This window comes from Aythya fuligula, chromosome 2, assembly GCF_009819795.1.
Source record: "Aythya fuligula isolate bAytFul2 chromosome 2, bAytFul2.pri, whole genome shotgun sequence".
Taxonomy (NCBI): domain Eukaryota; kingdom Metazoa; phylum Chordata; class Aves; order Anseriformes; family Anatidae; genus Aythya; species Aythya fuligula.
The window spans coordinates 29,732,571-29,804,659 of record NC_045560.1 but is presented as its reverse complement, the minus strand read 5'-3'; positions in this window follow the sequence as shown (position 1 = coordinate 29,804,659).

The window sequence follows — 72,089 nt, the reverse complement described above, 5'->3', positions numbered from 1 at the left end:
TCCTCATCCACTGAGTAGTCCATCTATCTCCAATTTAGAGACAACGATGTCATGTGGGATAATGTCAAATGTTTTGCACAAGTCTAGGTAGATTACATCAGTTGCTCTTCCCTTATCTACCAATGCTGTAACTCTGTCATAGAAGGCCACCAAATTTGTCAGGCACAGTCTGCCCTTAGTGAAGCCATGTTAGCTAGCACTAATCACCTCCTTATTTTCCATGTGCCTTAACATAGTCTCTAGGAGCACCTGCTCAGTGATCTTGCCAGGCACAGAGGTGAGACTGACTGGCCTGTAGCTCCCTGGGTCTTACTTTTTTCCCTTTTTAAAATGGTGATTACGTTTCCCCTGATAGGACAGGGGGTAATAGCTTTAAACTGAAAGAGGGTAGGTTTAGGTTTTCATCCACAAGTTCATTACCAGTGATAATCCTGACTGCAAGCTCATCAAAGACACCAGGGTATGTGAAGTGGGGCCATGTAGCCAGTTTAGCTATGCCTCCCTAAGGGGAAGAAAAATATACCAAGACAAAGAAGTCCTCATGCCCAGTGAAGTTTACTTATGTTGGATGTTCCATTGTGAAGTACCATCCCAAGTACTGCAGCTTCTGCATGCATGGCAGGTACTGTCCTTCCCAGAAGACCAGGACTGTCAAGATCATGTTCCACTGTGATGATGGCGAAACCCTCACCAAGAGTGTCATAATGATACAGTCCTGCTGCTGCAATCACAACAGTACACATGCAAATGAAGCTTATCCCTACTATAGACTAGTCAATGACATTCACAAATTTAGGGACTAAGTTGCGTTGGGAGTGGGATACTAAAGAGAATTCTGAAGTAACCAGCCATGAAGAAAGAACATTTAATGGCAGAGGTGTCTTGCCCTTTTGAGGGCAATATTATTATTTGTTTAAATATACATATTTTAATGCATATAAGCCTATGGGGCCTAATAGCATTCATTTCAGGAGTTTACAAGAGAAAAGTCTTCTTCAATGAACTTAACCTCTTTTTATGACAAGGGCACCCACCTAGTGGACCAAGGGAAGCCAGCTGATGTATATATATATTGAAAGTATTGAAAGTATAATATATATAAATATATTATATGAATATTATATGAATATATATATATATATTTAGCTAAGCTTTCAATACTCTTTCTCACAATATCCTTCTGGACAAAATGTTTGGCATACAGCTAGATAAATACATAATATGATGAGCGAACAACTAGTTGAAAGGTCAGTCTCATAGGGTTATAGTAATTGGGGTTATATCAGACTAGCAGCCATTAGTGGGGTTACCTGGGGCTTCATTTTAGGGACAGTTCTCTTTAACGTCCTCATAAATGACTTGAATGCAGGACTTGAAAGTATACTAGGTATATTTGCAGACAGAACTAAATTGGGAGGAGTTGTTGACTCCCTCAAGGGTAGAGAGGGCTCACAGAGAAATCTTGATAAATTAGAGGGCTGGGCAATCACCAACAAGAGCAAGTGTCAGATTCTGCACCTGAGAGGGGATTACCCAGGATATACATACAGATTGGGGGACCAGCCACAGAAAGAAATCTGGGAGTCAATGCTAAATTGAATATGAGTCTACAGTGTGCTCTGGCAGCCAAAAGCACCAACAGTATCCTAAGGTGCATGAGGGATGGTATTGCTAGATGCCTGAGGCAAGGGATTGTCCTGCTATGCTCTGGTGCTGCCTCACCTTGAGTACTGTGTGCAAGTTTTGGGTGCCACAGGCATAAAACTGAGTGTCAAAAAGTGGGCTACAAAGATGGTGAAGAGTCTAGAGAGGAAGATGCAGGAGGAGCAGCTGAAATCACTTGCTTTGTTCAGCCTAGAGGAAACTGAGGAGAAACCTCACAGGGGCCTACAGCTTCCTCACAAGGCATTGATCTTTCTCTGGTAACAGCAACAGGAACCAAGGGAGCGAGGGAGTGGCATGGATCTATGACCAGGGAGGTTCAGATTGAGTGTAAGGGAAGGTTTCTTCGCTGAGACAAGCAGCAAGCCTGATGGAGTTCAAGAAGCATTTGTACAATGCTCTCAGGCTTTATGGTCTGATTTTTGGGTAGCCCTGTGCATAGCCAGGAGTTGGATCCAATGATCCTTGTGAGTCCCTTCCAACTCACAATAGTCTATGATTCTATGCTTTACTACTAGGAAGAACAAGATAGTTGAAAAATACATTCCTTTAAACACCAAAAATATTTTTATCTTTCTCTTTCATCCACAAGTTAAAAAAATTCTCTTTCTTTCAACTGCTTTTTTTTAAACCTTTGAAGCTTAGCAGTATGGTCAATGCACTGAAGAAAGACACTAAAATGTTAAATCTAGTGTTTCAAAGAGGGCCTATTCCATGCTGATTAGAGTTTCTTTAAATGGAACTCCCAAACTTGAAGAAAATGAGTCAGCATTATTCCCTGGGAGAAATGAACTGGGATACACCTCTTACCTCATTTTCAAGTACAAAGCAAAGATAGGAAAGGTTTCTGAAACTTCGGATCCTCTAAATACAGAAGAAAAACAGAATTTGCCATGCAACACTGTCACCAATGATTCTATATAAGCTAACCTGGTGAAAGGATGTGTCATTTGTCAAAATTTTGGTTAATCTTAATGTCCTCCACCACCTACTCCTCGAGATTTTTCAGGGCCCCTAATAGCAAGTCCCTCATTCCGAGGGTGAGCTGCTCATAAGATTGATGCTACAGCATCTGGTGCAGTTTGTGTCTCATTCACACAGTAGGATGGCATGACAATAACAGATCCTTAATACCACCCAGCTATAAGCAGACACACTTGTGTCCATAGCACTTCTGAAAAGGCTGTAGTGGCTCACTTGAGTTCAATTAACCCATCTTTAGTCATCTCTGTCCAGACTTACAAGTGAAGCTTCTTAGAACTTTGTAAATCCTGAGACTAAGAAGCAGGAGTTTCTGTCTTTGTCTATTATTACTGTATTACTTTACAGTATGAAATCAGAGCCTGACTTTATGAGAAATCTCACCTTTACCTCCCATCCCTCCTTCAGAGTGGGAGTGAAAGAGAGCAAGAGAGTAATTAAATAAATCCTAGAAATCAGAAGCATAGCATTTCCTTCAGTTAACTTTATGAATTTATACTTTACCAAGCAGAAAAATATATCTTGAAATACAGCCAATATTTGTAATCTTAACTCCCATTCTAACAATTTTGCTTAAAGGTTCTAATTGCAGACTTTTTTTTTTTTCATCTACATTTCAAAAAGCTGTCTGCTATATGCTTGTTGCATTAGACTAACTTTGCTGACATACTGAGTTCCATTACATACCCACAAAAGTACAATATCACCCCATAAAATACTTCCAAGCTTCATCATCTGAGTAAAGATATGACAAGGCTGTTTATCAGTAGGTAATAAGACAGATAATTTAACTGTACAAGCTCTAATTGGTCTAATTCACTAACTGACCTCTCACCACTTGATTCACTAGTACAATTGAGCTCTGATAAAGCCTTTAATTGTAAATTGCACACAGCTGTGAGCTGCTTCTCACGCTGGCACAAAAACACTATCATCGACTGTTTCATCTCTGCGACCTGCTAATTTGGAGCATATGTAACTGTTTTTAATGCTGAAGGCTTGACATACCACAAACAGCAGATGTTGCAGCTGCCCCTGAGACGCTTTATTTAATTCAATTACGTCTTTTGGAGATATGTAAAAAAGCTAGGCGAGATGAGAGAGGGCAGGAGAATGTTAAAAATGGAGCCCCTGGTTGAGGCCCAGGTGGCTCGATAGGCAAATGATTGGGTGAATGTCTAAATGATCTTTTTAATTGAGTAGACTGACGGCTAATCAGGGTCATGAAGTGTTATCACACTGATGAGCTGAGTGGAGCCCTGGGCTGCTCTGCAATTAATGCTGCTTTTGTGAAAGGAGAAAAAAGGAAGATAATGTATACCATCTGGCAATTGTTTATGATAAAAGCAGCAGTTTGCTACAAATTCAAGTTAAATGCTATTCATAACATTATTTCTTCTGCTGCTGTGGAGGGCAAGGACATAGAGCCTAGGCCTTTGTCTGACTTTCTCATTCTCTTTCAATAAGCAAAACACTCATTTGCTTCCACGTGTGTTGTTATTAATTACTCGCCTGCTTGCTAATATATGTCCCAAATGATACTCTCTTTGAAACACCATGAACAAGTCCAACAATCTACATTTTGGATACTTCATGCCAAAGCATCGAATTAGAGGAAAACAAAGCAAGGGTCTCAACTTGTAGCTAAAAGCCAGAGAAAACAAGTCAGTGTTTTGTTGGTGGTGGGTTCCCCCGCCTGTTCATCTCATTTTAAAGAGCTTGCCTCTTTGGCAGACACATATAAGTTTCAGAAAAGAGCGTGATTTTGAGAAAAAGGGGGAAAATTTGAAGTCTGTGAAGAAGGTTTTATCTTGGCATAAGAAGGCCAGATTTTACAAGAGACAAGCAGTCAAACAGTGATCCCAGCCTGTTCTTGGGACTTGACCCTCTAGCAAGGTATGGAGACATAGACAAATAATAATGATAGGCTAGCTCAGAACTAAAACCCAACAGTCCTATAAATAGAATACTATTCTCCTATTAGGTACAGGGATGTGACAAGTGAAAAAAAAAAAAATAAAGAAATAATCTTGACAAGTATTCTTTAGGTTTAAACTTAGCTGTAAGATAGAAATAATACTGTTGGTGGCCTGCCTAAAAAGGACAGCCAGCAGTCAAGTTAGGGAAAATTTAACAATATATAGTATCACTTGAAAATACCTGGGGACAAAAGCATGAAGCTTTGGATTATAACTTAGATGTTAAGAATTTCGTTCTTGCTTAGAGATTAATTCTGAGAATCAATTGATCCAGATTGCCTTTCTAGTTGTGTTACAAATACATTATATGTCCTTAAGCAACTCACATTGCTTGCATGTGCTTCATCTAACAAAGTTATAAAACAGTAATTCTTTAAAAACAGCAGTGTATATGAAGTTGATCATGATTAGGAAATATTCAGTTTAAAAGTTGCTTTAAAACTTAAAGTGAAAGCAACAGAGGTTTTGGCCCTGACAGAGAGGACAGAAGGAACCAAATGTTTTTATTTTATTTTATTTTATTTTATTTTATTTTATTTTATTTTATTTTATTTTATTTTATTTTATTTTATTTTATTTTATTTTATTTTATTTTACTTTATTTTATTTTACTTTATTTTATTTTACTTTATTTTATTTTATTTTATTTTATATGCTTGGAAGAGTTGACAGTACATTTTGAGTATTAGCAGTTTCATTGTATGTTACACCTTTTCACCATGGGGCTTAGTTTAAGCATTTGTCATGTTTTTCTTCAAAGGAAGATGCCATTGGACTGCAGTCTAATAAAGGAAACAGTCTCAGAAGCAAAGGACTAAAGTTAAGCATCAGAGTAAAGTTAAGACTTTCTGTTAGTTTTTAGGTTCTGTAGAGGACAGACAAAATACCACTCACTACTTGTTATCAATCGGTATTTCTGTCCTTGGCAACTACTGTGTACTTCAGATGCGAAAGCAGTAATGTTCACAGGAACCATATATTTACATTAGCGTATAGAAGACAAGAATATACTATAAGGATTTCACTCTGCAGTTTTTGTGCTTAAACTATGCTTTCAATCAAACTTCTAGCTAAGGTTAACAGATAGAGCTATAAATATACATTGCAGCCGCCTTCCCACCTCCTCCCTACTCTCCATCCAGATACTGCAGTGTTTAGAACGGTCTGGGAAGCTGTTTTCTCAATCAAGGGAAGTTTTTACAAGATTCTGTAAATGTTCTTCTTTTGAACCAGGAGAACAACAACAAATCAAATAAAAAGGAAACAGAGAGGAAAAAGCTGGGATGGGAAGTATGAAAAGAAATTCAGAAGAGTAAAGCACATTCCACAACAGTGTGTGTGTATATATATATAACATATATATATATGTATATTAATACTAGTGAATAGATCCTGAGCTACAGCTGACTTAATCAATATGGTAAAAGGTACAGTGACACTACCAGAAACCTACCACACAAATAGGCAGAAAAGAAAACTTTTTTTGAACTAGTATACTGAAATCCTCAGCACAGGTAAAATATGTAGGTCCAGCAGCAGGCTGACACAACCATACTGCTTCCAGATTTTGGTTATTCCATGCCTACTCTGTAGGTTAGCAATATTATTCTCCATTCTATATGTAGACATGCAGTCGTGGCCTCTTTGTGCAACAACCCCTGAATTACTGATATCTGTTGAAGTAGTTCTATAACATTTAGTAACATAAAAACACTTTAAATTTACATTTGTCCCCAGACTCATTTCACATATTTAAATATTCTAAATGAGCCAGGTGAATAATGGGTCTTACTCCAGTGCACTTGTCTTCTCCCTGATTAGAAATTCTTGCCTTATTGTAATAGGTTCATATGATCTTGGAAAAAAGTTTAAAAGTTTCACTTTCAGCAAACTACATATTCCAAGGGAATGTTTCATAGGAAAATTTCCAACTGTGCCTGTTAACAACAGCTATTAAGAAGGCTAGTGAATCACCATTGCACTGGTACCAACAAAATATGTATATATATATATATATTATTATCATTATTTATTCATTTATTTATTTTGTACTGGACAACTAAAGAAAAATATTCCTACTTTATTTTTCAAAAAGGACAGAAAGACAAAATACTAGAAAAAAATGCTGTGATAATAATGTGTTGTAAATTGTGTTGGGCAGAAGTGCCTGCTGGGCAGAAGTGTCTGCACTGTTTTGACAGTGCAGGGTTATCAGATATCATAGCAGGCAGCTACTCTTGTTAAGATGATAGAGTCAGACAGAAACATTACTCTAACACTGTGCTTTAGAAGACAGCTGAAAATAATACTTACGATACTCTGTGGCACTTTGAAATCATTGTATTAAGCTCAGAATTATGGATGAGCTCTGCTTTACGTTAGTTTAATAAAGGTATCACACTCTTTCTCTCAGATGAGTATTAGACAATAAAAATGAAACATTCTTTCCAAGATTTAATATACTATTTGAGATCTCTTCTGTAATCACAGTTTCCTATTCCCTTTCTTATTTTTCAGATACAGATAAATGTAAAATCTTCACACATAAAAAAGAATTTGTGGTAACATTTCCACTTATTTTTAGAAGAGTTGAAGAGTCCTGTATTTTTATATACATATTATGAAGCAGCATATAACTTCTACTGATTTAATACAGTTATGGTATGACAGATTTTTTTTTTAGGTTGACTGGGACATCGTAAGTAATTGAATTTTCATTTTGATTACCAGACCTAAAAAGAAAAAGAAAAAAAAAAAAAAAAAACACACAACACATTTGTAGTGAACCAGATAATTTGTTTCAGCTCAAATAAAGAAAAAGAGGTAGAATGACTCTGTCTCAGCACTCTGGGCAGTCCCCTAGAAGTGTAAACTTGAATTCCAACTCCTATATCCAGAAGGATTTGAATTCTTCATAAAACTATTTCAATATAAGAAACTGAGAGCAAACTATCTTGAAATATTCCCTTCCCAAAACTGTGTCCATAGTCTTGTTTCTATCAAAATAAAGAGTGACATTATTACTCCTCCCTCCTTCATCTCATCTGAAAGATAAATAATTGAATTATTTGACTAAAATGTTTTAGCTTTTAAAGAAAAACACTGCTAATTTACACTTACTTTTCTATTTTTAGATCTTCATGTATGATGTTTTTGTTATCTTAAAAATAAGCTTAAGATGTTCTACTGCCACAAACACTCATCTTTACAATACTATAAGCATGTCTCTTGAGAAGAATGCAAAAATCTCATCCATGCAATTAAAACATTATATATTTTGTCAGTAAAAATATGAATATAGATTTATGAGATTTTAGGATTTCATTGAAACTGCACTAACCATTCAAGTACCTCTTAATGTCACTTCTTAGAAGGCAAGTACCATAAATCTTTATGTAAAAAATCAGTTTGAAACAATGACTTAGAGACTTTTTGAGGGATAAAGAATGTTACTTTGCCTTCAGTTCAGAATTCATTATTGAGTTCACTTTGTTTCCATCCAAAGGCTTGTTATGTGATTCTTAAGTAGTAATAAAAATAATTAGCAAAACAAAATAAGGAGTTTGGGTTTTTGGTTGGTAAGGGCTGTGAGGCTTCCTTGAATAGGTTTTGACATGCTTTTCGTGTGGCTGGAGAACAGAGCAGGCTATAGTTTATAACCTTGATCTGTCCTGTGGGTTCATCAAATGCACTTCTTGTGGCCCACAGGCAAAAGAGAAAGCAGTCATTACTCTGGAATGGAAAGGACCCTTCCTCTTTCAATTCAGCATTGCTAACAGACTGAAATTTTCTCCAGATAGTAGAGCAGCCAATACTTTGATCCTAAAACTACCACTGCATTTGGTTATAGCAGAGCCGGAGTGTTATATAAGCAAGCCATTTCAGCAACATAGTGTTGCTGAACACAGTGGACTGAATTCCGGGGGCACAGTAAAACATGTGTAAACTCCTGCTAGATACAGTATTTTCCCTAGGCAAAAGCACAGATTGGGAAATGTAAGGTAGACTTAAACTGCAGCTCCTCTGAACCTGAGAAAGGAAAAAACACTTTGCCATATTTTCAACCAAATTTACTTAGAAATGTGAACTTTCAAAGTGAACAGAAATGCCAAATTATGAGGAAATATGTATGCTGTCCATTTTCAGGAATCTAACTTAGTTTGTTGGAATAATACATGTATTCTAGAAATCATAGAATCATAGAATGGTCTGGGTTGAAAAGGATCTTAAAGATCATCTCGCTTCAACCCCCCTGCTCTGGGCAGGGTTGCCAGCCACTAGAGCAGGCTGCCCAGAGCTGCATCCAGCCTGGCCTTGAATGCCTCCAGGGACAGGGCATCCACAACCTCTCTGGGCAACCTGTTCCAGTGCCTCACCACCCTCTGAGTGAAATGCCTATGTCCTTCTGCTTAGTGTAGATGCCTAACTTTATTTATTTAGAAGCCTATTTTAGGCTTCTAAATTTCTATTTAGGACGATATTCAGAACAACTACATTAGATTGCACAAATATTCCCCATGGGGTCAAAATCCAAAAGGTAGCTTTTAAAAACCTTGGTTGCTAAGTTTACATATTTATCTAAGGCATTTAAATTGGGTGGAAAAAGGCCAATTATGTTTTGCAGAGTACAATATTAAAATAAATACACGAACAAAAATATCCAACTGTAAACACAGATTGATATAACTCAGACCATTCTAATCACTCTTGGAAACTTGAGTCTCATAAAGGATTTATAAACTGTGTCATGATGACAAAAAGCACCCCTGGATCCTAGAGTTTTCTACTGAGTCTGTTTTAAGTTTAGGCTAAAATAAAAGGGAACTATTTTCAAAGACACAACAGATGTCTTAATCCAGGACAAGTGAACACCTGAGATGATATTTTAAGAGCTTTCTTAGCTACCCTGGGAAGATTTTGAAAGCCTATAAAGAGAGAGAGGCAGAATTCAACTGATGTTTCAACTAAGTGTAGTTGTGTAACCCATGTAAGACAATATGTAAGATTTTTCTTCTGCCAAAAAGGCTATTCACAACTTCCCACTACCCCATGGCCATATACTTTGTTATATTTTTCCTGTGCTGGAACTAGGCAAAATGCAAAAGATTTTGCAGGTTTATTTTTCACTTAGTTTGTAGAGACATGCATGAAGGAAGGTAGGAGCGCTATGACCTTCTAAGTTACTTCTACAGTTGAAGAAAACAAAGAAATACTTGCACATTGCTGGTTACTGCTTACTTTTTGAGCTCAAGTTTTCCTATGATTCTTGGAACTAGCTAGTTTTTCAGAGGTGCTATTAAGTATGTATTAGGTATCCTAATTAGGCTGCATGCATATTAAATGCATATTAGACATTTTTGAAGCCTTCTATGTATTCAAGACCATGTGGACACTGCTACATACATATGTTGAATTTAATCATTAGAAATCAAGGTTCTCAATGCTGATTTAGGCATTTGCTGAAATTCACAGGTAACATGATTTCTAAGTCACATAAAAAGGGGAGGGGAATCAGAAGGATCTAAAATGTGGATAGTTACCTAATGAGAAATTCCAAACTGTTTGTGTGTCTATCGTCAATTCTGAGGTAGAGTGAAAATTTCTCCAAAATGCCTATTTCCATTTTCAAGTGTGATACCTTTAAAAACTGATCTTTATAATCTTTCTTAAAACAATAGTAACAGTTCAACATTTTTCCTTTTGATTTTTACCTTGTTCTGCTAGAAATGACAATACTCAGTTTATCATTGCCTTACATCTCTCTTCTCATAAAGCAAATGGAATTGAAATATTTCTTGCCATTTTCAAAATAAACATATTAATTTTCATTTAAAATTGACCTAAATTTTAGTTCCTTCCATACTATTAAATGCATTTTTAAAGAAAACAATCAACCAAACAAAACAAAAACAAACAAAAACAAGCAAACAACAAAAAAACTACAACACAGACATATCAAAACAAAATGGTTTATTTAACCTCAAACAACACTTTGACTCCCTCCCCCTTCCCACTTGAATCTGCAAGCTCACCAGGGCAAAAGAGTGATCTGTTTTCCAATATAACCTCAGTCTAAGGTCCTTTGCATAGAATACAGTATTTCAAACTGCTTTCAATGAATAACAGCTCAGTTCTAAAAAGCTAACTCAACTTTATGAAGTTTTCTTAATAAAATAAATGATTATAATTTTCTTCATTCCCTGAAGAAAATATGTGCATTTGAAGTATCTGCTGTTTCAGCGTCTCTGTTCTGCCTAAATTTTAATCCCAAATTCTCTTTCATAAACCATGGATGAAGCTCAGATACAGGTTACTTCATTATAATTTGCCTGATGATTTAAAAAAAAAATTACTAAAGACTGTGAATAAAATTTAATTGTAATAAAACACTATAGTATATACACTGCTAACAAGATTGCAAAGTATCCCCTATAGGAAACATGTTATTAGTTAGTTAGTGGGATGTAAGCAACACAGGGCTTGGTTCTACTTTATCCTCAGACGTAAGACCCCAGCAACATCCTTTTTCCAGGAGGGCTGAGGCTGTATTGCAGTAACAGAAAATGTGTTTAGCCAGTATGACCAGGGATGCCCTTATCATGAGTCACTTCCACACAAGACCACCGGTGAAGATGACACAGGATGAGGTCCTGCAGGGACTCAGTGCTGGTACAGAGAACATATGCCCAATACAAGGGTAAATCAAAGCCAAAGCCTTGCATGATTTCTTGTCTGGAAGAAACCAGGAAATACCCAAATTCACGTATGGATGTGTTTCCAGACCAAAAAAAAAGTTTAAATAAGCTTTCAAAAAAAAAAAAAAAAAAAAAACTTTTAAGAAAAAAAAAAGTGAACTTTTAATTATAAACAAATTCTGTGATATTCTTTATATAATTCCAGTACTCAGTCCCTTGTAGGGTTAATGACAAAGAGCTTGAACCGTCTGCCACCCTGTGAAAGGTCACAGTGGGAGCACAACTCTGCTCCCTGCCTTTGCCACTGATTTGGCAAGGAGTTGGCTGGCTGCCCTCTCTCTCCCCTTAGTCATCCTGCAGTCTGGGGATGTATGATTTACAATGGTGAGGGAAAGCTCATGCTAATGAACCCTCCTCATCATACAGATCTTTATGCCTAATTCATCAGGCACTTTAGAGTGCGATCAACTCATCAACAGCCACACACTGAATTTTTTAGCTCAAGGCTGGCATATGCTCTCTTTTCTGTGCACAACTGTGGTTAGACCATGTAAATGTTAATAAATGAAATGTTAACAACACTTTAGCTCACTGCCCTACTGCCTGATGTACTCCTTTTCCCCAGCTTCCTGAGGGACTTTTTGTCCCCTGATAATATAAAAGAACAAGAGAGAGAGAAAAAAAATTAAATAGTTCAGTGCCCTGATAAGCAGGCATATTGAGACAATAACCTGTCCTAGCATACATGTTTCAATGTATTTGAGGTAGAGACATTTCCTAAATGCTTTCTTGGTTCTCAGAAAAGTGTTGAGTACTCTACCATTGTGATTCCATATGTGCATATATGTGCTCTCCCTCCTGACTGCTGTGTTCCTGTTGCTACCCAGTTCCTGTCAGTTTGCTCTGTTATGTTCTAACTTTCTGAGACTCTTTGGCAGGAGACTCTCAGCCCCAGCATCAGGCGGAAGAAATCGATGCCTAGAAATCGAAACAAAATCGTGCCTAGAAATCGAAACAAAAACTATCCTATTTGTGTGACCTGTACACTCTCCAATGCCTCTTTGAAATACAATAAGGAACTTTGCATTTACCTTTAGCTTTTGCAATTCAACAAAACACCTATTAAAACAATAAAGAAAATAAACATACACCAAATCTTATAAAATAATATCACTGCCTACCCACTCCCCAAAAGCAAAAACAAACAAACAAAACCCACCAATCCTCACAAGGCAATGTCTGTCTGAATTTACCTGTATGAATTGCATAAAGTACTGGATTTTCAGCTTTTCTTGGAATGCTCATATACCTGAGTAGATTAATATATATCCTTTGTTGCTGTTGTGGTTGTTAGTGTTGCTTTGTTGCTGTAGTGCCAAGCATAGCAGGACAGCAACCCTTTGGAGGAGGAACTTTAGGATGCATACTTCTTTCACCACCTCTGGTGTTCATACTTTGGCTGTTTAACATGGATACCAACTTGCTGCCCCTCCTCTCCTGATGCAAGAGGGGATCTGAGGTGGAGGTGCTTCTCCTCAGATGCACATGAAGTTTTTGAAACTCTCTGCTTATATAAGATTGAATGTGTGTATATACATATATATATGCACACATACATATATGCACACACATATATGTACATATATATGAGCTATATAAATCTTTCTGTATGAAAATTCCTTAATGCCCTTCTGCCACTATAATAATTTCAAGAGTTTCTAGATTGCTATAGCACCCACACACAGACCAGTGTGACAGAGAACCAGATCCCACTGATACGGTGCTTCTCTAAGTTAGGTTTCTGAAGATGGATAACATGATCAGAGATGCTCACTGCACTCTCAGAAATTACACTGAAGCTAGTTTGGGGTCTGGGTGCCCAATGTGGCCAGCACATTTTTTCTGCTCATTGAGCAAAGCCTGTGTTTCACTGTCTGAATCTCTTGTGGAGTCATGAAGATTTAATTGGTATCTTTGTTGAAAAGTTTCCCTCAAATCTGAGGAATGAAATTCTCTAATCAATTCCAGATGTCTGATTTAAAAACACACACACTGCCATAGTCCTTTGAAAGCTGAAGATTCATAGTTCCAACTTTCATTTTGGAAGGGTTTGTAGTTGGGGCAGGAAAAAATGTGGTTTTCAAAATGTCCATGAAAAAATATATTTTTTTTCTTATTAAACTTGCTACAAATTTTACATTATGGTTTGCTGTCTGTGGTTTAAAAACCTAGATTACATTTATAAGAGCAGAAATCAGTAAGGCATTTCTGAAGAAGATAGATACAGATACAATGACACAGGGGCATAACAAGAAAATCTATTCCTAGTTTTATGTCTCACAGGCCTCTCTTTAAAACTTGAAATAATTTTATATAATTTTGTCTGCAGAAGATCCAAGCAGAAGCACAACCATTTGCAAAAGTTGAGGAAAACCATTTAAGTCTACTTGGCATCATTTCAGTTCTTTACAAATCTATTACATGAAAAATAAAGGAAAAAAAAATCACTGCTCTAGGGAGTGAAGCTATTGTATCTGAACTAGGAGGTCTGACCCAGATATAGATTGTACCCGTTATGTATAGACCATCAATTGACAAACATTTGAAAGTGTTCAGACTACCAACAAGAATGAAAAAAAAATCTACTGACACAAAAATATATAAAACATCTGAGAACTAACAAAGAAGCAAGAGCTGGTTCACTGTGAACAGACATTTTCAAGAGTCTTGCAGTTTTTATTTTGTTGTGTAACAAGCTTAGTGGAATTCAAAAAAAAAAAAAAGCACCTGGTTCTCAGATATAATGCTTCTTTTAAAGAAAATATAAAAAGTTATGCAATGATTCTGCATTTGTAGTACCCTCAAAACTCATCAAAATTTGGGGAAGAAATGGGGGGGGGGGGTCTTTATTTTCTTAAGTCATTAATGATGAAGGTTGAATGGGTTTTCAGACAATGGTGGCTGTGTTTGCTACTGATGAGCTATCACAAATATAACAGCAGTGGAGCAAATAGAAACGAGACGTACAGAAGAGAGTAGAGCAGGGTGTTCGGGATGTGGGCTAAGGACGAACAGCCAATGTTTTCCTCTTTGCCAACCAGATTTGGGAAATGTAGATCAGTCTGAAAGTTAAACTGCTTCATACTTTGCACATTACTTGTGCAAACCAGAGGCTTACGTGGTTGACATAATATATATGCCATGAGACCCAAACCAATTTAAACTGGGTGAAAATCTGTGTCACACAAGAAGCTATTGCAAATTCAACACGCATTATGCCTACCTTGAAAATGTTTGTCTGACAGTTCGGGTCATAGTAAAATAAAAATATTACTCTCCTTCAATTCAGAGTGGAGCTAAAGACTACTTAAGTCAGAGAAGTCTTACCATTGATTTCAATAGGATTTAATTCAACACATTCAAAACCACCTGAATTTTGTGTTGTGGTGGATAAAGCAAACTAAGTTGCAAAAATCCTTCTTTTTGAAGAAGTTAATACCTTACTTAAAAATAATAGAAGCAAATTATATTTCTGGGGAAAAAAAATCCTTTAAATTTCCAACCTTTGTAACTTTCTCAGTTGCAGTCTAAAGCAGAGCAAGAGCTGCATGCTTTCTATACGCACATGATATCAAGCACCACAAATGTTCAGCTTAGAACTGTCAAGCCACACATAAAATATTGATACCTCACATTGGCAGGGTTAATACAGTGTTATTTTAATTGCAAACACACTGTGGGTGATTAGTCAAACTTCGTGCGTCTTGAATCTTAAGATAAAGATGCCTTCTGGCTGGACCTCCTATGCAATTAGCACTGTGACCCTCATGTGCTCTTCTCTGTTATTAATATGATTGGTCTAATATGAGATATTCATTAACCTGTTGTGAACCATCTTAGAAACCATTTTTGAATAATAGACTGCATTTCTTTTTCTAAATCCATTTACTAGCAGAGAGAAAGGGATGAAGACAAGCTTTCTCCATTAGACTGACTGGTATAGTGTTAAACACAATATATAGTGTATGAAATTATGAAAGAGCAAATTAAATAACAGGGCATATCTGGCTCATTAGTAATGGATGATCAGGTGCTCATTATGTTGAATTTCCACCCTGTTCAGAAGATGAATGCACATGCCAGAACAGAAATATGCTAACTGACCCTGCCTGAAAATAAACTAATGCACATCTGGAAGTTCACTGTTTTGCCAGCTCGCTACTGTTTATGCTTTCTTTCTTTCTTTCCTTCTCTCTCTTTCTTTATTTCTTTTTCTCTTTTTCAAATTCAATTAGAATTTGAATCTTTTACTTGTTATTAAAAGTGCACCCATCTATGTGCTAGTTGTTAAAAAAATACAGACTATTATTAGCATTAGGTAAATAAAATAAAAACAAAGAGGTGTTTTAGAAGAGAAGAGAGCTTACAAATGTAGGTCCAGAACTTAAGCCAATACCAGTCAGGCTTCTCTACTGGCTCCAATAGAATTACAGTGTTAACATCAACCGAGGAAAAAAAAATTTAAAAAATCACCAACCAACCAGCCAACAGCAACAAAAACAAACAAACAGTAAAATAACAGTATCTAAGCAAGATCAGATCACTAAGTGGAACTGAGTATAGTTTTGCTGTGTTTCCTGGTTTAATATTTTGCCTTAATAATAGTCTGAATTGACTATTGTTGTTATATTCCTGTGTGAAAGTTTGATCACTTCAAATTGTTTAGCCCCCTCAATACATGGGCCTGTCAGAGTTCTTGGCTTCTGAATGTGCAAGTCACCCCTTGACTGGTCTGAAGAAAAGTACACATGGCAGTTTGATTGACTTTTAAAAGAGTGTTGAGGTTTATCTGAGTCCCATCACAAAGGAAAACAATGGGGTGTTAAAACACTGAGAGCAGGAGGGCGGGATGAAGAATGCTGCCTGGTCTGTGCACCTCATTAGGAAGCAGTCAATACTGTTTTTGTGAAGTTCTTTGTGCTCCCTCCTGCTTTGTGATCCCTCCAGGAAGTCTGCTATGCTCTATGTGCTGGCATGGGTAGTACTGGGCTATGGGGTGCTGCCCTGCACATGAGGTGCAGGCATGCCAGCACAAGAAAGATCCTGTCCAACACATCAGACTCAATGCCTGGGACTTGACAGATTGGAGGAAAAGAAGCAAATATCTTCCTGCATAGGAGTGTCCCAGTTCTAACCTATATTTGTTTGAAGATGGACTCGGTGTAAGTCTCTACTAACATATGAGTAAAATTTTTGTGTTTATAAAGTGGATGATCCTTCCTCCGTGAGTGTATACTTATTCTAGTTATTCTTGTTGGAAAAGACAGGATGCAGAAGATTTGCTGATTCTTCTCTCTGTTAGCCACCATGCTACTACATTAAGGCGTCATTTTTTAAATCATGTTTCAGAATAACTTGAGAAAGAGCATCTCAGAGAGTGTTTACCTTTGATATCTGACTACAAAATACTTATTAAAGAAATAAATAGTATGTCCTCCTCAAATGAGCATTGTGTTTTCACAGAGATTTCCAAGGCCTCCTAGAAAGGAAAGCATGCCGATTGCTTAAATGAAACATTGCAAATTATGACTTCTGCAGAGATCAGCTGCTAATTACTTAGAACAAACATCCACTAACAACCTGGAGACCAGTGCAATTGTTAGGAATTCTAGCAATACCAAAATTACCACTGTGTTAAATTATTAAAGTTTTGTATCAAAGAATGAGTTTAAGTTGCTTTGGTCCTGTGCAAAAATTCTTCTGATCTTCGGCAATCATAATTTATTTACAGCTTCCATACGTACTCCTTCTATCACAAAGAAATAGGGTTTGTTAAGTATGGCCAGGAGGCACTGAATTTTCATAAGTAGTACTGTCTTTCAGTGAGAAAGACAGGGAAGAACTGCTGGCTTGAAGGTTCAGCAGCCAGCTTTTCTGTGTGAAAGGCAGGTTATCTAAACATTTTCTTCCCCTGAGAGAGATATTCATAATATTTATTCTAAAATACAAATATTAGGGCTCTTTGCTCCATGTGAATTATCCTTAGGTATAGTAAATACAGTTCAGGTTAAAATAAAATCAGGGCATAGCAACAGCTAATGTTTACATTTATAAAAAGTACATGTGGAGATTATTACAGGAAAATGTTCCAGAATTTATTTAAAAGTCCCCCTTTTAGCTGAATAAAGAACATTTTAGCATTTGGACTTGAACCCAACTTGGCTGTAACTGTATTGTGGCTCCCACAGATATGTCTCTGTTTAATGTGGACATCTTCCCAAATGTTGGGATTGGTACATTCTGCAGAAGGCAGATTAATCTTAAATGTGCTGGTTTATAAATTACATGGGACAGGTTTTTTGTTTGTTTTTATTTTTTTTTGTTGTTTTGTTTTGTTTTAGTTTTTTAAATTCAGCTCTGATCTATCAGCCAATGTCTGACAGCCCTTTAAAGTCAAAGAGAGATAGGATCACTCATTTATCAGTGTAACTTGTGAGAAATGGAGAAACAAAGAGGAACATATTTGATACACCATTGCAGATCATACTTAAAACTGCAACACAATTTTACGTAGTGTATACAACTATTTTACAAAGAAAGATACATAGAAACAAAAGCCTAACTTTTTTATCTTTAAAAATATTTGACACTACATTGTTGCTTTAAAGCAATGTCCTTCTGTTGATAATCTGCTTACAAGAGATATGCACAAAGATGTGATTTTTTTCAGAAATGGGATACAGAGAATGTTCCAAGCAAAATGCTTGCCAGTTTTTCATACCACACTTCTCAGTTCTGACAGTTTTTATTTAAAACTGCTTGTACGCAAGCAAATAAAAGGAACAGGATTTTTGGTTGCTCTGCCTTCCAGTATCTAGAGAGCAAACAAACTGACAGTGGGCAAGAGATCCTAAAAATCTGCTTACTGATTTTGCACTGCGTGACTCAGATTCTTAGCAGGGTTTGATGGTTCCATAAGCACGAAAGGGAGAACCATGAGGAGCCTCACCAACAATTTAGTTAGTATATCCCGTTATATAACCAAAGTAACATAAAAATGGCACTAGACTCTTCCTCAGATCCTTTTGCTAAAATGCTTACAGTTTTAGTCCTAGAGATAAGTTCTGTCTTCTCTCTATTTTCTCACCAAGTTGAAGAGTCTAATTCTGTGGAAAGGTTGGTCTTAATTATAACCTCTATTGCAATGCTCCTGGTCAGCTTATTTTTACTCTACCATATATTTGAATAGATATCAAATATAAACACTTTCAGTTTGCTTTCTCTCTCAAGCAATCTTACCTATGATAAGTCAGCCATGAAAGTATTCACCTGGATCTTGGAGCAGAAATCCACTTTTCACTGAAACACCTCCTGGCATGAACACAAAAGTACATCATTAACAAGCAAAAGGCATTGCCTGCTAATAACACCAGGCACCCATGCAGTATGTATCTCTATAACCTTCTCTCATCATGCAATTCTTTCCAAAATGCTCACTACTAACCCAGTGTTATTTCTACTGAAATAGCAGCAATTAAATTTCCATTGCAAAGAAAGTATGAAAAAAGCTGAACGCTCTTGTATAAAAGCACAGTGTTCAGATAAGGAAGGCAGCTTTGAATGGCCGAGAACTCTGTCAAATCAACATAGGTTCTCATCAGACCACTCCAAAGTGTTTCTCTTTGCACTAACAAAGCACATCTTGCTTTCTATCACTTGCAGTTTTTCATGTTTAGAAAAAAAAAAAAAAAAAAAAAAAAAAAAAAAAAGCTACATAATTATTTTATAGCTTTAAAGACAGTGATTTTTCCCCCTACCTCTACATATTAAAATTAGTTAAATTTAACATATACAATAGCAAAATTAAAATAAAATTCTAAGGAGAAAGTAAACAGCAAAGAGCAAGGATGTGGGGAGATTGCATCTAAAAACATCCCCCCCAGAAAGAAAAAAAAATAAAAATTAGGAGTGACACCTGAAGGTTAGAATGAAAACACTTTTGAAATGTTATCTGTAACAGTTGTGCTGTCCTACAGCACCCAATTACAAATCCACCCATGTGATCCCCTACCTTAAAACTGAATTAAATATTTAAATCCTGTTGTTCATGCATGCAAAATGTAAAAGGATAGGGATTTTGTTTTTGTTTTTGTTTTTAATTCCTACAGCAGAATGACCTTCATGAAGGTAGATCCCCCAGATGCTGAAAGAAAATGGAATAGCTCTCTCTCTTTATTAAAATATGCAGATAAGTTTAGTTTTTTTTCCTCTGTTCTGAAGAAATACACTTTTTAATATACACTGTTATATGAATACATACAAAGAAATGTATTCTATTTTACAATATATAAATATGCTGCATTTATCAAAAGTAATCCTCACCACTTTTTCTTTCATTTGGGAAAATTAAAACATATATTTTACAGCTAGCTGTGCAATATTATTATATCTAACATGATTTGAGCTGAAGAAAATCAATGGGTGCAAGCTTTTGGGGAAGGTTTTGAAAAATGGCTCCTTTCATACTTAGAGTAAGTATAGTGCTTTGTTTGCAACCAAGGAAAGTACTCTGAGAATGAAATTAAATCTTGTCTGTCACCTCAAACAAGATAGCCTTGCAGTTTTCATCCAAACGTCCCAGAAATGTGAGGTGTTTGATCAGATTCTACTTTCATATATGATGAAATACTAGATGCCTGCAAATCAATCCACACACACAAGTAGTAACTGACATCAAAAACACAGGAAAAGTAATCACAATGTGATCTCTTATTAATGCAAAAAATCCCAAATCCCTATTAGTTTCTTGCAAATCATCTATACAACCAGTTTGCACAAATGGGGCACACTGTGCTGGTGTTTAGGCAAATTTCAGTAGACCATCGTTTCCATTTTGATAGAAATTTATCCTTTCTGAAACTCAGAGAAAACTTTATTTCTATATACCAGCATGGGACTATAAAATAATGCATTCACATTGGCAAACAAAAGAAAGATCATGTGGTTATTCAATTACCCATGTTAGCAAAGGGACTGGTATTCAGATTAGGGCTAGGAAATATATTTAGGCTTAAATCCCAGATTTTCTGTGAGCCAGCCATCTTCTTTTCTGCCAAATTGAGACAAAATACTCCAAAACTTGTTCATAAGATGTGCTTTAGCCTGACCTCAATTATGATCAATTTATACCAGGATAATTGTGGGAAAACTTTGGACCAAAGTTACAGCTTTTTTAACTTGATCCTTTTAAATGTCTGCAACATGAGGCATGCGCCATCACCACATTACTAAATAAAGGTCATCCTCAGTTTGCTGAAACATGGATTAGTTACCAAGAACATTCTAGCATTCTTACACTTTTTTTTCTCTGGAGTGTGGGAAATGAGGATGGCCTTATTCATTTTTCTTAAACTAGAAGTAGACCACAGACAGCACTGAAATCTTACCACTTAGGAAAACCTGCAACACTGAGTTTTGGAAGGTCATTAAATTTGAACTCAAAGAAGGAGACCAGTTCTTCCCCCAGACTCCTTTTCACCAACTTTGCATACTTTTGTTAATAAGTGCACAGGAGTTTGACACCATCAAAGCCCTGGTAGTCAAGAGCTACATACATTAAACACTGTCAGTACAAAATAAAAGTGTCAAATGACTTCTGCATTCAAAGACCCACAGATATCAAAATCAATCACTGACCCTTTGCAGGAACAAATATTTTCTTTCTGATTTTTTTTTCCTCAGTCTGCTGCTTATGCTCTTACAAACTTTTCCTACAATTATAATTTTTGTAGAAAAAAATTATTCATCCATTAAACTAAATGAACAGGAAGTCCCAAAACCAGTCTATGACAGTCCCTGCAAAATTAATATGAAATCCAGGGAACCAAAACAAAATGATAATAACAACCTAAGCAAAAATAAATAAATAAATAAAATCATAATCCAAGCTTTTGATCATTCTTCTGCTATCTCTCTTGGGACTGGGCTTTACCAACACATCTCTCTGGTAGTTTTACTGCAAGGCAATATAGCATTACATTTATGATAACAAAGTAAATTATTCAATAAAGAAATTCAGGTTTTAGTAATGTCTTTTTTTCCTCTTAAATATATGCAGCCGTATATATTTGCACATTGATATTTATCTGTCCAGTGAGACTTTTTAGTATATGAGTGCCTCCTAATGAGTAAATAGCCAAAATCTCACTAGGGTGGTGGTATATTTTTCCTTCTACTTTCTCTCCGTTGATTTAACCTACACAACCCATTGACTCTTTTTCACAACTCTCTGAATCACTTAAACAAGCTTCTTATCTCTTCATTCTTAATTTTAGATAATTTATAGACAACTGTAAAAAATAAATCAGAAATGAACTTTTTCTTCCCTTTTGACAACAGTCTTATCTATGATGGGTTAAATTTCCTATGTCAATAGGTTTCTTGGAATAGTTTTTTGCTCTCTACTTTAACAAGATTTCTTCATTTTTCTACTGAAATAGCTTAAAATTTAATAGTCCAACTGGAAGTTAGAAAGGTAAATATAACCATTCTCATGTTCGCTGAATGGGTTATATGAACTGTCTGACATCACTCTTCTAGTCAGTCATAGAAGGCCATTAGCTAATTCATCTCTCATACCCATTTGAACATGTAGCAGCAGAGAAACCAGACAGACTTGGGGCCTAAATCATTGCGTGGAACTAAGGGGAGAAAACATTGAAAAAAAAAAAAAAAGGAAAAAAAAAGATCAAAATATGTCAGTCTTTCCAAGCATATCTCAATTTATCTTTTTCAAGACCAAAAAGCTGTCTTCACCCAGACATTAATCTCAGAGAGGTACTGACTTATTTCATGAGAAAGTAGTGTTTTCACCAGATGAATGCAGGGGTTTTCATGGGATGCTAGGCTGCGGCAACAATTCTCAGGATGCAACCTCCTAAAGTTACTGTCAGACCTCATCACGATGATTTAAAAAGGAGCAACCCAAGCCTTACAGTGTTCCAGTACAGTGGTGTTTTTTGTTTGTTTGTTTGTTTTTGTTTTGTTTTGTTTTTTGAAATGATTGGAATAATTCATCCAACATAGTCTGCAGAGGTAATTTTATGTTCTTGAAGAAGCACAAATATACCCAATACAAAAATATACACAAGTACCATAGACAGAACTAGAAGTACTTCAAAATGGAGATGGATCACTGTACAACTAGTGACCTGTCATTTTTATATCAAGGTTTAATTTGATTGAAATTTGAATGAAAAAAAAATAAAAATCTATTTTCTCTTTTTTGTTTCAGATTTTTTTTACCTCTGCTTAAATTCTAAGCTGCTCCTTTTATTTTATTTTTTTTTTCAAATATCTCAGAATGAAAAATGGAGGCATGAAATCTCCAGTTTTTATATTTTTCCTCTTTAGTAAATAGAGACAACTGAAATAAAAATTTAAACAAAATGTAATTTCTTTTAATATGAAATCTATTACTTAAAATATGGAATTATTTTTGTTTGCAAAACAAAGGTTTAAAAATATTATTTCTCCTGATTTATCTTTAATAAGAGTTCAACTTTCTTCCTCAGCTTCTGTATTCAATAAAGAGATATTATATTGCAGGTGATAATTCTGAAGTTTTTCTGGGTTCAGAAATGGCTTATTGTGAATAAAGTCTTACAGTGCAAGATGATAACATTATTTTTTTTTTCCAGCTCTCATGGGGTTACGAAGCAAATAGGTATATTCTTATTGAGATAGGTGATCGCTAATAAATTCACAGTTCCTAACTCTGTAAACAATCTGAAGGCACAAAAATGATATCTTAAAAATAACATCTTGTTTTTCAATAGGGTTTTCAATGGTGAAAGAATGGTAATAATACAGGTTGACAAAGATGACTTGAAGAAATCACTCCAAAATAAATGTGTTTTTTTTTTTTTTTTACTATGACTGACATACAGAATGGCGTATATGCAATACGTGTATTCTTTCTTTCTTTTTTTTTTTTTTTTTTCCTGAAATACCTCTTGCCTTACAAGTTCAGATGATCTTTTTCTGATTCTAAGATCTTAAGTAACAATTCAGAACAAAGTAACTCCAGTCAGTTCCTGCCTCTGCTTCTTCCAGTCCAATATTTTAGAAAGAATAAAGAAATCAAAACACAGTCATGCTGTTACTGTTTATTACATGTAAGTAAAAACTTGGGAAAGACAAGAAATTCACCCCTTAAAGTAATCAGAGAATCTCCTGCATATTCTTGGAATAGAAGAGGAAGGGAAAAGAGGTGGCAATGCAGCTAGTTTCCATTTCTACACATTTCCTGCTCCTAGGAGAAATCAAATTGCATTGTCAGCAGGTGTGTGCTTCTGTACTCCTCCTATGGATAATATGTATTTCATTGGAAGAATGGACTGGATATGGCTCACTATAATTTTCATCTTCAGTTCTACAGAATCTGTGTGTGTATTTTGCAGGTCTATCATCAGCAATCATGTTAGGGTTTCATGAGACAGTATGCATCTCTGCTTCTGCAAAGCCATATGGCCATGCATGTTTTGCTGCAGACTGACACCGAGTCATGTTTTGCTATAAATTATTTTCAATAATAATGATTTTTTTATTTTTTTTTAACTAAGACATCAACAAAAGTGCAAACCAGAAAAAAAAAGGGGGGGGGGGGGCATTCAAATTCAATCAGATGCCTCCAGAATTCATGTCTTAATGAGTATTTTGCCCTAGGCTCCCCTCCCTTCCTCCAGATAAGGTGAGCAGAAAAATCACACTTTGATCCTCTCAGAAGTCCTTTTTATTAAAAACTATGGAAAGGTGAGGATTTCTATAGTAGTAGAAGCAAATGGAAATTATTTTAGGCTTAGTTTCAGGATGAACAGAGGGAGAGAAACCCTCATGGGACAAAATCCAGAGCTACAAAATTTCAACCCCATATTATTACATAACAGTTTTCAGGCACCCCATTCAGGAGAAATGCATTTGGAACCCTGCCCAAGAAAGGGCTCACTTGCTACAAAAGGATGATAAATGTAGAGGTTCAATATTTTATATTAGTAACATTTGTTCTCTCGGCACTGATATTAAAGGCACACAAACATGAGAGAATCTTTTGTTAGAGATACACGCTCTGAACACATTAAATCGAATAATTGGCAAGAAAATGCTGTTTGACAGTATTGGAAATGGCACTAGAATTTGTTGAAAAGAAAAAATCTAAGTTCTTCTAGAAATATAGAAATGTTTAAATACCTGATTGGTTAATTAGAATTTTAGAATTTATTTACTAGTGGAAAGCAAAATTTAACTGCCTCAATTTTATATATGCAGACACAGATTCAAAAATTTCAGTTTTTGTATCAAGACAAACCTAAAGCTTCTTGAAGTTTAAATCATAAAAATAAATAAGCAAGACATGGAATAATCTGGAGTAATTAGGAGTTGGTAGAAGTAGGTTCTGATTCAAGATATTTCCCTGTCTTGGGGTTCAGACGTAGATCTCTAGCTTTCCAACCTAAGTTATACATAGGAAGCATAGGAAAAAGAAGTTTGCAAGTTACATCTCTCTTGAAGAAACCTTAATTTTGCATAGATCAACAAACAAACAAAACAACAACAAAAAAAAATGAAACAACTATTTATTTTCACATATAAAATCTTCTCAGTATCCACACCAAACTACTGTTTCTTGAAAAAAAAAAAAAAAAAAAGAAAAGTATTCAGACAATCACATCTTTAGAGAACCTGAGGAAATAATTACTGACTGGGATTCTGGAGTCATTATCAAGCACAACTAAAATTTTTATCTCTCATCCAGCTTCAAGATTTCTCTTACTATGAAACTATCAATTATGTTATGGTGCATAATTGCTTCAGGTGGCTGCATGCAACCTTAGCTCCACAGTGAGAGCAAGCTCTGTTTTGTAAATTTATTTGTATGTTATTTACACATATCATAAGTGCACTTGGAATTTTTTATTTGTGTGAGAGGGAAGCAATATGCTATGCACATGAAAAAAAGGGTATTAACATAGGTGGAAAAAAAAAAAAAAGTATGAAAAAAAAAGATGACTAAGGTTTCCCAGACTAGTTGATCCAGACTGTCCTCTTCTTTGAAATATTAAACTCTTTCTACAAATAAATAAATAAATAAAAATAAAGTATTATTCAAAATAGTCCTGACACTCATGGTCCAGGATTGTTTTGGCAATATAAGAAAAGTAATTTTGAACACAGATTTCTGAGAGATGACATAAGCTGCCAAACTACTTTATATGACTTTTTATGATTCTCCTACTCTGCATTAAGAATGCTATCTTGACACTGAACAGCCTTCTCCAGCATATTACTACATCGAATTAAAAGCTTTGAACTTTTTTTTAATCAAAGTATTTCAACAAACAAATACTAGTTGAAGAAACATTCTTCATCAGAAGTGTCTCAGTCAATATTAATTTTGAGTTGATGATGGGTTTGCATAGTTTGTAATGTTTAAAGTTGTCTATCTTAGCATAAACAGTTTCCTATGAATATTTTTGAGCATGTATCAAAGCAAAAATAGTTACTTAAATACACCATCAGATTCCAGAATGGATAAGATATTTTAAGTTGTGATAGCAAGTAGTATATACAAAAAAGGTAGTATTTCTACTAGGCTTGATTATCCTTTACAAATACTAAGAATCATATATGTATGACACAGAGGTAAATCTGTAATTGAAAGAATTACATCAAATGAATTTTCCAAACCAAAAATCAAACGAGTGATGATGACAAAGGATTCATATTTCCCCATTCTGTTTTCCCCATATTTCCCACTTCTGTTTTCAAGGCCCTCAAACAGAAGTATTAGAAACCAGCTAGAACCATCAGAAGACCAGTTGAGTAGCTCAGGATGAACTTGTAAGGAAATCCTCTGTTTATTGATTATTACCTCTGTAGAAATGAATTAGCTAACAAAAGATTTCATTCCATCTACCTCATTGTTCTATATTATCAGAAATCGGTCAAATGAGTATACAATCCAAGAAACATAACTTTAGTTATGAAATTTCCATTGTCACCATCTTCCATTTTGTAATGAATCTACATCCCAAATTTTTTTTTTCTTTTGTTGTTGTTGTTGTTGTTGTTTTTCTTTGTTTGTTTGTTTGTTTGTTTGTTTGGAAAGAAAGCCTGTTCCTTCACAATGCCTGTTGCTTAAGTGGAAAATACTGCACAAAGAAAGGGGGTGGGGAATGTGGGGAGATGGAATAGTACACATTTATTCATTTTTGTAGTTATGTGTGCCAATGCTTAGTTTTGTACTTCTGCTTCTACAGCTCTAAATGAGAGAAAATAACCTTTACAGTGCTAAAAGTGTTAACATCTATACTGCTGAACTAAGCATAAATGTGCTTTAGGATCCCTTTCTATTGCAATACACTGTTATCAGGGAATAGTCTAGCTGACTGTTTAGTTTTTTATTTCTTGACATTTATTGTTCTTGCTCCAATTATATTGTGATGACTTCTCACAAACAGTTCTTTTAGACACTACTATTAATATTTGAACTGCTGGAAGTATGTTTTTGAGTAACTGTCCGTGACAGAGAAACAAGGCAAAAGCCCACAGAATTAGTCTCTGTATAAATTAGTCATACAGCTCATCCAAAAGTTTTCCTCACTGACACCTCCCCTGCTCTCTGGGGAAGCAGGTACCTGACACCATTCAGGCTTTTAAAACATTTCATTACGATGTTACTGCTAATTTAGACACACTCCTTATTGATTGGCAGCATTGTTCATGATGGGGAAAGTAATTTATTCTCTGCTAGATCCTGGGAAACTTCCATTTACCTCAGCAGAATAGTACAGAACAGTCACACAGCTACGCGATACTTGGCAGGGCTTAGTAAGCAGGACCAGAGGAAAATCACTGCTTGGTGGTGCATTTCCTTATCTACCAATATGTAGTAGGAGACCAGCATTTCAAACATATGTTCATGGCATAATTTGCTTTAAGTAGGTAAAAAGACAAATACATTTTAGGTATGTAGTTTACTCAGAAAGGATTATTCACTTACAAGAATTAGCTTCACTAGCAAGATTTTTATCATTTCAATTTTTTTTAATACAAATATTTGGCTAATAGATATGAAAGGTATTTATTTTCTCTTCACTTGGCTTTCTTTCCTAGGATTAGTACAACATGACAGATGGCTGATGTCATCTTTACTTGGAAGAACTCAGCTGGCAATAATAGCATGGTACATTTCTGGGGATTTGCTGTACTGTAAGTCATGAAGCGGTTTTCAACCAAAAAGAGTCCAAAAGGGAATTCCCAGAAGTAAATATCTGCCTATGATATCCTACTGAGTCTTGTTGATGCATCACAAACAGAAGGAAGCATAGAGTCTTTATAAACTCCATAAATATTTACAATATTGTTGAAAATACATTGGAAATGCTACAGATTGCAAATGGTATGGGCCCCCTTGGCAGTGTATCTTTAATTTTGCTGTTGAGTGAGAATAACAAAAACTGCTGCGTTATATATATCAAAATCTGTTATGTATATATGTGAAGTTCAGTGATTTTTGTCACATTTGACATTTGTGTGTAATAGAGTGAAAGCATTAATATTATTAAAATGTAGATACCCTGCCTGATTGTTTTTCATTTTGCTAATGATTGCAGTGATGAGTAGACAAATGTCAGGGTCGGAGAGTTAAAGTTAATGAGAGCTTTCCATTGCACCATTGATTAATGGTGGATACTGTAGCAAAAGATTTTCAGATTCCTCTTTTGTAAAAAGAATGAAGGTAAAAATGGACTGATGCCAGTTTAAATACTCTGATTACCTATCAAAATGTTCTTAAATCTTCAGTAATCATTACATGCAGGCCTGACCAAGCCTGTGGGAAAATATTTAAAATACATAAATTGCATCAGATAATTGTAATGATTTGAAGTAAATCTTGCTTTACAAATCCACACTTTCTCTATCCACAGTAGCCTAACTTGTAATAGACTTTATATTCCTTTACTTAAATGAATGTTCAAAAATAGCTTTTTATATAGGTGCAAGGATAGGACTGATTATACCATAATATGTGTTTTTTCTATTATTAAAGTTTTTGCAATAGCTGATTTCATAATTATAGTTTAAATATGTCAATGCTAGTTGATATTTGCCACCCCTTAATCCAAGAGCAGGTTTTACTGTCTGGATTCCAAAGAGGGAGTGCACTCACTGACATCCATAAAGCTCTAATGCTCTCAGACATATGGCTTGATTTTTGAGTGGTCATATGTAAAGCCAGGAATTGGACACTTGTGGGTCCCTTCCAACTCAGGAAGGGACCCACAAGAAGAGCTTTAAGAAGAGCTATGATTCTCTAGCTCTTCTTAAAGCAAATAGATATAAATGCAAGAGAGAAGACCCATATCCATAGCAAACTGCATAAACAATTTTGATACTGCCTTCCCACTTCAATGGTATTTCCTACTCTCAGTTACCACAATGATACCACAATGAGAAGAAAAAGTTAGGCTGGGAGATACTGAAAAGACACATCTTACAAAAGAAAGAAAAAAAAAAAAAAAAAAAAAAAAAAAGCAAACAAACTAACCTTATTTTCAGAGTCATATTGTTAAATAAACCGTGTAAGTTGTTTTTAAATTCCTACTAAGAGCTTTTCAAAAAATATATGTACATATTATATATATTTAACAAAGAATATAATATGATTATGACAGGTAAAGCATGAGAGCATGAGAGAACTTAATGACTTAAGATAAATGGCTATGCCTGTCATATTGACCTATCTTTATATACCTGAGAAATGCACAAATAAAATATGACCGTGACATTTATATGAGTATTTTTATTCCTTTTCCAGTTTTTATTAGGAAATAAAATTAAATGGTTGCATGTTCCATGGTTAAGAGAAGACAAATCTTGATCTATCACCTGAACATTATAATCAATGAATGATAATTGACCCATGATACTTATTACTACCAGTGTAGGTTTTGCCCATTATACAAGCAAATTTGAAACAGGCCAGCATTATAATGGGCAGCATAAAAATGTCATGTTCCCATGTAGTTATGTTGATGGTTCACTGAAGAGACCATCATGCCCTGCAATACTGGAAATAGTAGGCCAGTAGGATTTTTAATGCTTTTATTTAGTGGTACTGTGTATTTCTTTCCTAAGCATGATTAAATAATCATAAGAACTCCTCTAAGGGCTAATCTGCGTTATTTCCCAGATTTTCACCTTGGGGACATATTGTCCCTTGTCACTGAAACCTCAGGGACAGAAGGGTACGCCACAGGGTGGCACAGCAGGAAGCTGAGATACTGATGAAACAGTGTTCAGTTAATGAAGGCATGGCCCATGGCCTCTGCTGGTATGCCATATGTTTGAAGAAATGCTAATGACTACAATTCAAATACCTTTTTCATCTTAACTATATGTAAATGTGTTTATAAATGCTCTCTTATAAATATACTATCACATTTTTAAAAGCTAAGTGCTAATGTTGCTTTCAACATCTATAATACACAATAATTAAAACTTTAGCAATTCTGCTTAATTATACCTTATGGGAAACTGTACGGTAATTTATAGAAATTAAGCAGAAAAACAAAGATCAACAGAAATAAAGCAGCAGTGGAAGAACTGAATAATAAATCACTTAGATCATTAATTTACAAAAACAAAATCATTGTGAAAAGACAACTAAGAACTCAATTCTCAAGCAGCTGAGGTCTGCAAGGGGAAGATTAGTTATAAAACTCAAAACAGTCCATTAAAAAGCTCCCTCAGCATGCTGAACTCTGTCAATTATTACAATTCTTTTTCTTCTGTGTGACTTTTTTGAACTGGCAGATCATTTCAAAACAAATAAACAAACAAACAAGAAACAGTAGAACTACAAATTTTATAATAAAAATTTGTGTGATTTTAATTCAACAGTGGCTCTTTCTTCTTTGCTTTCTTCTTAAAACCCTGTAACACTGCAGGTGATCATTAGCTACAAATGGCATTTTGCAGTGAATCATCTCCTCCACAAGTGGCCAAAACAACAACTCCATTGCAATAGCAGAAGTGCTATTCAGGAAGAGCAGTTGGTGACCATGTTAGAATACATGGGACACTGCTATTTTTGCAGCAAGACATGACACCCTGTTGCAGTCAACTCCAGGTTAAAGCACTGTATTGCTAAACTTTGAATATACTACTCACTCACTTCCTTTCCCTTTTCCCTTCAGTTACAGACCTGACTCATCCAGATGTAAATACTGCCTGTTAATACCAGCTACAGAATTTAAACAAACTTAAGATGAAGAAGGAACAGCTATTTTAATATTGCTGAGAAAAGCTACTTACATGTCAACTCACAAAGGCAAAGCCATGAAACTTAACTGCTGGCTAACTCTATTTTCCAAGCCCAAATCCAGTTTAAGTAACAAGGAAACTAAACTGTAACAGCTGCCTGAGGGAATGTTAGGAGACTGAGTATTAAGGTAGAACATCCATTTTTACTGATATTTTTTCTCTTGCATCTCAAGAATAAGGGTGGAAGAAATATAACCTTTACTTCTCCAATGTCAGGCTGAATTGTCCTATACTAGTGCTATCTCCTCAGTGTAAGAATTTTTCTGTTTCCATTTTACCAAAAAGGGTTAAAAACATTACCTTAAATAATGAAGAGGAAAAATGAAGAACTACACTATTTTGCAATCCTCTTTCTTAGAAATTAGGCAACTGTTTGAAAAAAAAAAAATTGTCTTTGTAAAAGTGTCATGGAACATTCCATGGGAATCCAAACCAGTCTTGTGTGTGTCTGATTTATATAGTGAGACAATGGGACCTATTTTATGGTCAAGACACTGAATGCCTTAACTTCTATTAAAGAGAATGTGAAAGCATGCTGTTCCTACAAAGGAAAATAACATAAAAAAAATAAAATAAAATACAAATAAATAAATAAATAATTAAGAAAGAGAGAAGAGAGAAAGAAAACCAGAATATTTGCCATTTCTCTCAAGTCAATTTATGATCACCTACTTCAGCCAAAGGCAGCTTTCTGTCTTACATGTCCTTTTCAGCCAGGCAGGACTTTCAGTGAGGGTCAGGAATTTGCCCCTAAATATTTGACATATAAGATCTGAATGTCTCATTTTTTAACCATTAACACTGACTGGCCTGTAGAAGTGTCATTCTCTTCTGGAAAGCTGGTGAGGCATGGGCCTTTTGTTGGCCTGCCATACAGAACAAAATTTCACACTCTATCTGTACCTTATTTTTTATTGACAAAAATGTAAAATATGGAGGACTGGGTAATGGAGTAGAGTGTGTGTCCTTCAGTTTAGCAATTCAGCTCTGGATTGGAGAGCAGAGAATTATTTTGCCACATAGCACTTGTCTGTTGACCTCTGTGAAGAATTTGAGTAAAGTGATTTTAGGTGCTTTCTGTTACCACAGTTAACAAATTCGAGCTCTCCAAAAAGGAAAAGATATTCCTTTATTCCCACTTTATACACAAAGGAGGTAAGGCAGAAGAGACAAATAATTGCATTTCTAAAAGGGAAAGATACTCAACCTAGTGATTTTGATGGGAATCAGGAAACTTTAGATGTCTGACCTTCAGGTTCAGATCCAGTAGAGATTTAAACATTAAAAAATAGGATTTATGTAGAATTTACCTGCTTTGGTGAAAAACTATTAAGCTGGAAACTCCCATCCAATCCTGAAGAAGAGCATCAAACTATACTGTCTCTACCTTTCTTACTGCTTGTTTGCAGTTCCTAGGTGCTATAGGTAATGATTTAACAAGTCTAATGCATGGCAGCTAGTTCAATTTAATTTAAAGTCTGGGTAAACAGCAAGGATTCAAGGATTTCTTATATATATACATGTATATGAACACATAATTTATGTCTTGTGAATATGAGAAAGAAAAGCAGAAAGGGAGTGGTAATGATAGAGAAAGACTGGGATTTCAGTTCCTGTTAGCAAGACTGTCTCACTTTCCTACAGAACAACACAGCAACTGTCTTGATAGAAAAGTCTCGAAACCAGACATTCCCCCCCCCCCCCACCTTCTCTTTCCATCTGGCTCAGCAAATCTTCAGTGGTCTTCGAAACGGTATTTGAACTTTATGAGGAACATCTGAAGTGCTTTGAAGAAGACAGAGAAGGGCATATCTGGGATCTGGTGAGATGATCTTGGACACTCCCAGTTTCTACTCACAATGCAATTAACTATGCACTTGAGAATGACATAAACAGAAGGAAATATTGACCTTTCCCCCTTGTTACATTTGAACAGGTATAAGCAAATCAGGAACATCAAAATAGGCCTTACCTTGTCTCTAAGAGAGAATTTTAAGCCTCTTTAAGCCTCAGAAGGACACAATAGATGCGTTGTCCTGAAGTTTTGTAGAGCTTGGAGACTTGTCGTAAGCATTTGTTAAGTCTGTAGCTGTATAGTTAGCCTCACACATCTTAGATTTTATTTCAATTTTCAATTAATTTTTAAGGAACTCTGATAGTACTCTTGGGAAGGAGCCTCATTGCCTAACCAGGGATTCTTCCATCTGGAAGGCAAGGGCCAGCAAGCATATTTGGCTTCATGCCATGTTAGATGTCATCAGTATGTGACAAAGCCAACACTAGATGAAATCCTCACTCTTTTGCTTCCAAAGAAATTTTAGTAGCCTGCTTTATAGTTACTTATAGATAGGAAGAGATGTTGAAAAGATGAATTCCTTGAGAAAAATGGTTGCACATACAGAGCGATCCTTAGAATGCCAGTGGGATCCTCAGTAAAACATCTGGATATTAAAAAGTAACTCCTTCCTGTTTATTTTATTTTATTTTATTTTATTTTATTTTATTTTATTTTATTTTATTTTATTTTATTTATTTTTTATTTTTTTAGAAAAGTAGAACTATGGACTATGGCTTATGACTCCCCCTCTTTAGGTAAGAAATTGACTAATTTCTCCTTTGCCATCCTTATTCACAGATTGACTTCAGGCCTCCTTCCATGGTATATCTTGAGCCTTTGATGCTCTTCAGACTTGTCTGTACACCTATGTTTTTCATCACTAACACTCTCAGAAAAGCTCACCAAGCCTTCATTTAAAGAGGTGATGAATAATAAAGCTAAAATTTGATGACCGAATTACATGGGCAATATAACCATTGGAAAAGATCCAGTGATGAAAACTCACTGAATTATTTTGAGCACTTCAGTTTGACCAATATGCTTACAGATAAATGCAGACTTATATCTTTGCACAATCAGTTCAACCAGACCAACTGGTTTTGTTTCAGTGGGGAAAATATAACAAGAATTGATTAAATGAGGAATTTCATAAGAAATTTTGCCCATTTAAAATAGATTTTTGAGCAAATAAAATGAAAATAAAATTTGAAGTTTATTATAAAACAAATATTTGAGGGGGGGAATCATTTAATGATCAATAGGACTGTTTTATTTTAATAATATAGAAATGTTTTAAAAATACTTCAACTCTTGATTATATATCACATTATTAAATGCATCTCATAACGAAAAATAATTTTGAAACAAATGGCAACATCATACTCCAATAAATGTAGAGAATGTTCCTCATAAATGTTCCTCATAAAGTTCAATTTTGTCAAAATGCTGTTTCCTGACAGCTGCAGCTATAACTTATATTTAGAAGCTTCCAAAACACTTTAATTGTGAAGTTGTTATACAGAAACTTCCGGTTCTAGAAGAGAATATCGTGAACACTGAAAGCTTAGAATAGTCTTTTCAAAATAAGATTAAAAGCTTTAAAATCCATTTTGCACAAGGATATAGCTGGGAAATCCTTTCATGAAACAAAGTATGGAAAACATTGCTTTTGCTAGATCTATACGAAGAACTGAAGTCTCAAGTATTTGCTAAGAAAAAACACTGTATCATAGCCTCCTGATTATTTAGTTGTGATGTATTTTATCTATTTACTCACACATAGCATATGAGACATGGACTCTAGGGCAAAGGCAATTTGACTTCATTGAGGGAGGCTGGTACCTGGTGAACATCCTTTATTTACACTACAAGAACTGCTGATAGATGAAAGAACATAAAATTAAAAGATGGAATCTTGATAACATGGAATAAATAAGTAAGGACTTCTTTCTGTCTGTCTGTCTGTCTCTCTCTCTCTCTATTGAAAACACGTAAGCTATGCTTTAAAGGCATTTTCATGCCACCATTCCTTGAAGTCTTAGCACACATAGTACATACGCTTGCTAAGCTATAGTTCATTTCACTAGAGGTATCCAGAAAGCTAATTATCTCCTGAGAACTTGCTATAATTTTAAGGGTTATGCACAAGATGTTAACTAATCACACAGCTCCCAGATATTTGTAACATGCAGCGCAACTCTGAGGTTGCATTTAAATGAGAGACAGGCATGACTACTGATGTGTTGTTTGTTAGTGCTGCACAGCAAGCAAAATGCTACATTACACTGTGCCAAATTCACAATACTTCATCGGTTATGCTTCAGAGATAACAGAAAGCATACAACACTTAATCAGTGTTCAGTGTTCCACAGGCTATATTAAATAATAATAATAATAATAAACTGAGAAGTACTTCAGGAAAAAATAGACTACAAAATTAATTACAAATTGCAAATATGATGCAAATGAATGCAAACATGAACAACAAAATGTGTGTTTTTCTACTAAACACAGACCTGATATGGAAAACTCAAACTCACCAAGAAATGGGGGCTAACAGGTCAGGCCTCGTGTTATCTATACTGTCTCAAAAACTATAAAAATTTGAGGATGTCCAAATATGAAATATTGAACTTCTTTAGTTGTTTCCATGAATTCTATTGATAAACACACTCCAAACATATTCTCAGTTTCTAAATATTAAAATCCAAACTTCTCTGGGCAAGTATGTAGGATTTTCCCTATATTTTCAGAAATGAGTGCACAAAGGAAATATGGATTTTTGAATTTGAAAGAAATAATGATGAAATCTTCGGAAACTATTGATAATGCTACTGAGTGTGGTTTTGTTTGTTTGTTTCCTGTGAATATAAGGAAAGGCAAACAGTTGGTCATTTTATGACAAGTACTCCCTTTTGAAAAGCTGTAATTTAATGCAGCCAGTCAATCAGTAGCCAAAAGTGAATATACATGTTTTCTAATGTATAAAGTATCTGTCTATCTAAAGACAACAATAACATAAAAGGAACAGAAAATAATAAAATACCACTTCTGCAAGAGATAACATTATTTGTCATTCAGATTATAACAAAATTATGATAGATAAGTAAAGTATGGTAAACAACTGTTACCCTTAAACTTCTGATGTGAATTATTTAATTAATTGTTCCCATTTTATGGTATAATGATGAACATTTCAGTAGGTCCATGCATATTTCATTGCATGCATCTTTTAAATTTAGAGCTATATCATTACCAAACTAAATTAGAGACTAGATAATTAATATTTAACTCATGTTAAAACATCTTGACACTTGTAGGCTTAACCACTGCCCTTCATTTAATACAGTTATATGAAACATCTATTTACATCTATTTGTAAATTGCCTCTTAATTTTAAAACAAATGGATAACCAGTATAACTTCGTAGAGAAAATAAATGGCAAAACCTCAAAGAAACTAGCATTTTAGCAATCCAGAAAAGACCTATCTCCATGAGTAATCCAGAATTTATTCTCTGCTGAACAGATAGTCAAGAAGTAAAAACAAGAACCTTAGATGAACTGGAAGAAAAGATACAGAGATATATTTTCAGGGCATGTCTAACAACTGATTTGGATTTTCAATTTAAGCTCAATGAAAGAAAGGAAAAAAAAAAAAAAAAAAAAAAGCCCAAAACATTCCAGAAAGCTGTGGTATTTGCCATAGAAATTGAATCTTGCCTTGAAGCACTAAGCAGCTGTTACTGAGAAATATGGAATCTATCTACCATAAGAGGCAAATGCCTGAATAAAATAGATTCTAATTTGGTTCATGATATTACTGTGTTCTTTTTTTTTTTTAAAGAAAAAATGGAAAAACAATATAAATGGGCAGTAATACAAGTTGTCAGAGATAAATGCTGACACTGTGGGGAAAAAACATTAGAAGAACGCTAAGTAAACACAACCCTCCACAACAAGAGTGAAGGTTCTAAAAAGTTCAATGAAACCTACTGAAGAGCTTGGTTTAAAGTCAGGAAAGGAGAGTCACATACCCAAAGGATAAAAAATAAAAAAATCTGTTTACTTTCAAGGATAAAAGTTTAGTTCAGAAATTAAGAGCCCAAAAAGTATGGGATCAAAACTGGAAACATACAATTAGCTATTACTATTTAGGAGTTGTGCCTACTTAACTCAGGTTTCTAAACTGTCTTTGAAAAGTGAACTGGAGAAGCTCAGGTAGACAAATGTATTTCATTGTGCTCAACAACTTTATCCTATCTCAGGAAAAGTGTTCTAACTTTCTGTGTCTTAGATGACAGACAAAAAAAAAATCTACAAAAATGAAGTCTGATTCAATAGTAATATTTTTTGCCAGCTCTAGTACTCAGTTTGAAAAAGTCATTTTGGGGAATAATCAACTTTAAACCCTCCTCTCCCCAAAGCAGAGATTTTCAGTATGTTATTTAAAGTCCACAGGCCAAATTGTCTATCAATTAACTCTGACTTCAGAGAATCAGCAAAACTGCAGCTGCAAAGAGCTTGCTAGGATGAAAATTTCTTTCCAACTCTGTGGTTTTGAAAGAACCCCACATTTAAGTTCTCATTTTTGAGGGGAAAAAAAATTAAAAAATAAAAAAATAAATGATGAACTCTGTATTCCTACTACTTACCAGCCCATGTTTTTTTAACACTTAAGTGTTAAACCCCACTAAACCCCACTCAGATCACTGGGATTTAAACAAATAAGGGCTCCTACATACACAACAGTTGTTTGTTGTTTTTCTTTTTCATTGTGACAACTTCATAGTCCATTTTCAAACTTTTACATATGAAGGACCATTAAGATCAAGAATGCATGTTTTTTTTGTTGTTTTTTTTTGGTTGGTTAGTTGGTTGCTTTTTTTTTTTTTTCCTGTATTATACATAATATGCCTCATATTCTTTTACTTGTGAATTTCTTTTGAGCATTTCATCTCATTTCTCCATATGTATAAAAATAAGAGTGATGCATATGTGAATTAGAATGTCATACTAAAATGAGTTCGTAAGATGGAGTAAGACAGAAACTAAAAGTATATGTACAAGTTATGAGATGGATAAGGATCAATGGGACAGTCCTTTTTGTAAAAAATGGTCAGAATTTTGCATTACCTAAGTTTTATTTTGAAGAAATTTAAATCTCATTTTCAGAAAGACCTCAAATACAGTGAGACATATAATGGAATTATCACTTCTTTATTCCGTCATGATGTTTGGAGGTGAGTCAAAATTCAACCGTGGGTGACAGTTCAAAAGTGTAATTTTCATTCTGGACATTTATACTGATTTAATTAAATGATCATACCTGCAGTAACTTCTCTCTCAAATGCTTAGCTGAAATCTTACAGAGGGAAATGATGTTCATGATGAAATTCCCTTAGTATAGCAAAGGGACAGAAAGCCTAAAATGGCAAACAATCAGACAAATGACTGGCAAAAGGGTATTCACATTTGTTAGAGCCTTGAAAAGTGTGGTTGGGACTAATAGAGAACATCAAGAAAAACATATGACAAGGCTGAGTGACATTCAACATTTGGGTGGCTAAAGAGCAAAGCTGTAAGAAAAACAAAGTGATTGTCTGGAGTGCAAAGATCCTGTCAACATAAAAACAAGTTAAACAAACAATTTTACTCTTTAAATTCATATTGAGGAGTGTGTCATCATGATGTAACTGAACTCCTTAAAATCAAATCAATCAATCACTGCAGCACTTTGTGGAAGAGCAAGAAGCAGAAAACAGAAACTTGACAGACTGATCTACCTTTGCCCTGATGTTAACTTGTCAACATTTGTAACCTCAGAAGGGTAAATCAGACAATGTATAAATTATTTTTAATAGTGACAGCTGCTGTCCTTTTTCTCTCAATGCCTTCAAAACTCACTGATTCGGTTTCGGCATTATTGTTATTATTAAAAGGGAAAAAATAATAATAATAAAAAAAAAGGTTCATCTAGCATCATCTTCAAGAGAGAGATAAAAACAAAAGAAAAACGGTATATGTTTTGTAGTGCTGGAGTTTGTCTCAGTCCACCACCCACCTCCAGCAGATCAATGATCTGGTTATTGGAAAAGATGACTTTGGACAAGAGCATAATTCCTCTTTTCTGGGGTCCAGAGCGACCCTGAAATGTCATTACAGCTGAACAGAAATGACATCCAATGCACTCAAATGATGCCTCAAGCCTTCTGGCCCACGGGAACCTCAAAAGATTTTCAGAAACAGTGGTAAACCAGCTCCAATATTCAGAGTAGGAATGATGATACCAGTAGTTCTGATGGGAAGTGAAATCCTACACAGGCACTGCTCATTGGAAGAAAAATTAAACAAATCAAAATGTTCCATCTTCCCCTTCCAGAACTTAGCAAACACTCAAAAAAAAAATGTAAAAATGTAAAAAATGTAAATGTAAAAACTAGCCCTATTTTTATAAAACAAAATCCTTCAGTAACTTGTGATGAATTCTGGTGTGTAGAAAAGTTAAGATTTAACATGTAAACCCCTAAAACCCAACTTGACTCATTGCAGTGTGGATAACAGATGCAGCTGAGAGTTTTATTGTCTTACATGTCTGACAGTCCTATCATCTGAGTGGGCTGAAGCCTGAAAAGAGAGGAAATCTACCAATTCCCAAGGAAGGCTGAGGCCTTTCAAGATCTTTCAGGTCCTCTGGGAGTTCAGTATAATCTTCAGTGGTTATAAGCCAAACTATTTGTTTTATTTTTCTTACTGTAGACTGCAGGTTGTGTGTTTTAAGGCTTTAGGCACTTCAGACCAATGTGTAAATCTACTATTCATTTTAGTGATCTGCTGTTGCTGTCCAAGCACTCAGGTGAATCAGATGTTTCCAGTTGGATCTGTAGTATATGTAAAAGTTTGTTGTTGTTGTTTGTTTGTTTCTTTTTTTTTTTTTTTTTTATGTTCATTTGCTTTTGAGTCTCAGAAAAAGCACTGTAAATTAGATTATTGTGTCTTTAGAGGTGAAAAGAGATAAAGGAAGAAAAGAATGTCTAGGCATGTTGAAAAAACAGTATCACTAGGAATCAGGATCAGAACTTTATAATGTCTAAACAATTTGTTGAGGAGGCTAAGACGTGCAAAAAGAGACACAAATTTGGAAGGACAAGCAGAAAGCATCGGGATGAGATACAAGCTGTCAAACTGCAGAAAGTATTTTAATCTACTGTTAGCCGATGCCTCAAGCATTACTTAGAACAACAAAAAAAAAAAAAAAGGAAAAGTGTGTGTGTGTGTGTATGTGTAGATAGGACCCTAGCCCATGAGAGTAAGAAAGAGTGGTAATGTATATAAAATATGCTGATTATTGATGCAGTTCTTTTGTCTTCTTATAGAAGACAGAGGTGAAAGTTGTATGTAGAGTCAGCATGTAAAAGGTTAGATAATTATCCAAACAAATCTGAATTGCTCCTGTAGAGAATGTACTGAATGTCTCATCTAGCATTTGTCAGCTGGCTCTTCAGTACAAAGATAATGCACTTTCTTAGAGATAGATTTGACTGTTTCCACTTCTATTCCCAGTAACTCCAAATTAAATTTCAGGCTGTACCAAGAAAATGGATGTAAAATGCAACAGCAGTCCTTCAATAGGTAGAAATAATATGCTTCCCTTTCTCCAAACATGGTGAATAAGGAAAAGTAAATGTTCCTGCTCCCACAAGTGTGTCGACTGTTCTCATAACACAGGACAAACAGAAGGCAGTATGACCTGTTACATAGTAGGGACGGGGCAAGCCAGACCATGCAAAGCAGAGAGGTTTGCTGTCTGGAAATGCTGGTATTTCAGTGTCAGATTCCTATTCACCTCCTCACAGTACCTCCCCATTGTAGCACCATTGTCTCCTTTCTCTTTTCAGGAACAAGAAGTTATCTGAAAGAATATTTGGGAACAATTAACAAATATGAACACTAACATTCTGCATGGACACAATCCTCTGCAGAGTAACAACTAGGAATTTCTTCATTGCTTACTTTCAAATGATCAAAAGCAATCACATCCAGTAATATGAGTTTGCCAGAATAAACAAGGAAACAAATACACGCAAATCCTTGGTATGGGATTAAGGAAATGAAAAGCTGAAAGCATGTGTAATTCATTTTTCAGGTGAAAAAGTTATTTATGATGTCTATTATAATTATGATTGTGAAAACTTAAGGATTTTTTATACACTATATATTTTCATCTAAATAGGGCTGTTTCTTTGTGGGCTGTCTTATGTAAATGCTGAACAACAGTCCCTTCTTGTACCTTTTTTTTCTTTCAGCAACTGCTGAAGTCTTCATTTACACTGCACAAATTATCCTTAGCAGCAGGTAGGAAGCAATCAGCAAGGTGTAGCTGGCAATAGGTCTATTTTCATTACAAGATTGAGAGAGCCAGGGGACGTGACATTTGTCCAACATAGTCAGGGAGGACTCTGTTAGGAAAATTGACTCCAGAGAATTGTAGTCTTGCTGAGGAGACACTGAAAGAGGGAATAAGAATGGGGGAAAGAGGTGGGGAGGTGTTTTGTTGTTGTTTGTTTTGCTTTGCTTGATGTTTTTGTTGTTGAAGTTTTATGGTTTTGTGTGTGTGTTGGTTTTTTTTTTGTTTGTTTTGTTTTGTTTTACTCATTAGTATAATGAAAAAAAAAATCAGAAATAATTTTAAAACATTTAATAATTTCCCACAATGCCATGAAACATATTCTCCTGTTCTTGAGTACCCTGAGCAATGATGAGATTTCACAGCAACTCATCAGTGAAACTATCAGTAACAAATATGGAAGAAGAAAACATGATGACTTTTATGGGATAAAGGAAAATCCTGGCTAATGCAATTACCACAGTCTGGATAATTCTTTGAAGTAGTAGAATAAAGCAGTGGACAGACTCTTAACTACCTACCTTTAAATACTAAATTGAGATACAAAAATTCAGAAACTGAATGTCCCAGGGTGTCTCTTGAAGTTGATTTCAACCCCATAAAGTTCTTAATTGTCTTTTGAAGGTAACTCTTGAACCTCAATGGTTGGAATATTCCCCATTAACTCTTATTATTACTTGTTTCAGTTTTTCTTTGAGTAATCACTCTGGTGTCTCTCGTCAGTGAGAAGGAATGTCGTAATCTTTAAAGTATTAACTGAATGTCTTACAAAGATTTTCTTTTTCCTCCAGAACTGTGAAAACAAATAACTTTTTTAAGCAAATGAATGCCTAGCACGCTGCATTTTTCTTCCTCTTTAAATAATCTATTTGGTTACTACTGGCCTTGCAACTAAACTTCCCACTTTAATATAAAGTTGAATAAAACCGTCCTGTTAACTTTCAGAGTAATAAAACACATTTTCATTCTTAAGCAAAATTCCTAATGTAGTCAACACTATAAATTCAGATTTGAATATAGACTACAGTCTCCAGCTAAAGGAATTAAACTGTAGAAACATGTTGACAAATTCTTATTTATTTATAACAAGAGGATCTTTAAAGTCCCTTCCAATCCAAAGAATTCTGAGATTCTGTGATTAGAATAATAATAATAAGAAGAAGAATTCTCATAAGAATAATAATGTCTAATTACCTGAATAAAAACCCTAGAGTATAGGTGAATAGATGCCTTTTTTAGAGATCGGAAAATAAAACACCGGATTGCTTGCTTAATGAGTCTGTAGCAAAGTAGGATACTGATTTCTCATATTCTGAGTCCTATGTTAGCACTTGAATCATAGGAGTAGCATGCCACCAACATCAGTAAGTTACACACTTAATTGTAAATGGAAAGGAAAAGATTAATCCTTGACTCTTCACACACCATCCGCCTCTCTCAGAACCTACACAAGAGGACTTCTACAAGAGAAATTCTATCTTGTGACCTTTCTACAGGTTGTGGAATTCTAGCTGTCTCTAGTTACCCGACAGTTAACACAGATTTGTGAAGCAAAAGAAGCAAAAGTAGATAAACTAAGCTGTATTGAAGTTTTTTTTCTAAGCGTTTTTATTTTATTTTAAATTCTAAAAGCTAGAAAATGTAACAGATCTCAGACAAATCAATAAAACATTATCATCAGTTTGTAAAAATTCAGATGTGGTACTTGTCCCTGATAGAAAGCATAGTGGGACTGCATATTCAATATAATACGAGACATGGAGAAAAACTGCAAAGGTGGGACAGGGGAAGGAAAAAATAGTAGAACTGACACCATACTTCACAGAAAATCTCCAAGCTGAGGCAACTACCCTGAAGTGTTGCTTGACTTGGTCCTGAATCATCGTTTCAGCCATGATTTAAGAAAAGAACATTCTCAGCTCAATTTTTTAAATATATATTATAGGACAATGCATTTCACAGGTGGCACTTGATTACCCGTTTAAGCTCTCTCCGATGCCATCTAGATCCAACTGCAAGTTGTAGAAGTTCATGCCATGAAATATTGGACAACTAAAACTCAAAAAATGAAACAGCCCTCAGATGCACTGACTCCATGTTAATTCTGAACAACAAAGATAAGTCAAGTTATAGTTTCATCTTGTTTTAATTGATCCCTTTATCTATATACTTTCCTTTAATTATCTTTTATCACAATTAATCTTACTATCTAAGGTTTCACATAGTTTTCTTAGGAACAAGTAGGTATCACTCATCTTTGCAAAGATCAAAGAAAAATGGAGCATAATTACCATCCCTTGATCCTCAGTCTGCTTATATCTCCAGACTACAGTAACTCTCCATGATTTTATGGAGCTACTTCAGCAGTATGAATTATTACAGGATAAAGCTTCTTGCCACATTTACATGCCAAAAGATTCCTTCACATTTTTCCAGTGCATACAGTTAATATTTCAAAGGTTAAATTTACCAGTCCTAGATGGGTCCCAATCAAAAGCCTTGAAAATAAAGAAATTAAACATGAAATTAAGTTGTGGTAAGTTGTTTGTTTTTTTTTGTTTGTTTGTTTGTTTAATCACTCCATCCATAAACAAAGATTATATGCAAGGACCTTCAACAGCTTCGTTGACTGAGCTTTGTTTAAGAATCTCCAGCCCACCCTGAAAGCCTCATTAATACAGCATATGCATTATACTCTGTGCTCTTCTTGTTGCACGAAGTAAGGGAAAATAGTAAAAAAAAAAAAAAAAAAAAAAAAAAAAAAAAAAAAAACACCGGCAGTCTGAGCTTTCCAGTAAATGTTTTTTGTACTACTATATTAACTTCAGTGGGCTGTACCTGAAATTACATAAGCAATTCTACGAAATGAACCAGTGTCAGAAATTGTAACTACAGCTAAACCTGCTAACCTTCAGTCCTATTTAATTCCGAAGAAAAAAAAGAGTTTAGTTCTGCACTCCATGTCAGCAGGCTTAGGTTAAAAGCTTCTTTATATTCTTGAGTAGGTGCAGTAAATTTAGTTCTTTGCTTTCATATTTGTTGTGATGTCCTTATCTACTGCACTACAATATACCGTTTGTTGTACCTGTTTAAATATCATCCATACATGAAAGGCAGAAAGGCAGTGAAATTATATCAGCATGTCTTTTCTGAAAGCAAGCAGTGTTGGTACAAAATGAAAGCAGCAAATAAATCCATCCTGCTCCTTTTCTGCTTTCTGAAACTTTTTCAAATTCTGAGAGTTACAAGAGAAATGCAATTAAAACAATTCACTAAGTGCTTTATTTGCCACCTGCCATTCATTGAATACCTGCTGGTAAAAGTGAGTTTTTTTACTTGCAGATTTGTCCTGATATTATGAAAGTTCGTGAGTGCTCTGGGAGCCACATGAGGATAAATATAGATTCAATCAAATCAACTCAAATTTAGCAATACTGAGGTAAAAAGTGAATTATTTTCAGGTTGTCCCAAGGATATTTTTGTTTAACAGAACCAAGATAGTTTATGAAGGCAGTTTTATTAAAAATACAGAAAATCTTTACTACTTGATTCTTCCATTACATTGTTTACTATACAAATTGCAAGTTTTTACAATTTCCCAAGCTTTTTTTTTTAATCCAAAACTTATCATACATTCAGACAAGCTTATAGAATGTTATCTTCATTAAACTTTTTGTCATTTTGGAGGTTATTAGTTAGGAAAAAAAAATGGTTTATATATATTTGTGATGTAATTGGGCAAGACCTGTTTATATCCTTATACTAACAGATCTGCTAGCCAATTTAAGCAAATATGACACAGAGATCCCAGAGAAAGTTTCAATTCATGGGCTGAAATAATCAGAGGCATCCATCCCTCCATCATTTGTAGTGTATATTCTCAAGACAGCTCTTTTGACTTATACACTTAGTCTTCATGAATTGCTCTAACAGCATATGCTACTATACTTTTGAGAAAGGAAGAGAGAACCTTGTATTGCCTAGCATTGAAAATGTTAAAAAGCACATCCCTCACTAGGGGATTGTAAAGGAGAGTGAGGACAGGAAAAAAGAACAGAAATCATTTTACATTTTTTCCCTTGCTTATGGATCTCCTTGTGAATTATCAGAAGGTACAACAAGGTGATACATACCTTGGGCAAATCTAAGGAGCCTGGGAGTACAAGATTTGAACACTGAGCCCAATTAAAACTGTTAGTACAAGTAGCTAGTTAGTACATCAAAGATTTCTATTTAAATATATCTCTCTTCTTATTCTTTGCTTTATAATTTAATTATAGAGATTATAGAGGACAATTGAATGTCCTTATAATGTCAGGCTTTGTTTGTTTGTTTTTTAATTAGAGAGTCTTTTATAATTGTCTCACTGCTTATTAAAATTCATGTTATCTTTCTGATCAAAGATGCTGGAAAAGCCGTTATGTGAAACATATCTGTATGCCATAAAACCAGACAATCAGTTGGGGTAAAACAGAAATGTTCTGTAAACGCTGAAGTATGTGTAAAACTGACAGACACTACTCATCTGGCCTTAATTAGTAGATCACTGAATTGATTCAAATTCAAAAGTCAAATACATAGCGTAAGTTACTTTAAGAACAATATAATTAAAGCTTCAAAGCTTAGTTAAAAGGCAATTCAACTGCAGTAGTCAATTTTCATTGTTTTTATGGCTGGCTTCTTGAAGATCTGTAGGAGAAGGGCTAAATGTACAGACAATATCTGTACCACAGTTAAGGCACGTGAAACAGAAGACTTGAGTGTACGTGTTTAAAAGCATAGGAACTATTCTTGGCATACATAGAACTCCATTCCCTTTTGAGGAAGTTAAACACAGGCATCTTGTGCAGACAGCAGCAATTCATGCCATACTGATGCAGAGTTTATTTTCAAGTTCGCCTAAATACTTACAAAGTTTAATACCTCGAAGTCAGGCTGAAAATATTGGCAACAGGTACTTGTCACCATTGACAAACGAGGATTGTTTGGAAAAAAAAAGACAGAATTAGCTAAGTAAATTTCATAAACTAATTTATTTTATGTTAGTATTCCTATGAACCAATTTAACTCAGTTTATAATGTCGGCATTTACAATGTCAATAAAAATATAGCTTTGTACTATAATGTTGGGCAGAGTTTCATTTCAGTAAATCAAGGAGATGCCACGTTTTCATTTCAGCAAGTCATTTCTAGTAAAAACAAGGTCATTATAAAGTCATTCTTTCAACAGACTGACGGGAGGTAAATCAAAAATGACCTTGTAAGGATTTTAACTAGCATGTGGTAAAGACATAGGTAGTGTCTAAAACGCAGTAATTTCAAGTGGAGCTGAAAAATAGTACTTTATCTAGTTATATATCCACAACTGCCTCAGTTTCTTGTTCTCTAGTATGGGGTGTTAAACAAAACCTAAGCTAAAGACACAGAATTATTGTTAACTCTTCCAGTAAAACATTACTTTTACATGGACTATGCCATGTATATCAATATAAAAAGAAATGCAAGACAAATATTTCATGCTACAAGTTTCTCTTAAACTTTGGGGAAAAATGTTAAAGCTCTTTTTTTTTTCTCTAATGAAATGAGCTCTTTACATATAAATTATATTGTAATAACAGAGCTCCCTGGTGGAAAAGAGTTCCTTCTCCTGCTGGCAAAAATTAAAATAATCACAGATGGCTAATGATCAAAAATACTGACTGACAGCTCTGAAGTACAAGACATAGATAATATTCTCAGAGCTACAATTTATTTATACTCAGAACTGGCTTTAGGCACCCACAATATCAATGTTCATGATGTCCTATAATAAAAGAGATCTTAGAACCACCATTGCAGTATCTGGTGACAGGGTTTGTCCTTAAGACTAAACATAATAATTTCACCAATATACATATGTTCCAGTATACCAATTATTTGAAATAATCTTTTATAATTAGCTAAAATTGTTCAAACTTTAAAAACATATAGACTCCATAATTTTTATTTGCATTATACTAATAATGTTTTGTGTTTGTTTTTTTTTTTTCATTTGAGTTCTTTGAAATATTGTATTCTACTTCAGAGCTGATACACTGCAGAAGTCACTCCATGCAAAGGTCTGAAACATTAGTTTCCTGTATTTGATTGATGGTGTCCTATCTTTTTGACAGTGTTCAAAAACCTATGAGGAGTAGCTGGGTCTCATTCCTACTTATGTTAGTTGAAATGTGTGATTGATTCCACCAGGAGCTAGATTAATTTATAGGCAATTCTGGTTGTCTCAGATGTGTCTTATTTATTATCTTATAGTACCACCAAAAAGTGTGCTAAACACTTTGTAAAGCAGAAGCCTATCTCCAATTTCAAACACTGGCAGGGTTGTAGGCTTTATAATCTTTACTTTTCAGTATGCATCCAACTTCCATTACCATATGTTTTCTAAAAGAATGTCTGCCTTTTTGAAGTTTAATTTCTAGCACTTCTAAGATGGAGAAAAAGCTGGAGAGAGATTCCTGACCTATTAAAAAGTTTTAGTAATAAGAATGCAATTTTTAAATACCTCAAAATATTACCTTTGGGAATTAGGAATATTCCCTGTGAAAATACTATATGGGCATAGGTCTGTAGAAATATTTCTTCTTCTTCCATTTCATTTTCAGCTGCATATGAGAGGGTGGCTGAAAAAGGGACAAAGTTTCTTTGAACTTCAATATTGGCAGGGGTGAGAGACAGAGATCCTTCTTATGGAGAAACTACATATTATTGGACACCAGAGAATTCATGAGGAAGAAAACTTCAGTGTTCCAAACTGCTGGAAAACTGATAGAACATGCAGTTGCTTAGATGTTGCAGTTCATAGCCATAAGCACCACAAATCAGGCATCATCAATCACAGAGCTCTGAGAACTAATTACTTAAAAGTTTTGATTTTAAACTAAGCATGAATTTTGAAGTCCAACTAATGGTTTTTGTGCTGAGAATCAGTAGCTGGCACGGTGCATAATCTCAGACTAATATTGGTTCACTTTCTTTTTATTCAAATGTCTGACTGGACCTCTGCTATATGAGATGGAAACTCTGGATATAAGAAGAATCATTTATTAAGACAGCTGCTGTTATGCCAGGATAATGTAAATTTTACAATAATAGGAATGGAGCTGGAGTGGTAATTAATGTAGAAACTTTTCCCCATGCAAACAGTGCTATTGTAGATAAACTGAACTTCATTTTAAATAGGAATATTTTCAGCAAATAACTTATTTTCTCTAAACACAAGTGTACTTTATAAGTTACAGACAGTCTATGACTTACAAGCATTCCAGCAGTCATAAGGTCTTTGTCTGCTAGTTAGTTTGATAATGACTATGAAGGGCAAAAGCTGGCATACTATGTTACATTATATAACACAGTCAATCATCCAAAACCAAAACAGAACAAAAGGTGTTTATTGTTGTTTTGTTTGTTTGTTTTGTTTTTTAGTAAAAGACACATTAGAAGCTTCACAAAAGAGCTATTTTAAAGAGCATGTATTCATTCTACCCTTTCTGAAATTCAGTTACAGCCAAGTGAACTGTCACAAGTAAACTATTTCACTGAACTGAACAATAATAAACCAAAATGAGTAAAAGTACTAAAAGCATGCCTGAGGCAACAGAAACTTTGGTGTTAATTTCCATTTCTTTCAAGTGTATTTGATGAATGATGTGACAAAAGAATCCTAATTAAAGTCGAAATCCTGCATACTAAATAAATTAGAAGTGCCACTACATTCATCTTCTACAATGATAATACTGCCACTTCTGCTTCTTCTCTCTGCCCCTTTGCTTACATCTGTGGCACTAACTCCGCAAAGGACACTGCAAGCACAGATAGGGGAATAGATATCGTTCCCCCAAATAGAGATATAACAGGACAAATTGCTCTGTTTCTCTTCACTACCTTCAATTTACACAAAGAAAAGCTATCAGAAGCATTCAGTGTGTTTTTAAGTATTTATTTTTCCTCTCACATGACTTAAAACTTGACAAGCAGCACCAAGAGCACTCTGCTCTTCAGCACCACTAGACAAGCTGCTGTGTTTATGGCCATTAATTTTTTATTTCTTTTAGTACTGGAGAATCATTAAGTACATATATACTTGGGGTAATATATAATCCTAATGGGCTGGAAGGCAACACTGAAGGGATGAAATTCTATGGCTTGTGTCACACAAGCCAGGCAAGACAATCATAAATGACCTTAAAATCTATGAATCTTTCAAGCAGCTGCCCCATTCAATAAGCAGACTGGAACATGAATTATGACTCCCAAGAGACATCCTTTCCCTGCTCCCCTTTTGTTCCAGGGAGTACTCTGAAATACTTCAGAAGTTTATATCCCTGGTGTGCCCAAGCAGTAGGCTCATCTTTTTCCATTTTCTTTCCACTACTATTTCCACCACAAATACACTCAAAATCTGCCAAGGCAAACAAATGTGGTGCCTCAGTGTCTCTAGCTCCCATTTGTACTAAGGCTTTTGACAAGATCAGTCCTAAAAACAGGCTGTAGTCAACAGGAACTCAGAGGTGCCCACAGAGTCTAATATGACAACTTTGACATAGAATAATAATGGGGGCCTATTAGAAAAAGTGTAAAAACATTAAAAACACATAATATTTCTACAAATTATTCTCTCAGACCACATCATGTATGATTTCTGATTTACAGTTCATGTCTATATATGTATATATACAGAATATTCATGACTTCTCTGAAGTGATAGAATATCCCATTCCTACAACAGCATGGAACACACACACAGGATGTTCTCTTTCACCTCATCACAGTGGTACACCACTTACTGGCCCTTTCTAAACAATATGGTTTCTTTGTATTTTCTAAATGACAGAAGAGCCAGAACCTCTCCCTCTTTTTCATATGAGGTTTTAAAGAAATCTTCAAATTTCCTTTTTCAGAGGAAATGACAGAGAGAATTATGTTAATGAAAAAGACATTTTTTGCTTATATCTGATACAGTTTAAGACCCGTTTTTACTTCCAATCTAGCTAGCAAAATTGTAATGAGCACATTTTTTTAAAGTACAGCAAATAAAAATACATCTTCTGTACAGTACATAATTTCCACAATTTTTGTCAGCAGATGAATTTTGTAGTCCTAATTTTATCCTATGAATTTTGAATTAGTATTTTAGAAAGACTATTTCTTGATCCTAACTATAATAGTGATCATTTCATTGATCATGGTGTGTTGTTGGACTAATGATCTTATATAGGTAGGTACACATAGATTTAATACATAAGTAAGAGAGACATGCTGAGAAACATACTGTGTTGATATAAAGCTATGAATTCAAGCGCCCATCTTACACATGCAAAATTGAATATTTGTAGCACCAGCTCTTGAATATGATCTTTATTTTCTAATACTCATAGTGAGATATTATATTGCAATTTCACTAAAGAAAAATAAAATTTTCACCACGTCTTTATTGTGTTCTTTCTTAGGGCTAGAGCAGGTTGCATCTGTTCTTTATCACTTTGACTTCATTATAACTGACCTTGATACTTTCTGTCACTGTCTGCTGTGATCCCTGGGGATTAAGTGCCCAAAGGTTATCGATTTATATACATGTATATGAGTTGTCATCTCTGTATACTTAATAATTGATTGTCAAAGTATTTTTACACAATGCACTTTGTTGGCAGAACAAGTGGCCTTTCTCAACTCTATATTCAGGTCCTTTTCTTTGGGATGTGTGACTGCCAACTAGCGTGATAAAGTGTAAATACACAAGCTTCTCAGTAATGACCCAGTTGGCGGTATTCAGAACCCTTGGCTAAAAAGTGAGAGACTTTTCCAAGCTCTTCCAAGTTGTTGTTGTTGTTGTTTTGTTTTGTTTTGTTTCCGTTTTGTTTTTTTTTTTTTTCCTTTTTGCCCAGGACCAATGAAAAACACAGCATGAGGCAGGGCCATTAGAAGAAATCTATATTTGGCTGTGATTTTCAAAGGAAATCATCTTCTTGCAGATCTAGAGAAGAAAATGGTATTCCTGTCAGTATTTTCAAAATTAGTAAATAATCTAAAACAAGTTGTAAAACTCCTATTGGGCCAAAATCCCAATTTTTAAGATGCTACCCACCCAAAAACTCTGATCTGAGATTTACGTTCATGGTATATGGTTTATGTTCATGGTATGAACATATGTAAGTTTTTGTTTGGTTGTTTGTTTGGTTGTTTTTTTACTCCTATAATCTTTAAAACTTTCTTTAATCTTAAGGGTTTAGGAAGTGTTTTTCCAAGCTGGTAGTTTTGCCAGGGACTCAGCTAGAGTTGTGGTGTTCTTTTTTTTTTTTCTTTAAATAAAGTTTTGTATCTTTTCCTATATTAATCAAATTCTAGTTTGTTTGTTTGGTTTTCATTTTCATTTTAAATTAATTAATGGAGATGAAATGATGGAAAATATTTTTTTTTTCCTAGGGATTTTTTTTTCCTGGGGAAATGGGGAAAACCAAAATAAATTACATTCAACTAGTGGCCTTGCAAGTTGATCAAGTTTCGAAACTGAGGTTAAATGAATGACATTGTTTCTTAAACTTCTTGCATGCATCAGAAATGTAACAATAGTTCACTTAAGACAGGCTTTTTGGTGGGTGGTTTAAACTTTGAGACATAGAAGAGCATCTTTTTGTTACTCAACAATATTTCATGGAGCTACAGTGTACTAATCATAAAATGAATATAATATAATATAATATAATATAATATAATATAATATAATATAATATAATATAATATAATAGACAGAGTAAACTGTTCTTGTTGTGTAATGTTTCCTTATTCCTCTACAGATTTATAACATCTTTTAACACAACAAGGGAAAATTTTGATCTTTTATCAACTACTCCAACAAAACAGTCCATTTAAATAATGTGTCTGGAACTGTAGTCTATGGAGATAATCAGTAGCTTATTAACCTTAATCATAACAACACATTATCACTATCTGGTTTCATGTTGACTAATTTGCAGAACAATGGGGAAGAGCACACTCAACACATAAGACTGTTCCTAGTTCTTGGCACTGCATAAATACAGTGACCCTCACTTGAAATGTCAGAGACTTAAGAAAAAGCTGTATCATATGATGAAGGAAGACAGTCAGGAAAAGAGAATCATGTAATCAGAGAGTTAGTTAAAAAATAAACACTTGCTAAACCTCTGGACAAAGTGAGATCATCATCAAACAGATACCTAGAGCACAGAATAAAGGTCAGTTACCTTTTATCATGTTTGTGTAGCTTCAGTTAAACTAACAAGCAGCAGCATGTGCTTAAGGTCATAGTTAAACACTTTTGCCTTGATAAATGAGCTGTGTATTCAGTGCTTTCCTTTCAACAGCATGGCCATATTGGAACTCTGATCTACAAGAAAAAGGCAGACATCAGAAAAGGAAGCAATTTACTTGGGGACAGAAATGAAGTTACATCTTCACTCATTCATTTCAGATGGTAGCAGGAAATAATATGTCAAATAATACAATAACAATAAATTAAAACAACAAAAATGTAGCGGATAAGCCTCAAAAATAAAACAGTTCACTCTAATTTGGGAGAGTGAAAGTGAAGAATATATTGAAATCTTTTTAGTTCCATGAAAAGAAACTGGAAAAATACCAGTGTTGGAAAAGATTTTTAAAATTCTTAAACATATTAGAAGACTGAAGCTGGCCAGCCTAGAAGTGAACTAAGATAGCTGGCAGAAAAACATGTTTTCACTGAAACCTTCATTAAATCTATTCTGCCATAAAAAATTTCCTTGCTTTCTAAATGGTATTTTCCCATATTTTTTCCATCATTAAGCTCTGCTCCACTGATCTTAATAAAAGGGTCAGTTTCAAAATGCATACTGACAATGCTTTATTATTTCAATATCTGTCTCGGTTGAAATAATGATTAGAAGCTCTAATTTCAGAATCTGCTTTTTTTTTTTTTTTCCACAAAGAAACAATTCATTCTGCTATTTTAATTCAGAACAAAATATTGAGAATTTTCTGGTTTTATTTTTAGATGGGACAAAATCACTGAAAATGAATTGTCTTCAATTATTTGTATGTTACAGGTACATTAGGTACATAACAGAACATCTATTGTGGAAATCCTATCTTTTGATCCTAATGAACTTATTATGTTTAATGCACTAGACACTTTGCCAAGTTACAACTGCTTCATTCATATGATTCCTATGAACAAACCTCCAACTCTGTTAGGAAGAAGTAAGACTAGAAGTAAGCCTTATGAGAGATTTATACTCTATCCCAAAAGGAGTAAAGGTGGATAAATAAACTGAAACTTCTAATATAATATACCACAATATATAACAGTTTTATTGAAATCATTTAAAAAAAAAAAAAAAAAAGGAAAAAGGAAATTTTAGGACAAATAAAATAATTCATTTATTTGATAATGTAGGATTATAAAATTTTCAGTGGGGAAAAAAATGTATTCTAGAAAAACTGCAATGTATATCTGAATAACATTCCAACAGAAAAGAAGCAAGAAGTTCTACTTTCTACAAATATTATGAAAAAAACTTTGCTAAAACTGTTTATAGAGTGTAATTCGGGTGTCAACATATCAAAATTTATAATTAGAGACAGTTCTGCTGCAATAAATTGAAGAAATCCTAACTACTCTGCCTTCTCCCTTTTCACTGATTTATGCTATATATCTCTGTGCGTATACTGCACGTGTGTATGTCTTTATGTGTATGCTGCACCTTCACAGTTATTGAGTCACAGGACAGAAACTGTTTGCTTATCTGATTTGCACGTCATAGAAAAATGTGCAAACTTCAATTGACCAGAGTGTTTCCTCCTGCTACAGGGAAAACTATTTTATGATACCTGGTTGTAGTTATTTCTGTGATGCAGAGAATAGTAACAATATGCTTATGCTATGATACGAGTTCAAAAACTATTTGCTACAAATTGCAGTATAAAGGAGAATACACAGTGATAGTGCTGCCGCTGCCATTAGGATCTAAAAGCAAGGATTCTTAGACCTTGTTTGTATTACATAAACTGGTAAAGTTGAAATATATATATATTGTGTATATATATATATATATATAAAAGCTTTGAGGATCTGCTTTGAGGACCTCTTCTTCAGGTGTCAAAAGAAGCAACAAAGTGTGATATGCTAAAAAAAAATACTTTTTTTTTTTTTTTAAATGGAAGACGCACTTGTGCTTCTTTCATAACACGGGTTTTATTCTTTTTTGTCTTTAGTCTTCTTGGTCTTGAACTAGAATAATAGAATGTAGGAAAAATTCTGAAAATACTAAATCAGTTCAAAACTGCAGTACATATTCTGATATTAAAAGAGCATTATAGAAACATTTAACCAAAAATTTATTTGACACATCATAACGACTTTGTAATGGAAGTTTTAAAGTAGGAAGAAGTGAAATAGAAGAGAGGTGAATAGCATACAGAAAACTAGGAAGAGTAACTAAGACTGATGGAAAAGGAGAAATACCAGGACGCTGGGTAACTAATGCTAAAGCTAAAATGAAGTCTCAGCCAACTGTTTTTGACCAAGAATAAAACAGTATGGTTTGGGAGAAATAATAGTGAGACCTCATTATTTCATTGACACAGATTTACAGTTCCCGATGAAATTATTGCAATTTTGTCACAAAACTGGTAGAAATACAAGGACTCTACAAAACAAAGCTTCTCCATATTTTACTGGTAGTACCAAGCCTCTCTGACTCAAAAAAAAGTAACTGTGTTTTTCTCCTGTGTGTCATTGGCCTATCAGTTCTAGGTCACAGTTGTGATATTGCAGTAAATTATCCGGTAAAGTTCTGAGGTGATTTGGGTTCTAAATCTGCTAGGGACTAGACAGAAAACAAACAAACAAACAAACAAACAAAAAACATAATTCTCATGGGCCATTTATTAGGATTGATGCAGAAATGTCTCAAATGTCTCAAACTATACATGAAAAGAGAATGATCCCACAAGAAACTGTAGCTCATCCAAGATAATCTTGAAGATTCAGGGCTTTTGAGGCAAATATCTGTCTACATTTATGTATTTATATCTTAAAATTATTTAGTGATACTTCTCATAAATAAGCAGAGGTTCACATTATCTAAAACTGTATCTTCATTTCACAGCAGTGATGATTTCCAGCACATTTTATAAGACTGTAGAATTTGAATTCTACTGAAACTAAGAGTGCTGTGAACAGATTCTACAGTTAATGTATGTATCTTGGTCTGATCTGAAATAGTGTGGAAAATGTATATGATTATGCATTATAAAATGTATATGATTACTCTAGGCAAATTTTGCCCATAAACTTAAGTGACTATTTGAGCCTTGATCTACATGGCAAGTATAAAAAACAGAATTAGCTTTCTGGTTGTTATTTGGTGTCTAACCATAACAAACTATGAAAACATTTTGGTATGAAAACAAAAGCTAATCTCATCTCTTATCCTATTGCCTGCCTCTTGGTCCTTTACAATGCATTTTGCTTATGCAGTCGAACAATGTCTGTTTATGATAAAATTGCAACATGTCTTCACTTAATAAAGAAATTATGTTTTTATTCAGTGTTTATGCTGATATCTTAAGTATCATGCACACTGCTATGTAGTGACAGGACCAAATACACTTTGGCTTAGTTTCAACATAAAAATTAGAAGGTGTTGATTTTATTACCACTCTGGCAATATATTTGAAAGCATGTTAATGAGTATTAATGTCTTATGTTTAGCCAAAAGAATTTCTGAAGTCAGAGTGCTATTTTATCTGCTTTAAAACATTAGTAGTAAGGAGCTGAATACAGACGTATTTTGATAAGTATATTATATCTTATCAGCCAATAGTTGGATACAATTGAAAAATCTACCTACTACACAAAAATCTTATGCTGCATTTTGATAAAATAGTAAAGCTGATGAGAAAAATACCTGTATTCCACTGGAATTTATTATGAATATCCAGACAAGAGCAAAAGGAATTAGATTATTTAGCTGAAGAAATTTTTAGTTGTCAAGATAAACATTTTTTGAGAATTTATTTGGATTATTTTAAGAAATACCAAGTAGTCTGAACAATTAATTGGATGGAAAACAGTATGAAACTTTTTATGTTTCCTTTAACAGAATGCTTCACATTTTTTCCTTAACATTTTTTTTTCAGTCCTTTATGAGACTGAATTCAACAAGGAATTAGATGAGAATTGAAGCTTCTGCTTCAGAAAACAGACTAGCAGCTAGACAACAGAAAACAGATGCCAATTATTTGCCAGTGTCTGCTATAGAACAAAACATTTTATGACATTTACTTTGCCTTAGCAAAACTGCCGTTGATGTCAGAGAAGCACCAGTCAGCAGGTTTTTAAAGCAGGCTCTATATAGTCCAGGATCTTAAATCATTTCTTACACTTTTCTAAAGATGAAAAGAAGAAAAATACATAGTACTTTATATAGAGTATATATATTAGCACAATCTGGAGTATTGCTGTCTTACATTGTGAGACCAGACTTGCTTAATAGACTAAGTGAAAACAGAATTTGTGCTACGTAGATTTAGAAACCACAAGATAGGATTTCTTTTGTCACACATTGAACAGGGAATAATTCAAGCTGTGCAATAGAGAATAAAGCCAATCTTTTTGCACTATAATAGCTATCTTTATTTGGCCTGAGTATATATTTGTAAGGTGGGCTAGTCTTCTGCTTGAGTCATCCAAGGAACACAGGAGTTGGTGGCACTACTTACAGGTTAACTTAACACAGTATTTATTGATAATAAATCTTAAGTCAGATCATCAGTAAACAATTATCCTAATCTAGCCCAACATTTAAAACTTTTAATGTTATTTAAGGGTTAATTCTGTAATAATGTTTTTATCTACCAAATACTCTAGATGGTTACACTGGCATAGTGTCTGTTTCATCAGCACAAACCATATAGACAAAATGTTTTCTGAAGATAGAAATTATACTGATGTTAAGAAACTATACCTGTACTGTTCTACAGCCAAACCTGTATAGCTACCAACTGACTAGGTCTTAGATTAAGTACAAAGGATAGACACCCAAAACACCTTCAAGAGCACTACTGGCCATGGAAGGCAACGCAGTTTAACAATTTTTTGCACAGGTCTGTATATACTAAGGGCACTATTATATGCAGATGTATGAGAATTAGTTCAAAATATATATATTTGTTTATATCCAATTTTTCAAAGGATTGTATTGCTGCAATTTCTTATGGGGTACATCTGCTAACTGTGGCGTGGCAAAACTGTAATATCATGTACTCCATTAGCTGAAGAACTCATTGTAATTGTGAAATCGGTGGGGGTTTAGGCATTGTTTAATAAGGGCAAGCATCACACATGACCTACCAAACACTGTATGTCACACCAGGCCTCTCATACCTTATTTCTAATAGATCTTTTGAGTCTTTTCTAATCAAACTGCCTTTATCTTCAGTTCAACAGTCTCATTATTGTGGGCCTACCACCACTTTGTCAGGGACTATCACTCAGGTGAGCAGCTTCAGCTCATTTTCCTCTTTCCACTCTTCTTTCTATAATACTAAAGGTTTCAAAGTATTGTGACATTTCCATTATATTGTGCTTTAACCACTTCTAGCAGAATACCTGGTGACAAAAATAAATCACCAAGTCTTATTCAAAATACTATCAGCATAAAAGTCTGGTGCTCAGTATTGTTTTTGGGACTGTGTTTCAGAGAATTCAACTGGAGATAAGTCCCTGTGAGATTTTAGCATAGTTTTCTTAGGGCCCATCTGCAATATAAAATGAATTGTGACACAGAGGACAATCTAGCTCTGACCAAAGCTGCTATACAATGACATCACTGCAGCAAAGTGCTCAAAATCTGTTGATTGTTATTTCACAAATAATTAACTACTATTTTTATTTATGTGGTGAGTGAAAACTCCAATATAAAAAGACATTTTTAATACTATTTTCCAGAAATAGAAATTATTATCTCAATCATTTTAAATTTTTGGAAAAGAAAGTAAAAAATCAGCATGATGAACTACCACTTTAATAAGAACAGAACCTTTTTGTGTGTGAAAAAAATAAAAAGTCCACCTGCTTTTCTACTAGTCAAGAATTCTGATTATAAGGAATCACTCTTCCAATTATTACATTTCTCACAGGCTTAAAGAGGGGGTTGAGCAGTTAAAAAAAAAAAAAAAAAAGGAAGACTGAACTCATCCTCTCTGGATGATGAGCCAGCATGTTGAGGAAGAGAGGCTGAAAGGTTGAAGAAGATTTAATGAAGTCACAGGGAAGGTGCTGTACTTCTGTGGCCCAATAGTGCAGTTTTTACTCGTGAATAGTTCCACTGATTTCAGGTGAACAGTCCTGCAGTATTAAGCCACTGATGATTAATAAATGTTTGAAAACAAGGCCAAAGACCCGGTCTTATTTTAAGTCTCAAAGGCGGGTAGTTTATATCTAACCTAATAGATCAGAACCTTGACTTGCTCATTAGCTCAGAACCTCTGCCCTCCTTATTAGGCCCAATTCTCTCAGATGAACTGTCAGATGGAAGCTGCTGCAATTGTACACAGGACAAATTCCATGTCATTAATGGATCAGGTGTTTAATGATTTTGGATGCATCAAGTTTACCCATCTTCTTAAAAGGTCTTTTCTCAAATATAATAGTGACTGTGGCACCAAGGATCATTTACAGAAAAGGTTGGCACTTCCCAATCCATCAAACCATCAGCTTTATGTGCTTACACGGTGAATTTGTCAGGGAGTTGTTTCTTAAACAGTGCTTAGGACTGCTATTACTAATACTCATGAGCCAGTAATTCAGTTTCACTGACATCAGAAAAAGCTTTAACTAAGGTCCACAAAGAATCTAGAATTCATGTAATTAACTATAAAATGTAGCTTTCACACAAGAAAGGTTGCATTTAATTTAAAACTTTTATTTCTTCAAGTAAAAGTTGATAAGCCAGAAATGTTTTAACTCATGAAAGTTTTTTTTTTTTATAAAAATGTGAATAGATGCAAAACAAACCTTTATAATGGAAAAAAAAAAAAAGGTTCTTGACTGAAGTCACATAAGTTAACACTGGACTTTCACATATTTTATTACCTGATTTTATCACAATTACCTTATTTTCTCTGCTAAAATAAGATCCTGTTGAGTTGCATGGCAATTTCCCATAAGGCAAAAGAAAGAGAAAAGAAAAATTCCTGTACTGGACTGTGAAGGGTTTATTTTGAAAATCTTTTGCATAAAGATGCAGATAAGCAGAATAAGAGAGTTTCTAAGTAAAATTAGGGCAACCATATTCTAAACACTAAACCTTACTCAAAGAGGAAGATAGTTTTCATGACTTGCTGTTGTTACAGTTATAAATCTCTGTTTTTCTTCAAGTTTTTTGGTTAGTATAACCAATATATCCTATCTTTGTTGCCTACAAGCTGCATTGGTGACCTATTAAAAATCTGGGCAAATCAAACCCAAACGGATACGTTTGGGTCTCTAATGGGGACTTTCTGTTCTTTATTAATTGGCTAAAGTACAGTAAATTCAGGATAACAATAAATAGATGCTCTCCATGCAAGGACTTGCGGGTTAGAACTAGATGGTCTTTGAGGTCCCTTTCAACCCAAGCCATTCTATGATTTCTACATTCACCTGCCAACAACTCACCAGTTGGTCCAATAGAGTACTTTACTGGTCTTCTAATTATGGGAGACTCCACAGAAGCTGAATGCCATTTTAGACGATCTAGGAGTTTTGATGTTTTCCGATGATGATGGCAGATACAATACAAAGATTTGGTAGAAGAGATAGAGAGAATGTCAGCAACATTTAAGTATCTTAAATCTCTATCCCTGTAATAAGTCAGGTGACAGAGTGGGTGGGAATCTTGGTGTGCTGGTTGACATTGTCATGCACTAAGTTATATCAAGGACAGCTCTTCTCAGCTCTCATAATAAAATAATTTTGGTGCTAGGCCAGCCATTACTTTTGCCCATAAAGTAGCTGTTAGCTTAACCAATTTAGTGTGAGTATACAGCAGAACTCACCATGCAGGACTGAATAGTCTACTTTCTGAGAAACAACACTAGAAAAACATTTTGTTCCTTTTTTAATTTCAAAAATGTTTAATAAGGATATTTAGATTGAGTCTTTTATTTTCCAGTGGAGTCTATGTATAAAGAACTCTTCCAAACATTTTTTATATGAAATAGTTGATGTGGGACAGTATACTGTATCACCACCCTTCCTCTTCTGAAATGCTACCTTCCTCGATTAACCCAGCCTGTGTTTGGCAAGGTCTAGGCACTGCAGGATCATTGAGAGACAGCACCTCAGCTGAACTGACAATGAAGCAGGATCTGGCAGTTCCCATCTGTTTAATTATCAAAGGTAAAACACTGCATTAAGTAAGCTCCCACCAAGTTTTGAATTCCTTTTTGCAAAGCCTAGACCCTTGTTCACCTGATATTCTGAACTCACTGACATCAGGAGTTGTTCCTGCCCCACCCCCAACCAAGAGCTTGCCTCTGTGAAAGTATTTTTTTCTGTGAAAGTAGTAGTTTCCAGCTCTCCTCAGTCTATTCCTGTAATGGTTTTGTCTGGGATAGAGTTAATTTTCTTCATAGAGGCTCACACAATGCTGAGTTTCTGATTTTTGATGTAAAAAGTGATTATAACACATCACTGTTCTTAGTTCTGTTCTTATTTGTTGCCAAGCAGTGCTTACACAGAGCCAAGCACTTTTCTGCTTCTTGTGCTGCCCTGCCAGGGAGAAAGCTAGGGGTGCACAAGTAGCCAAGGATGGCTGATCCAGGCTGACCAAAGGGATATCCTATACCATATGGTGTCATGTTCAGCAATAAAAGCTGGAGTAAAGGAGGAAGGGGGGATATTCAAAGTGATGACATTTGTCTTCCCAAGAAAACATTACATGTGATGAGCCCTGCTTTCCTGAGTGTGGCTGAACACCCACCTGCTGATGGGAGGCAGCAAATGTACTTGCTTTCCTTTGCTTGTGCGCATAGCTTTTGCTTTACCTAGTGAATTGTCTTTATCTCAGCCCATGAGATCTCACACTTTACCTTTCTGATTCTCTTCCCCATCACACCTGGGGAGAGTAAGCAAGTGGCAGTGTGATACTGAGCTGCCTGCCGGGGCTAAACAACAACTCCAAAGTCATCACTGAAGGCACGGGACAACCTGTACTGGGGAGATGCTCATCTTCTACATGAACTGAGAGGGAACAGGAGCTTTTTCCTCCTTACAAGCACTGCTCTGCTGATTGGCAGAGACTTGCCTTCTCATAGAGCAAAGGGATGCTTTGAAACCATGCCCTAGTTTTGTTATTACTGTTTGTTGTTTTTTTTTCCTTGCTTATAAACAAACATGTTTCTTGTACTGATACTAATTGCTTTTGTGTAGAAATGATTTTAACTCACAAAAACATACTTTTGAATATGGAAGAAAATATATTTCTGTTCAATGTAGGTGGTCAGCTCATGTCCCTTTTTATCCTGATAATTACCCTCTGTCCAAAGAAGAATATTCTTGGTCTTTTTTTTATAGCAAACATCTCCATCTGCACTGAAATTTGCCTTTAGAGAATCTACCATTCTCTTCCTTCCTTCCTTCTTTCTCCAGATCTCTAAAATTAGCCTTATTTCACCAAGCTTCTTTGGCTACACTTTGGCAGCTGCTATATTTCTAATTTCAAGACTCTCATAAAATTATGGAAAGAAAATAGAAGTGTTTATATTTCACATTTATCTTCCTAAATTAAATTTTCTCCTTCCTTTTAATAATAATAAAATAAAATATTTCCAGGATGCATTTGCCCTGAAGTACACTTCACCAGAACAAGTACAAGTCATTACAGCCATGGGCCAAACACATTTCTTCATTTCCAGTGTTGTAAATTAGGGAGAGAAGAGCAATACCACATACTTTGTTCAAAGTGCGTACCCTCTGATTGAAATATGCAATGTTTTCCAAAGCACCTCTTAATGAGAGGTCAGTATCATCATTCTGGCACCTCGCATGCCAAATAAGTTCAACCGGAAGGAGGGGAAAAATAAAGCCTCAATTGGTAGTAATCTGTAAAAGGAATCCCATTTGTAAATTTCCTGATGTGACTATTTGTGTTTGTCTGTCTAGGATGGTTTGCAACAGTTGCTCCCTCATCCCTTGGCAACAAACAGAGTTACAGGACTGATATTAAGAAACAAGCTGAGAGATCATTTTTGGCATATCCCCTCTATGCTGATGTTTTATTTATAGTTCTCTTCTATGCCACTGTTTTATTTATGGTATTAAATATATAAAGAGATTATAATGCAGGGGAAAAAAATAACTATCATGGACAACAGAAGCTGTTTTGTCCAAGAACTACGCTTGTGAACACAGCCACCTGGCTTAATACGCTGATATTCAATACTATACATATATTTTCTTTATTTTATTCAATCAGATACTTTATCTGTGTAGCCCACTGGTGAATAAAATACAGGGCATATTCTAAGGAAATGATATGAATCAGATCCTATCATTCAGGCCAGAACAGTTCTGAGCTTTGCTTTTAAATCAGGCCCTTGAATATCTTTGCTGCCTTGAAGTACATTAGTATTATACAGTGTTTATCCCATAAGTTATTGTGTATCAATCGTAAATAATATATAAACACTTCAACTTTATCTTAGCTTAGCACTACTTTTAGTACTGAACTCATTTTATTAACACTTTTTATTGGAATTGTTAGTAAATCAATCCACTACCTTCTCTTTAAGGCAGTCAGCTCCTCCTAGTGGTTACTCGCAACCTGCAACAAATGCAGACCAGGATTTTCTGTTTGTCCAGTCTTTGCTAAGCAGAGGAACAAAGGTGAAACTTTTTATCCTTAAAATATAGAATGAAATGGGTAAATATTTTGTCCCCTAAACTTACTGGTTATTAAACTGAAACAAATATGTTCTACATTACTTGTACCAAAGCTTTCCATATTTTTCATATTATGAATCCCAGTAATATCAGTGTGAGATGTTGAGTCTGTTTTGATTACCCAGATGGTTGCCTCTATCAATGTATTTTCAATGTATTTTGTAAAGCTGATCAATAAAATCCAAGCTTTTCTAAAGACTGAAGGCTGAAAGTCTGAAACATATATATATGTGTGGGTATATATATATATTTGTAGTAATATCTTTCATTTTTGGACATTCCCTCAATTCAGCAACACTGCTCACACAAGTAGTTACACACGTTTGCATGCTGTTTAGAGTGGGTCTCTGTCACTCAGTCAGGACCACATTTCTGACAATCTGCCTGGTTTTCTTTCCTACTGCATACCTTACTATTCCTGCCATGACATTTCACCTGTTGAAACTGCCTGGTGAAGCTTTTGAACAGCACCCAGTGTTGTCACTACAAGTTTTCAGAACTTCCCCTTTGTTACTTTTGAACAATTCCACAAACCACAGAGAATGGTACAGTCTCTCTCCCCTCCCATTTTCACAACAGACTTGAGGAATGAACAAATAAAAATACACCTGCTGAACTGCAAATTATCAGTGCAATGGAGGAATAGATTATACAGTATATACACAGATTACAGAACAGATTACACACTATATATACAGGCAAAACTTAGCTGTCCCCTGCTATGTAAATCTTTTTACTGAAACAAATTAAGAAGCATTTAAGGGGAAAAAAAGTTTAAAAAAATAAATAAATAAATACAGGAAGCTGCAATAGAACCAACTAGTAACAAACTATCAACTGCATGCCAGGATGCCATCCATCCAATGCAACAATGGGCAGGACATCCACTGCCATTGCTCAAGTTACTCCATGCCATCAGCAATGTTCAGTGTCTATCTTAAAATACTAGCAAAACTCCCAATTTTCAGAAGCATGTATTTAATGCTTTCTGAGAAATAAAGGATCATGAATCACACCAGGCACCTACAGAGAGAGCCAACCCAAATCAATAGCTAGGATCCTAGCAGGAGGCTTAGAACCCATGCACAGCACAGCAAGCAGACAAGACAAGCTTAATTTCTGATATAAATACACAATGCACCAAGGAAAGCCTATAGGCACTGAATCTTTTAGGATCAGTGTAATTAGCTTACTCAACTATTTTGGTATTTTAAGACATAGCCTTTGTGCCAAAGCACATAGGCAACAATTAGCAGATTCTATCTGTAACTACTGAGAGAGAGAAACTTGTAGGTACTATCTTCAATATTAAGAAAAGAACACAGAAAAGGTCCTTGACCTTCCCACCCTCCCTTGTGATTTTGAGGAAAAATTATTGGGATAATAATTTGTGGACTGAGGCAAATTGCTATAATTCTTAAACTCGTGTGAATTCTTAATGTCCTCTACAACAACCTAGATGTAGTGATGGTCCAGAGCTTTATTGTTACACAAATTTCCAAGATTGGGATTTTAGTTTGTGCTGTATATACAAAAGTCATCTGACCAATAAATCTTTATGTAGTTGACTGTTGAAGATGGCTTTTGGCCAATGCTGAAGAATGTTCACCTTAAAGTAACCCCTCTTTATTTCTGTAACGGCTTATTTTCAATTGAAAAAATATTATTAGTTATTATACTGTTATTAGTATTAGTTATTATATGACATCGGGGACTTACTACATTAGATGTTACCATAAAAACACTAAGGAATAGTCATAGAAAAAAAAAATTAATTTGTAACTCATATAGGTAAAAGAAATTCAAATGAAACACATTCCCCTTCCCTTTGGAAAATGAGGTTCAGGTAATTTGAATTAAAATCTGTATTCTATTCTTTCTCGAGACTTGCCATCTATTAAGGATTATCAGTTTTGCAGAGATATTTACAAGGACAGCTGTTCTATAAGATTAGCCAGTGTTTTAAAAATGCATGTCAAATTTGAATTAAACTCTGAAATTTTGTACTTTACCACAAAATTCACAACCTGGGGGAGTTTCAACTCAGAATTATAAAAAAAAATAAAAAATCTCACATTAGTATGATTTTGGGCAAATAAGTGAATGAACAAATTAACTTTTTAAGAAAATACAGAACACATTAAAGACCATGGATATGGATAGATCCAGAAACGGTGTGTACAGTCCATTAGTTTTCTATGCTATTGAAAATTATTTTGAAATCGAATGTGTTCTCTGAAGACAGCTTTTGTCCTGCTGAACTTCAACAGGATGTTTCAGGTGTACCTGGGTAGGGAAAAAGAAGAGAAGAGAAGAGAAGAGAAGAGAAGAGAAGAGAAGAGAAGAGAAGAGAAGAGAAGAGAAGAGAAGAGAAGAGAAGAGAAGAGAAGAGAAGAGAAGAGAAGAGAAGAGAAGAGAAGAGAAGAGAAGAGAAGAGAAGAGAAGAGAAGAGAAGAGAAGAGAAGAGAAGAGAAGAGAAGAGAAGAGAAGAGAAGAGAAGAGAAGAGAAGAGAAGAGAAGAGAAGAGAAGAGAAGAGAAGAGAAGAGAAGAGAAAAAGGAAAGTCTATAATGTATTTTGCTCAGCCCTGGAGTCAGTACAATTTCTAAAATAACAGAACTGCAACTTACTCAGAAACCAATCTAAACCTCCCTGAATTCAATAGAAATTTCAGTGACTTTAATAGGCTTTAGGTCATGGCCTCATGCATTAAACTAATTTATATTAAAAAAAAAATCTATTTCCTTTTACTTTCAATTAATCAGAGGACTGGGTGTGATCTATTGGTGGAATAGTAAATAATACAGAGAAAAGGTCAGTTGACTTGGATCACTTGGAGAGGTCAGTTCATATGCAAACATATGTTTTAACGCAGCCAAATGCAAAGTCGTCTATCTAGAAACAAAAAGCTTTTGTAAAATGAGGAAACCTATTTTTAACAGTAATGATTCTGTCTCCAGATTAAGAAAAATTATTGTCATGGTAGATGACCAGCTGACACTGGTGTCCTTCAGTGAGTTTACATGATTTTTAACTGATTTACAGGCAAGGGTAAAAGTGGTAAGATAGTATTAATGATATTGGAATTGATACTGGAATTCTGTGTCCAGAATTAATGTCTATCTCTCTAAAAGGATAATGAAGTATTGGAAGTGATTCTGGAAAGATGCAGCCTTCAAAATGTTCTTAATTGTGAGAGGTGGAAAAAGCACAAATTTGGTTGATCTGTCAGGCAGATTGCCTGGAGATAACTTGCACATTGGTTACATGGAAAACATATTTCTGATAGTAAGAAAGAGTTTATTCTGGCAGGGAAAGGTACAGCAAGTGAATCTAGACAAAATTTGACTAGAAGCAAAGACAATATTTGAAGCAGAGACCTAACTTTGGAACAAAAAGGATATGACTATCATCCAGCACTATGTCACTTATGTAAGACTTGTCTGGGTGTTTTTTGTGTTTTTTTGTGTGTGTGTTTTTTGCTGTTGTTGTTATGTTTTATGTCAAAAGAACTGTGGCATGTTAAAGAAATAAAAGGATTATGTTCTTTGTCCTGTAATAGGCAGGAGATTGAATGTGGTTATAGATGGTTATGTCTTTTCCTTTACAAACCTCTGACTTTGCAATATGAGATGAAAGCATAATAGTTACTCGCTGAACCATATGCATGGCACCTTTTGCAAGTTAGATTTGATAGTTAGCCTATCCACCAAAGACCATACTGAGTTGTTAGGTGAATAATTTTCAAACTGCTATGGATGTTACTATGCCTCATGGGTGGAGCTTTTTATATCTGATGTCACAAAAAAATGACAGATCTTATTCTCCAGTTGGAGATGCATCCCACTGTCCTGAATCTCTACAGCCACAGAAGCCAGGTGGCAAGACACAGACAGAGATGCAGAAGATGCAGAGAGTTGAGCAAGCTTGGGCATCTGTGTGAAAAAGTTTGCTCTGTTTTACCAAGAGGTTAAAGGTTTATGTGCTAGAACCACAGGGTTAATGGTCCAGTTAACAGTCCAACTCCCAGCAGAATTTTCTATATGAGGGACATCACAGGGTCCGTGCCCTTGGACATCAACCAACATAATACAGAAGCAGACCCACCCAGGGGGACCACTGGATGGGGCTTAACCAGCTTCTACCAACTATGAAACAAAAGATCCCAATAAATCCAGCTCCAACCACTTGGTTCAGTGGGCACACCATGTCCCTCCTGTAGGTAGTGTAGGAAGTCATCCCCCATTACAACACTCAGCACAGATGGTTGTCAGGATGTGCCATAAAGCTCTGGAATTTTTGCCTTCAGGACTATGGAGGAGGATCAGCAGCATTTTCATATGCCTTAGGTACAATCAGTCCTTTACTTGGTGCACAGACCAAACACCTTGACAGGGCAAAGACAACAAGTACAAATGGCCACTATCACTGATGGAAAGGTTGTACATTTAGTTCCCCCAGAAGGGGTACCCAGTGAGACTATGTGAGGATGATATAACTGATTCAAGCCCAGGTAGGAACTGAGAGAGTCATAGTTCCACCATAGTTCCACCATAGTTAGACATTTCTATTCTACTTTACCAATCCTTGTCATAGCAATCACAATGAATTAGACAATGATGAACAAATAAAAAGCTAAAGCCCCTAAACACATAAGAAACTCTAAAGGGTACTTAATAAAACTCTTTGATTTTCTATTTCAATTTTTAATACACTCTGTCATAATTAATTTTGATGATCTTAGGCTAAATTAAAGGCAGTGGGTAGCACTGCATGGAAGGAAAGGTATAAGGGTACCTTAATGGTACCACCCAACATAGTGCCCTGTAGGCAACCATAACTTAATTTAAAAGCACACTTGATATGCAGCAATATACCCAAGTAAAATGGCAGGTGATCCTCAAAACAGAATAAGAAGTAGCTGTTGTAGCCATCCTTAGCCACAGTAAATCTGTGTGAATGCAGTGATTTTCATTAAGCAATCAATAATATATTTTATTAGTTCCAGAACACTGCATACAACCTACAAGAAGCAATTTCACTCCACAGTTTTGAGTGTGAATACCACAATTAAACCAAGAAAAAATAAATTAGTTTTTCTGAAATCTGGAGGTTTTTGAGTTGTAAAAGTCCAATTACGAATTAGCAAGCTGTGAATAATCAGATAATAATTAAAAAAAAAAAAAAAAAAAGTTTCAAAGCTGCATAAGCTTATAAGCTTTACTCTTAAAATACCCAGAGATTTATGAGGTTAAATTGTAATTGGTGGCAAATGAGACAACTGATGATAGCTAAAAGAATCACTGTTTTTCACGTTTAGTTTTGGGACTAATACTTGGCCTTTTGGGAGCAGCACAATCTTTCTGCTACACAAATGTTTGAAATATATACAAATAACTAGACAGCTTTGTGTAATTTCAGGGCACTAACAAATATATCTGTGTTTGAAAACACCTGATCTCCCAGTACAGCAGTGGTTTAGATTTCCAAATGTGTTCATCCACCTGCTCCCATTAAAAGTGGATGATACTGACAAACAAACATTTGGAAATCTAGCTCAGTTACAGTGTTAGACTGCTGATAACTATGCATTGAGTCTCATCCAGATCTAGGTGCTAAGGACTTCTGAAAATCTTCCTGGCCTCATACTGGTATACTAACATTGATTAACATATAATAATAGTATTTCATATGGGTAAGATGTAACTCTTCATCATGCCTATAATTCGATCTTGGTGTGGTAATTTTTAAGTTCTTAGAGATAATTTTGTATATTGTTCTCCTTTTAACATTTAAGAATTTAAAATCAAACATAGTGAATTTTTCATGCAGTTGCAAACTCTCACTGAAATGAATGACCCTTTAAAAAATGTTAGGAAGCCAGGCCACTCAAAATATGAGAGGCACATTTCAGTCTGGTTGCATCGGAAGTACTCAAGAATAAGAGTGACTGGTGAGGAATGTATTTCAGGCTTACAGAGCACCTTTATCCTTGGGGCCTAGATGAAATCAAAAGAAAATTGACCCTATAAATTACAAACATAAAAATAAGAAAAGCTGTGTCCCAGAGACTTCACAATCTATTCATTAAATCCTCCAAGTGCTGTTTAAGCAGAACCTTATATATGCAGTGAATATAATATGATTATTCAGAGACTGAAGGGCTAGTTTCAGGAGTAAATGATTGTAGATTTAGGCCTATGAAAACAGAGAAAATCGGGATATGCAGGGACACTCAGAGACCAAAGGAAAGGTATGGTTGCTTTCTAAGCCACCATGCTGTCTGAGCTCCTGTTTGCCACCACATGCAAAAGAGATAATGGCCTATCAGCCAGGACATTAGCAAAAGTCCTAGAAGGCTTGGGTATATGTTTTTATCTAGCCATAAACTTTCAGCAAGCGATTTCAGGCACAGATATCAGATTCTATGCTGGTCAATAAAAAATGCTTACTGGTGACAGTCCTTGCTCCAAACTACCTTCCAAACTATGCTTAACAGTTGCCTGGGAAAGTTTTAGAAACTTCAACAGAAAATTATGCCCAGGAGCATGATAATAAAAGTTAAACTTTCTGGGCAATTGGATGCCATTTTCTAAGTTTGTACCCCTTCTCTATTTAATCTACTACTGTAGTTATATCCATTGAGAATGAAATACAAGAAAGAGAAAAAGTGCGATACTCAACAGTATGGTGAAGGGAACACTGTGAGTATAACAGGTCCCTTCCAACCCAAGCTGTTCTATGATATGATTCTACGATAATAAATTCTTTCTGTAAAATAAAGACAATATCAGTGATGTAGCCATGTACCCATGAAGTACAAGACCTTTAATCTTCTCTTAGATTCTGCATTTCTAATCGTGAGATCTGCTTTAAAGACATGGAGCAAAGTTATATGACGTTATCAATGCAGATGGTTAGATGTGAGCCTGATATTGATACATGTGTTTTGCACCCCAAAGCGCAAAAGCCCACAATTATATATCACATAGCCATCCCCAGGCTGATAAATTTTGTTTTCTCTGGGAAAAGTGATGTACCTTTCAAATATCTAAAATCTCATACTGGATCAGCCAATCCCTTCATAATCTTGTCTTCAAACTATGGTTCATTTCAAGAAACAGAGCAAATCTCCCATTTGGTAGGACTGCCAGGAATTCAGCCTTTCTGGAAATGGCCCAAGAAAGATTTTTTTATGGGAATTTAGGAGTGATTTCCTGAATGTAATGGTTGTACCCTGTATTTTAGCATAAATGGAAAGCCAGAAAGCAGTCCTCAGTGACATAAGCAATATTTGGTTATTTAACTCTTAATTGATATAATTCCACAAAAAGTTATTAAGATTTACACTGGCATGATATTTAGGTGGAGTTGTATCAGTACAGAAATTAGAGATGACTGCTTAAAACATTACTGTTTTTACCACTATCTTTCTTTGCAAACTTTACTGATATTGCAGACAGAATCCATGCAGTGCAAATTATCCTCTATTTCAAAGATACCAGCTTTAAAATGAAGTTCATTTTCTCACATAAATAGGATACAATATAAACAAAGGTTCTTAGAGAACTCAACATTGAGACTGAAAAATACTTTCAATCTGTGCTAGTTAGCATAAAACAACATTATGTTTGCCTGAATGGCTATACTAAACATTTAACAACAACAACAACAACAAAAAGTCTACATTTAGAAGCCATAATTTGACTGGTTTCAGTTGCAAAGCCTTTTGATTACTACTATTAAAAACTTACCATGATTCATACCCGTTTCTGAAGAAAAAAGATAGCTAGAGAAAAAAAAAAAAAAACAAAAAACAAAAAAACCAATAACCTATATTTTTCATTAAATTACATGTGTTTTTTTTTTTTTTTCCTATAAATTTGGGGAAATTTAAAAGCTTTTTAAATAGAAATTACTTTAAATTTCAATTTCATTTCTACTGTACATGCTATTATTTTTATTTAACCATAGGATCATAGAATGGTTTGGGTTGGACTTAAAGATTATTTAATTCCAACCACCATGGACAGGGACACCTTCCACTAGATCAGGTTGCTCAAAGCCCCTGAAAAAGTTAAAATGTAGAAATTTATTTTCTTACTTGTTTCTGGAAGAAGGAAGAAAAAAAATCAACTACCCCAAAACAACAACAACAAAGCAACACCGGAAGGGAACAAACATATTCTCCAGTACAGCACAGTAATCTCTATAGGTATCCAGTTATATCTTTAGGATTACAGGATAACTGAGGCTGTTGGAAGATGGAGAACTCAGAAGGCCTCTTATCCAGCCTCCTGCTCAAAGCAGGCTCAACTGTAAGTTCGAACAAGGGATAAGGTAGAAGAGTTTGTCCGTGATAGTAACCGGTGAGTGATCTCCCTGTCTTTATCTCAACCCATGAGCCAATTTGCATCATATTTTCTCCCTCTGTTCTTTTGAGGAGAGAGTGAAAGGCAGCATGAGTTGGAAGGAGCCTTAAAAGATCATCTAGTTCACTTCCCCTGCCATGAACAGGGACACCTTTCACTAGATCAGGTTGCCCACAGTAATCATATCTGGAACATAGCTGGTTTTGAGCTAGTGGGCTATCACATCTGATACTTGAATACAAAAAATCCTAGACAACAATTTGGAAAGGAATCATCTCAGTCTCTTATACACAGTTTAATTATCTGTCTGAAGCTCATAAAAGATATGATCTCTAAATGGCACCTTCAAATTTGTTTTAGTACATATAATAGCCTATTATAAAATATGCAATTTAAGAGCTAGTTTGTTCTCTGTGGAGCTTTCAGCTGGACAATGTTGTATTTTCCAAATTTTTGGCTGGCCTATTTCACATGCATAAATGGAGATGTAGAGAAATGTAATGAGTTATTCTCAGTAGTTTTATGGCAGTATTACACTTTATCAGTCTTCTCATACTGTTATATTTCTTGGGATTATGTGTAAATATGTGTGCATATATGCATATATAGACATATATACGTGTGTGTAATGTTTACCTTAGTTCATAATCTGCTTAAGAAAAGATTAACGATGGGAAGTACTGTAGGTGTCATTACTCAGTTAGTTAACACGTGTATTAATATTAAATTTAATTTACTTACTTACTGCCGAATCAGCAGCCTTTACTAAAATAGCAAGAAAAAAGTATGG